Source organism: Oryza brachyantha, chromosome 8 (assembly GCF_000231095.2).
Source record: "Oryza brachyantha chromosome 8, ObraRS2, whole genome shotgun sequence".
In the NCBI taxonomy this organism is placed as follows: Eukaryota; Viridiplantae; Streptophyta; class Magnoliopsida; order Poales; family Poaceae; genus Oryza; species Oryza brachyantha.
In genome coordinates this window covers 13,028,170-13,099,530 of record NC_023170.2, presented here as the reverse complement: position 1 = coordinate 13,099,530, position 71,361 = coordinate 13,028,170, and the positions used below count along the sequence as shown (strand labels likewise).

The window sequence follows — 71,361 nt, the reverse complement described above, 5'->3', positions numbered from 1 at the left end:
ATCCTAGATACACTACAGTCTTAAATATCTAGCGTGAAAATCAGATACTATTTTAATCCTAAAATATCGGCTAGCTCATACACATTCGTAGTGTAGAAATGGTCAGAGATTCTAGCGTACAAATTGTCTCTATATAGGAATCTCTTTGAAGCTTCTGTGTTTTACGGAAGCTTAGGGGTTCGTTAATTATGACAGATCTTGAACGCAGGAAAAATACAGTAAATTGACAGGACTTTCACAAAGGGTAATTCAATTTCCATCGGATTGATGAAAAAAAAACATGCGTTTCTATATAAAAAGATTAGCTTTTGCATGGTATACCGTATAGAGGGAAATCAGTGCATATATAGTACCTCTGCATAAGAGTTTCTTAAATCTTTTTGTGAACATCTTTGGGCGGACCGTGGACCAACCGTAACAGGTGTTTAGATAGTTATAGTATTGTGGTAGAACTATACGATTAAAATTTCACTTAAACAGATAGGGGTGATTGTTTTGTTTTTTTAATAAAAAACCAAACAGAAAATAATTTAGGAATAAAAATTTTATATATGTATTCTTAACTATCTAAAAGTCTAAGGCTGAAATAAATGTCGATTAAAAAACCTAAAATCAACTCTAAATTTAAGATTAAAAAATTAAAATTAGCGAAAAAATAAGAATAATAGCCCATCAAAGTTGAAAAGTAGTCGGCAATTCGCTGGACAGTTGGAACAGGTCTTCGTCTTAGGCCTGTTTAGTTTGTAAAATTTTTTTACAAAAACATCACATCAAAACTTTAAATATACATTTGAAATATTAAACGTAGTCTAATTACAAAACAAATTTCAGATTTCGCCTAGAAACCTCGAAATTAATCTTTTGAGTAAAATTAATCCATCATTAGTACATGTTGGTTACTGTAGCACTTATTGCTAATCACATATCCTAATTATGCTCAAAAGATTCGTCTCACTATTTCCTCCATATTTTAATGTTTATATATATTTAATGCTTCATTTAGATATCAAAAAATTCGATGTGATGTTCTTGAGAAAAATTTTTAGGAACTAAACACTCCCTTAATTCAGACGATCTTACCGAGATTCATCGGAAGATCGGCAAAGGCAAAAAAAAAAATACAAAACGTTTGCAGGATGCCTTGTAGTTTGAACGAATTTTCAATAAATAATTGTGGATTTTGTATTCTGACCTGATTTTTTTTTCAAAACACGTGTAAACAAAACTATTCGTATAAACATTGTTAAACCTAAGAACCCGCACATTTATATATAAACACATCTTAAAGATTATATCCTATATTATGAGTTTGACAAAGTCAATCATATACGTTCAAATATCGACGAGAACGTCGTATGTCTTTATGAAGTATCATGTTCATGTCTACATAGTTTTTCTCTGTATACGATAATTATCGAGACACGTGTCATGCAAACTTGGCCATCATCCCTGTCTGACCTGGACGGTCTGGAAAATCCCAAGTACGGAAATTGACGAGCCCATTGCTGTACACCAACCACCTCTGATGTATGAAGATTTGATGTGGAGCTAAAGGTAGGGTGTACGTTTTGCGTCTATTAAACGTTCGATAAGGATACAAATTCAATATTTCGAGCAAATTTTCCCAAGAAAATCAAAGTTCAGAAATAATCAATTTTATGGCGTAATATTGGCATGGTCAAACCGAGTGATTAGTGGCTAACAAATGCTTAAGCGAATAAATTTAGACCATTGGGTTTAGAAGACTATATTGTTAAATTTATTTATCAAAACATTTAAGTCTATCTCTATAATTAGTTTAATATACAATCCACGCGCCACGCTAACCCACAGCTCAATATATAAATCAAATGGGAGTAGCACTTGATTTGCTACCACAGTTTCTTCCTGTCTGTTCCTCGTCTTGCTGGACCACTCAACTGTAGCATACATAGATATACTCTTATTAGGCCACCAAACAATCTACCGACATGTCATTATGACACCATCCGAGCAATTTTAAAAGTTGAGTCAACTATTAGCTCTAAATTCACATAAGAGATAATATATAAGGGCAACTACAATCATATAGACGATTGTTATCTATTTAACACACAAACAGCTAACAGCTAAATAGACGGCTTGTACAATGACTTGTCTATTTATTTATCTGTAAAACATTTAATTTATCCTTTGACACATAAATCAGGGTAATTACTAGCAAATACACGAGACGCGGCATATAACAGTGCTAGTGGTGTCGGTTTAATATTGGAACACGCACCCCTGCTGTCTCTTCCCGAAGAGACGCTGTGACCGTCTGTTAAATGAGACGGATCTTTTTACAAATTTCACAACATACAGACGGCTTAAAAAAATGCATTGTACATGTCCTAATACTACTAGATCAGTTAATAACTTTGGCTCCAATATTTTTCTCATATATAACTGTTATCACTTTCATATATTTAGCGTATTTATTTATTTTCTTTCCCGTACACGTATGTGTACAGTAGCTGGCAGCTGTTATTGTCCTTGTTCTTGCTCTCCGTAATAGCGAGCGTAATTCAACCAGATCCCACATGCTGATGTGCATGTGCCAGTGCCGGTCTGCCACCGGAGCACCAAAGATTTAGGATGCCCGGCCATAATTGGCCGTCAGATACGAACAACATCGTTTCTCTCTCTCTTTTCTAGAAAAAGGGAACGTGCTGTTTTTTTTTGGCACAACCATCCAAACACACGAAAAAAATTAATTAGATCATGTTATTATAAATTTATCAGTTTTAATATGTCACTATAATACAACTAATTGTAAAGATGTCACTATAATTTTAGAACTATTTTCGATATGTCATTTTTTAATCAAATTGCTATTTACACATGCCAAGGACGCTAGCAACAACAGATGGGCAATATGGTCCAACTTTTTTTAAAAAATACACCGAAAAAGTATACAGTGGTACATTTTTAATAGTTTTGAAATTATAATAACAATAACATCTTTACAATCAGTCGAATTGCAATGATACATTTTAAAGCTAGCAAATTGATAATTTTATTAATCTAATTATAAAAAAAAAGGCCACCCAAAATCTTGGCTCGGCCCAGCCCAATCAATGCAAAAGGCATCTTTTCCCTTCACCTTCACCGGCAGATTCGCGGCCACGGCCCACCGGTCGCGTCATCACCGGTGACGGTGAGGTCAACCGACCCCAACGGCATCGTCGTCGCATCTCCAGCGGCATGTGCTTGTGCTGCCCCGGCATCTCTTCCTACCGCCGGCCCACTACTCCTCCTTGCTCTCCGCCGCGGCGCCCATCACGCCGGAGACCAAAGAAAAAAAAAACTGGAGTACTAGCTGGCCTGCTCTCCGCCATTTCCCCGGAGCCGGGGCACTCCGGTACCTTCCCCACGCCGCTGCATTCCAGCCCTGCTTGCGTCGCCGCCACCGTCTCTCTCGCGCTGCGTCGGACCGACCTCGCCGGCGCGCTTGGTGGTACGTTCCCCTCGCTTCTGTGTGTGTGTCTCGAATCAGATTCGCGAGTCGCGGCCGTGCCTGCTCTCGGTCGGCTACATACACGCCACGGCCTGGTTGGGGGGGGGGGGGGCGGGGGGCGGGGGGCGGTTGGAGCCGCTGCTCCTGAGAACTAGGAGCCTGATTGGATGGCGCTAGTGCTGGAGTTAGGGGATGTTTATTCGATGAAATGAAAATTTTTGCATGGCACATCAGACACGAATGAAAAAACGAATTTCACGGCTAGCGTGAAAACCGTGAGACAATTTTTTTGAGCCTAAGTAGTCCGTCATTAGCCCATGTGAGTTACAGTAGTACTTATGGCTAATCACGTACTAATTAGGCTTAAAAGATTTTTCTCACGATTTCTCATATAACTGTTTAATTAGTTTTTCGTTTTATCTATATTTAATACTTTATTTATATATCCAAAAATTTGATCCGATGTTTTTGGATGAAAATTTTTTAGAACTAAACAGCCTCTTATACTTGCTGGTAGCCTAGTACCAGGGCAGTGACGCGTCTCGAGTTCTGGCGCTGCTGCAAATGGCGCCGTTATCTGCTGGATTCGCCTCGCCTAATTCGTTCGCAGATGGCTTTCGACTCTCGCCGCTGTAGAGCTCAGCTCCGCCCAACGTTTCCTGATTGGATGGCTCTAGTGGGCCACGTCCACCTCACAGGCAAATCACTGTGCACTTTTAATGGGCAAGGAGGAGAATCCGCTTGCCAATTGGTTGCATGGGTATGGGACAAAGTCTCCTGCTCTGATGAGTATGTTAGTTTGTAGCTGCATTCACTATTCACTCTGTGCAACTGTAAAGTGTTAATAATGGAGAGATGGGCACTCCTGGGTTGGTATTTTATCGCATGGTTTGGAGTTTGGATTGTGTGAATGAATTTGGGTTAGGTTCTGGGCTAGTTATCCCAGGAATTTGGCCTTTATGACATATGAGAGGCTTCTGAGCTTGCACGAGCATAGTTGAAGATGGGGGAGCTGGATTAGTACATATATAGTTAACAACTGCCTCTAAGAATACAATTTAGTTTAGTCAGTGAACACCGAGCCTTAGTTGGCTGAACTAATGGCAGTGTGTCTTAGGAGTTTGCCAAAAGTTGATGATTGGTAATCATCAAACTGTATATTCTACTAGCACTTAGCACTCAACTCAGTATGTCACAAGGAGATCGCTCAGAGCTTGATTCACTGCCAAACTGCAAGCTGATAGTGCTTCATTTATTCCCGTGAACTTCCTATTAGTTGCTTTGTAATGCAATAAACAACTTATTATCCATCGTATAGAGCTGGTTATTACCTTGCAGTTTCTTAAAGTCGTATTATTCATGGTATGAACTATGAAAAGGTAAATGCACAATTTACTGATTTCTTATGCAGACTATTGGACGATCACCACTTTGAGTTGGTTCACATCCTTACCAGGATGGCTTTTGCTTTACAATCAAGTGGCAATTTTTATAGCACACAACATAAGTGGCTGCATTCAACAAGAGGTCAATCTTTTTATGGTTCTTCTCATTCAAATGCCAAAGAGTGCACTTGCAAAAAGTCAAAAGGGCCTGCTCCAATATGTGTTAAAGCTACTTCCACGAAAGTGGAATTAGATTTTAACGATCCATCTTGGAAACAGAAGTTTCAGGAAAACTGGGATAAACGTTTTGATTTGCCACGTATTACGGATATATATGATCTGAAACCAAGGGCAACTACATTTTCGCTGAAGAAAAACAGGTTTTCTTATTTAATTGAGTTAGCTAGCTTTCTTTAAGTTGCTGAGCACTTGTACTTTCTTATGCAACACTATCTGCTATTACTCTGGCAGGAATTCTGCAGGTGACGAAAATGGTACACCTATGGATAAATGGAATGGTTACGTGAACAATGATGATCGAGCACTTTTGAAGGTCAATAAGCAGGCAACATTAGATGTTAATTTTTGTGTGCTCAATTTAAGTTGGATTTGCATCTTACCATCAAAATTCAAACCATTTGGCTGCAAAATTTTGAAACCTCTATTTGGTAATGGAAGGATCTATATTTTGTTGTACAATGCAGTCACTGCATCTGCAGTTGCTTTTCTCCAACTAGCTGTTTGGATGCACATACTTTCCGCATTTAGTATTTAAAAGGATCTATATTTTGTTGTACAATGCATTCACTGCATCTGCAGTTGCTTTTCTCCAACTAGCTGTTTGGATGCACATACTTTCCGCATTTAGTATTTAAAGTGGCATGCAGTTCTGCAGAACTATCTTTACTTTTGTTTCTTGCTATGTATGCATTGCACTCAACATATTGTGCTTTCTTAGGTGATAAAGTATGCATCGCCTAACTCTGCTGGAGCAGAGTGCATTGATCCTGATTGTAGTTGGGTGGAACAGTGGTAAGCTTCTCGTTGCCTATGAGTTATTAGCTCTTTTGATGCTGTAAATATACATTGTTTCTTCAAATTATTTGATTTATTACTCTCTCCAGTCATAAATATTTAGCATTTAGGACAAGATCGGGAAAAAATTTTAAAATGACTATCAATAATTTCTCAAATGCTTCGTTTATTTTTTTAGAAAAAAGGCATGCATACATTTATTTTTTGAGAAGTACTATCATAGTGAATTCATAGTATCATAAACTCATTAAATTTTATAAAACTATTCTAATATAAATTTGATGGTTCAAGTTTCAAAAAGTTTAATTAAATCTTATCCTAAATGTTAAATATTTATGACCAGAGAGAGTACATCATATCAGTTTGCACCTTTTGCAACAGCGGAACCACTGTAATTATTAATTAGACTTAATTATTAGAATATTAAGTGATAAGGCAGTGATAAATAGTTTTATGTAGGGTGCATCGTGCAGGACCTCGTAAGGAGATATACTACGAACCAGAGGAAGTAAAGGCTGCTATAGTTACTTGTGGAGGGCTCTGCCCTGGTTTGAATGATGTCATCAGACAGGTCGTTGTCTTTTTTGTGAATTCTAGTATTCATGGTCTTGAACTTGGGCTTAGGGGTATGAAGCATGCATATGGATTATCAGCAACAGCCACAACCCTCTACCTTTTTTTTGGCAATGTCTAATTGCTTCACTTAACTGCAAGGAATATTAAAACACCAAATGATTAATTGTAGTTTATGTACAGGTGCAAATCAAACATTGGATTGTTAAAATGTAGATTGTGATGATAAAAGTGTGTAGAAATGCATCACTTTATAGTATTGATGCTATGTTTCTTTGTTTTCCATGAACCTGAACCAGAAATATGATCATAGCTTTCATTTGAATTGTCTACGATATATTTAGAACTATCTTTTGTAGTACTATACGCACTTTAATTTAAACTCATAGTCTTTTACAGAATATGTTGTGAATACTGATTCCTTCAATTTTCGGACAAGAAATAATGTTGCTACATGACTTACAAATTGATTCCGTGCGCATTTGCAGATAGTATTCACCCTAGAGACATATGGGGTTAAGAATATTGTGGGAATTCCATTTGGTTACCGTGGGTTTTTTGAAAAAGGCCTAAAAGAAATGCCAGTAAGATACTTCTCTATATTCATCATTATCAAAAAGTTGCTACTCCACATTCTTTTCAAATTTCATTTGGTAGCATCATCCAGCTCTCACGTCATCTAGTGGAGAACATAAATCTTGCTGGTGGAAGTTACCTAGGAGTCTCTCGTGGAGGAGCTAAAACTAGTGAGATTGTAGATAGTATACAGGTAATCACTCTGCATTGCAAGGTTTGATGACGTCTTAGATATTCCTCTATATGAGAGCTTTGTTTATATGAATTGTTCTCAAGATGATTATCTGATTGTCGTAGGCCAGAAGAATTGATATGCTTTTTGTTCTTGGAGGAAATGGTACCCATGCAGGAGCAAATGCTATCCATGAAGAGGTTTTATGCCTTTATCTTTCATTTTGCTTCATCATTCTTTTTGGATTTTTTAACCCTTTTTTATGTGCAAACTGAAACAGAAGCAGATGCACCTATGCGCAAAAGAACTTTGCATCATATATTATGTGCTCATCTTTTGCCTTCTAGATTCTTCATATTGAAGGATCCTTAGTATATGGTTGTTCAAGTGTGTTTTATTGCCTTCTATAAAATTCTTATATGCATTTTCCCCAACAATTGCAGTGTCGGAAGAGAAAGCTAAAAGTTTCAGTTGTAGCAGTTCCAAAGACCATTGATAACGATATACTGTTGATGGATAAGACATTTGGATTTGATACAGCTGTGGAAGAAGCCCAACGGGCCATTAATTCTGCTTATATAGAGGTATGTTAAATTGCTAATGATACTTGTGCCGTGCTAAGGTTTTAGAATCAACAATTGATAGAGATGAAAGTTCAAGTGAATGAACTACTATCTTTAGGCACGAAGCGCATACCATGGCATTGGTTTGGTCAAATTAATGGGAAGAAGCAGTGGCTTCATTGCAATGCACGCTTCCCTTTCAAGTGGGCAGGTTGATGTCTGCCTAATACCAGAGGTGTGTAAACATTGAATGATATTATGTTTGAGACTATCAATTCTCTTATGTACGATATGCCAATAGAAGGTTACTATATGAATGAAGGTTCCTTTTACGCTTGATGGAGAATATGGTGTTCTACGGCACCTTGAGCATTTATTAGAGACCAAGGGATTTTGTGTTGTTTGTGTTGCTGAAGCTGCTGGACAGGTAAGTCAATCTTCAGTTTGATTTTTTATGACCTTTTGGCGACTTTTGGTGTGATTTAATTATTCTATGTTTGTTACAGGATTTATTACAGAAATCAGGTGCAACTGATGCATCAGGAAATGTAATATTCAGTGACATTGGTGTTCATATGCAACAGAAGGTGTGTATTTGATAACCCTCTTTTACTTAATGCTCTAGATGCTGCAATATTAGAGGAGCATGGTTAATTGGTTATGCCATATTATTCTGGTGTAGGCAGTAGGCTGCCTTACCGTCTCATTTGTTTTTTCTGTTTATTTGTAACAGTTCAGTTTTATTAAGTTTGTTAAGCCAAAGGTTTCTCTGCTGACCTGCTCCTTGCTTGCTATCGTCTCTGTAATCCAGTCTTACTATGTTAAACAACACCACTTACATTTTTCAGATTAAGATGCATTTCAAGGACATTGGTGTTCCTGCTGATGTAAAATACATTGATCCAACATATATGGTTCGGGCATGTCGTGCTAATGCATCTGATGCAATTTTGTGCACTGTGCTTGGACAAAATGCTGTAAGTTACTTTAACCATGCTGGCCTTTGACATATTTCAAAGTGTGGAGGACTAGAGGTAGTACTGCCCATGTTATCTGGTTGATTAAAATGAAAAACTGCATAATGGTGCATGCAGGTCCATGGAGCATTTGCTGGGTTCAGTGGCATCACTTCTTGCATCTGCAACACGCACTATGCCTACCTCCCCATCACAGAAGTCATAACAGCACCGAAGCGTGTGAACCCTAACAGCAGGATGTGGCACCGTTGCCTAACGTCCACTGGGCAACCTGATTTCCACTGATTCTTAATCATCACGACCTGACCAATTTATGAGGATTCTTGCTCGAGATGATTTGTTATTCTTTCTGGTGATGTGCTTCATATTATGCCACGAGTTACCCCAGAAGATGTCCAACAATAGCGTGATCTGTGATAAACTTGATTGATCAACTTCTTTGCAAGAACTTTTCATGTATCAATACGGCTATCCAAAGCCATGACTAGCTATGGTTGATCTAATGTCTTAGTGCCACGGAAGTAAAATTATGAATGGATTATACTCTAGAACTCTGTCTCGCTTTTGTAGTTTTGTCTCTTCACCGAAAACTAGTAGTCAATGACTACCTTATTCAAGAATTAGTATGCATGAATACATCATAAAATGGTCATAGCATTATGCTACACGGCAAAAATCATCACGAATTCTCGATTGTGGCTTGGAATTTTTTTTTCAGAAGAGTAAATTTTCACAAAGCTACAATTTCCCAATCAAAATTATCAAGTTGCTACACTTTAATTAGATATTTCACAAAACTACAATAATAGTGAATTATTTTATTAGAAAACTGTGACTTTATCCCTCATTGTGAGTTTGACATGTTTGGTCAACTTGTAACAATACATATATTATATGTGTCTCCGTTTTATATTATGTTTTATATTATAAGTAAATATAAAACTTTATGATTTTTCTAAATTTATCTATGTATTAATGCATATATATTTTATATATGTCTAGATTTATTAAGACACATATGAATTTAAGAAAGACTAGAAAGTCTTATAATGTCGAACGAGGGAATGATTATTTTATTATGAATTGATTTATTACTAAATAACTTTAAGAATAACTTATAATTTTGTATATTTACATAAACAATTTAAATAAGACCAACGGTCAAAAATAATGAAGGGTATCAAAAGGAGTACTTTATCGGATGTTTAAGAAGATAGGCCGAGATCTGATCACAAACATTATATTGGTGTGTGAAGGGTAATGCAGGATAGCTGAGGGCCTTAGTGAAAATACACCTTGTTCGGGCCCTCTTAATCACAGCCGCAGCCGCCTATGATAGATCGGACGGTATAAGTGGACGGAGTCGCGGAATGCTGGCGATTCGGATTTCGCACTCCTCTTCATAGTCAGTGAAATCAGACCGCGAATTCAGCCCAACAAAGGAATTAGCCTGCTTTGTTACTGAACGACAAATTTGGCCAACAAATGAATTCCACGCACCCATTTCCTATCAACAAATTCGGCCCACCAAAGGTCATGAATAAATATGGCCCATTTTAATTTTTGTCAATTAACGAGGCCTATGTGCATTCAGCCCACCTATTACCCAGCCCAAAATTGGCCCACAAATTGCCACGAAAGGATTTGGCCTGCTTAATTCATGTCAACAAATTCGGTCCACAAGCAAATTCGTCCCACCCATCTCCGATCAACGAATTCAGCCCACAAAAGAATCTGACCCACAAATTCTATCAATGATTTTCCTCTAAAAATCACCCCCCTCCCCCCACAACAAGGAATGAATTTAGCCCACGCTGCCCATCACCGAATTCAACCTTCTAATAAAATTGGCCCACTTAACATCCGTCATCTATTTCGGCCAACCAATTAATTTCGCGCATCTAATTCCTGTAAAATATTTTGGCCCACTACTGAATTTGACCCAATTGTGCTATTTATTTAATAAATTCAATCTAGCAGCAAATTGGGCCCAAATATTTCCTGTCAGAATTTTCAGCCCACGATCGGATTTGACCAACTTATTTCATATCAACGGTTAGGCCCAAAGGTAATTGTGCCCCCTACTTTCCATCAGCCTGCTTTGTTACTCACGCGACAAATTAGGCCAACACATGAATTTCTGCACACCCATTTCCCATCAATAAATTCGGCCCACCAAAGGCCACGAATAAATAAGGCCCACTTTTCTCAATGAACGAGGCCCATGTATATTCAGCCACCAAGCAAAATTTAGCCCACAAAGATCAGCCAGGAAAGGATTCGGCCTGCTTAATTCATGCGGCCCACGCATAAATTCGTTGCACCCATCAGCAAATTCGGCACACCAATACGGAATTTCGATCAACCAATTCGGCCCACAACATCTATCAATGACATCATCCACCAAAAAATTCGGCCTACCAAATTCCGGTTAGCAATTTGGCCCACGGATGAATTTGACCCATTTACTGCCCATTACCGAATTCAGCGTTCTAATAAAATTGGCCACCTAACGTCCAATCACCTACTTCAGCCCAAATACATTTGGCCCACCCAATTCTCGTGAAATATTTCGGCCTACTACTGAATTTGGCCCAATAAATTCTATTTAGTAAATTCAGCCTACCACCAAATTGGGCCCAAATATTTCTTGTCAAAGAATTTTCGGCCCATGGACGGATTTGACCAGCTTATTTCATGTCAACGATGAAGCCCAAAGGTAAGTCTGTCCCACTACTTAATGCCCATCAATGAATTCGGCCCACTAAACTCTTGTTTACAAATTCAGACTACAATGTAATTTGGCGTGGCGAAAGGCCTGTAGGCTAGTGGTTATAAAGGACTTAGTAGCACTTGAGATCCTAGTTTCGACTCCGGATTCTAACGGCTTTGTGCTTTCGGTGGTTGGCGACGTACCCGTCGACAGCGAGGTGCCTGTGGGTGCTCATAGGGTACTGTGTTATAAAAAAATGTAATTTGGCGTGTCTTTTTTTACATATGAATTCGGCCTACAGTTGAATTTGGCCCAGTTAATTCTGACGGGTAAAACACTAATAGGAGAAATCCGAGGGCCTTTCTGTTAGGGCACCACTGAGGCGCCGGCCTTTGTCGCCGTGACGAGCTGCAGCCGGCCTTGTCTCTCCTCCTCCTCGTCGGTCTCGACGGCGACACGGATGGCACGGCAGACCAGCGCGGTGGCGAAATGCGTCGGCAGGGAGGCGGGTGGAGCTCCGGGCCGCGGGGTACATATCCACGGCGGTGGAGGCGGAGTTCGTGATGGGTGGTCGCAGGCGGGGTTAATTTCGCTGTTTACTCCCGGTATGCGGCAGCAAAGGAGGATGACGACGACGTGCCGTTGAAGATTGATGTTATTACTTGCGATGATTTTCTAATTCAGCCTATGGTCCACTTACACTAGAAACAACGCGCAGCATTTCAACGCACATCTAAATACTCTCTCTTATTTTTTTAAAATGACGTAATTAAATTTTTTTAAATTTCATTTGACTCGTTGTTTTTTAAAACCTTTTTTATCAAATATACAAAATTATAAATCATACTTAAAGTTATTTTAGTATTAAATCAAATCATAACAAAATAATCAATAATTATATAAAATTTTTAAATAAGACGAATAATTAAACATAAATGAAAAGTCAACAACAATTGGAGAGAGTATAAATGTTTATTAGGATTATTTATTAGCCAATAATATTGGACGAAATATTATAGGCTAGTTAAGCTTAAATATTTGTTAACTGATAGTCTGATACTCATTGTTCAAAGAGAACGTAAGCTGCACGTGAGAGTTTAATAAATGTTTCTAGTAGGTAATCTTCAAATTTGAAACTGTGCACATGATTAAGTGGTTAATGTTTATCGGTTGCATTCATGACATAATGAGAAATAATGTTCTTGAATATTTTCTGCTTTGTGTCTATTTTGACCTGCTTGTTTCTGACACTACGGTTCGTTGTTACGCAGGAAGCGCCTGTTTAGTATGATTAATGATCTTCCCACGACTTTTGACGTTGTTAGTGGGAAGAGTAAATCCAGCCCACCAAGTAGTAATAACCACAGCAATAGTAAGTCCAAATCCAACAATAAAACGGTATGGCTAATTCTCCTTAGACATATCATCTCTTAGCTTAGCTCGTATAACCAATCTCCCACAGTACACAATTTTTCATAAAGGCAAGCTCAGCAATTTGTCATTTCCTTCAGTCCTAATCGTTCGTTGTTTTTCCCTCACCAAATCGATCCTTTTCACATAACTTTAATCTTGTTTTATCTGCATTGCATTTTCGCTTAACCCATGTGCCATCCGTTCTGGAAGCAGAAGTCATCTGAGCCTGGGATGAAGCAACCCAAACCCCAGCCCGAGGTGAAGAACGAAGACCTCCGCGAGGAGGACGGCGCCCGAACGACGACGAAGAAGGTGGCGGCGCGGTGGCAGGGAGGAAAAGCACGGCGGCTAGGTTGGGAGGAGCTCGGTGCGCCGGGTGGTGGAGCTTGGCGGCCGGCGTTTCCCTGCTGCAAATCTCAGAGGCAACGGGCGACCTCGGGGGTGGTGGGTGGGCTTCGGCGGGTGGCATCCGACCTCGACGGTGATGGGTCAGGGGCGGCGGAGCTCGGCGGCTGCCATGTCCCCACGACAGATCTTAGGGGCGGTGGGCGGGCCTCGGCGAGCGGCATGCAACCTCGATGGCGATGGGTCGAGGTCGGGGGCGTCGGTAGTGGCCAACCTCGTTGGGCGGGCAGCGACTTTCTCCCTCTCTCTATCCCTTTCTCCTGTGCCTTTTTTTTTCCTTTCTCTGCCTGCATCGGGGAGGAGCCACGTGGCCCAATCACAGTACGAGAAACCGCCCAAGATTTGTATATAGAGATTCCTATGTAGTGACCATCTATGTTACCCAGATATGGGGACATGGGGACGGGCACACGATACGTGGATACATCTTTCTTTTTTAAACAAGGATACATGGATACACTTATGTAAAATTAATAAACAAAAAGGTAACAAATAGCGTGCAAATAAAAAAAACAGTTCCAACATACATCCATACACGTCCATAACCATAGAAGTTTGGAAATCACATGTCACAAGTCACAATTCCATACATTAGTTCACAAATGCAACCATAAATAGAGCTAATTACTAATTAGAATAGAAGTGTTCAGGACTCTAAATCTAACTCAAAGTAGAAGCTGGATAAATAGATGTGCTTTAACTCTTCGGTAGCTCCCAAGAATAATGTTACTACAAGCCTACATCTAGGCCTTGCATTCCCTCCTTGACCTTCCCCTGTCTTCTCCATAGCTCAAGATACCTCCATAGTGGTTTACATTCATTATCATTCAGAGAAATTACATGAGCAACATTCGAGATGTTCATTGCCCTTTGGTAGGCTACTAGTTCCTCTTGATAAATCAGCAGCATTAGTACCACTTGGATTGCTAGATGCACTAGCATTTGAGTTTCCAGATCCAAAGTCTATTAAATACGTGTCGAGTATGTATCTGAACGTGTCAGATATGTATCTGTTTCCATGTCAGACACAGATGCGTGACCAAATTGTTGTATCCGAGTATCGTAGGCGACCTTTCCCTAAGTTCTCCATGTGCCATCTATAGTGAAGGAGATCACCAAGAGAAAATGTACTTCATAATTGGATTATTGTATTGAGTCTAGAGAAACTGGTATATATAGAGAGTTATATGGAGAGGAGACAAGAAATGATCTGGATATAAGAAACGATTCCATACAAATCAATCATATTATAATATATCCTAAATAGCATATATCTCTAACACCCCCTAGTAATCTTCATTGCCTTTTTGAACCGATCCGATTAGTTACACAGTTGGATCTAAGTTCTTTGCAGAAGTACTACTGTAGTATGATAGATCGTTTGTCAGGGTAGGGGGCTAGCTGCGAATAATGCTCCATTGCTATCCGGAAAGCATCAACATTGTGCTTATCATCATAATTTGTCAGTAGCAGGCTAGCAGAATAGATGGTTTCGGAGATAGAATTAGCACTTTAGCACCAAAACCGGCTTCTAATGTACATATGCAAATCATATAAATTGATCAATTGATGTATTTGATAGAACCTGAAATCTTACAATATAATATAAAATGGTAGGAGCAGTTGTAAAAAAAAGTGACTTTTATGAAATTAACTCTTTTTAGACAGGAACTACGGTGGGGCACTGTATAAGCATGAACATTTTATTTTATCTATACTTTATTAAAAGAAGGTAGTAACGATGACAGTGAATCTGACACTGCACCTACCCATAATAAATTTTACAAATTACACATTGAACTTATTAATATTAAGAAACAATCAAATCTAAATAGATTGCTAGATATAAAATTAAATTAATGTGAATGTTTCCTATAAAAAAAAGATGTATGACACATTTCATGAAAAAATATATTTATTTATTTAGACAATATTAATATATTTTCTTTTATCAATAGCAAAGGATAGGCACTCAGCTAGTTAATCAAAATTTGGATCATTGCACTGTAGTTTAAGAGATGCATGCGGTTGAGGCTATTGTAGCTTGCAGAATGATACTTCCTCTTCTTTTTTTTTTTCCATTTGATGCCGTTAACTTTTTGTCTATTTGGAGCATTTGTCTTATTCAATAAATTTATATGATTACTAATTATTTTGTTATGATTTGATTTATTACTATGAACTGTATGAATGACTTATAATTTTGCATATTTGTAAAAAAGACAAAGGGTTTAATTATAGATATAAAAGTCGACGATATAAAATAAGAAAAAAAAAACTGGAGGGAGTACTTTATCGGACAGTTAAGTTAGGCCAAGATCTCATCACAAACATTAATTTGGTGTTTCAAGGGTAACGCGTGATAGCTGAGGGACTTAGTGAAAATGCACCTTGTTCAGGCCTTGTAGATCGGACGATCATAAGTGGGCGGAGTAGTGCATTGGTAGCGATTTGGATTTCAAACTGCTCTTCGTCGTTAGTGAAATCAGACCGCAAATTCAGCCCACCAAAGAAATCAGCCTACTTTTTTACACATGTGACAATTTGGCCCACAAATGACACCCATTTCTCATCAACAAATTCGGCCCAACCAACGGCCACGAAAAATACAGCCCACTTTAGTTTTTGTCAATTAACGAGGCCCATGTGCATTCAGCCCACCTATTACCCAGCACAAATTCGGCCCACGAACCGCCACGAAAGGATTAGGCCCACAAGTAAATTCGTCCCACCCATCTCCGATCAACGAATTGGGCCCACAAAAGCATCTGGCCCACAACTTCTGTCAGTGATATTCCTTTAAAAAAACATCCACCAACAATTTCGGGCTACCAAATTCCCATCAGCAATTTGACCCACGAATGAATTTCGCCCATTTATTGCACATTACCGAATTCGACGTTCTAATAAAATTGGCCCACTTAACATCCGTCATCTACTTCAGCCCACAAATAAATTTGGCCCACCCAACTCCAGCAAAATATTTCGGCCTACTACTGAATTCGGCCCGATTAATTCTATTTAATAAATCCAGTTTACCAGAAAATTGGGCCCAAATATTTCCTGTCAAAGAATTTTCAGCCCAGGGACGGATTTGGCCAGCTTATTTCATGTCAACGATTAGGCCCAAAGGTAAATCTGCCCATCAATGAATTCGGCCCACTAAATTCTTGTGTACAAATTCAGCCTATAAAGTAATTTGGCCCATCTTTTTTTCACGTATGCAATTCGGCCTACAGTTGAATTTGGCCCAGTTAATTCTGACGGCAAAACATTAATTAATAGGTGATAATCCGAGGGCCTTTACGTTAAAGTATCAAACACCACTACTCCGGCGGAGCGCCGGCGAGGAGAGAGGCGCAGGCGGCGACACGTCGCCGCAACGAGCTGAAGCCGGCCTTGTCTATGCTCCTCCTCGTCTGTCTCGACGGCGACACGGACGACACAGGAGACCGGTGCGGTGGCGAAGTGCGTCGGCGTCGGCAGTTGGGTGGGGATCGCGTGGTGGAGCTCCGGTCCGCGGGGTACATGTCCACGGCGGTGGACGCGGAGTTCGTGCTGGGTGCTTTCAGGCTGGGTTGATTTCGCTGTTTACTCCGGGTATGCGGCGGCAAAAGGAGGATGGTGACGACGTGCCGTTGCAGATTGAGGTAATTACTGACGATGATTTTCTAATTTAGCCTATAATCGACTACAATTCCTATGCAGCGGCCATTCCCTAAGTTCTCCATGTGCCATCTCCAGTGGAGGAGATCACCCCGAGGAATTGTAACACGTAATTGGGTCATTGTATCGAGTCTAAGGGGACCAGTATATATAGAGTTATATGGGGAGGAGACGAGGAAGGATCTGAATGTAAGTACGAGTCCATACAAATCAATCATATTTTACTATAACCTAAATAACATATATCTCTAACACCCTTAGTAATCTTCAGTGCCTTTTCGAACCTATCCGATTAGTTACACAGTTGGATCTAAGTTCTTTGCAGAAATGCTACTGTAGTATGATAGATCCTTTGTGGGGGTAGGAGGGTAGCCGCTAATAATACTCCATTGCTATCAGTAAAGCATCAACATTGTGCTTATCATCATAAATTGTCAGTAGCAGGCTAGCAATCTATTGTGCTTATCATCATAATTTGTCAGTAGCAGGTTAGCAGAATACGTAGTAGATTGTTTCGGAGAGCACTAGCAGTTTAGCACCAAAAATGGCTTCTACTGTACATATATAATCAACACAGCCTTTTTCTCAAGCCTACATTAGATTGCTGATAAAAGCCTGCAAGATTGAATCAATTGCATCATAAATGTTTACATTATGCAAAATATCAGCGTGAGGAATTGTTTACATAACAAGATTAGTCGGTCTTGAGGTCTTTTATCTCTATTATACATTAAATCGTCCCAAGATCAATAGCTGAAGCAAGTTCAGATAAAGCTCAGTTCTAGCCTTGTGGAAACAAAAGTATAAGAAAAAACCAACTGACAAGTTGTCTTGCATTATTATCCTGAAAAACCGGTGGCTCATCAGCAGAGAGATAGGAAAGCAGCCTCACGGCCTCACACAATGGATGGTTGTTTTCTTTTGACGTTGTTGACTTTTTGTCTACATTTGACCATTTATCTCGTTTAAAAAAAATATAATCATTACTATCTCCATTCCATATTATAAACTTTTTGGTTTTTTTAAATTCATCTATGTATCAATGTATATGTTTTTATATATGTCTAGATTCATTAACACATAAATTTAAACAAGACCATAAAGTGTTATAATGTGGAACGGAAAAAATAACTATTTTATTATGATTTAATTTATTACTAAAATAGCTTTAAGAATAACTTGTAATTTTATATACTTACACAAAAATTTTAAATAAGACAAACAGCAACTCAAAAAAGAGTATAAAAAAGGAGTACTTATCAGATGTTTAAGAAGTTAGGCTGAGATCCGATGACAAACATTATGTTGGTGTGTGAAGGGTAATGCGAGATAGTTGAGGGCCTAAGAGGAAATACACCTTGTACATGCCCTCTTAATCACAGCCGCCTGCTGTAGATCGGACGGTCATAAGTGGACGGATTCGTGGATTGCTAGCGATTTGGATTTCGAGTGCTCTTCATCATCATTGAAATCAAACCGCGAATTGAACCCACCAAAGGAATTAGCCTGCTTTGCTACTCATTCGACAAATTTGGCCAACAAATGAATTCTGCGCACCCATTTCCCATCAACAAATTCGGCCCACCAAAGCCCACGAATAAATGTGGCCCACTTTAATTTTTGTCAATTAACGAGGCCCATGTACTCAGCACAAATTCGGCCCACAAACCGCCACGAAAGGATTTGGCCTGCTTAGTTCATCTCAACAAATCCTGTCCACAACTAAATTCGTCCTATCCATCTCCGATCAACGAATTCGGCCCACAAAAGAATCTGGCCCACAACTTCTATCAATGTTTTTCCTTTAAAAATCACCCCCACCCCAAAACAACCAATGAATTTCGCCCACGCTACCCATCACCGAATTCAACCTTCTAATAAAATTGGCCCACTTAACTTCCGTCATCTATTTCGGCCGACCAATTAATTTAGCCCACCTAATTCCCATGAAATATTTCGGCCCACACATTGAATTTGACCCAATTAGTTCTATTAATAAATTCAATCTACCAGCAAATTGGGCCCACATATTTCCTGTCAGAATTTTGAGCCCACAGATGGATTTGACCAACTTATTTCATGCCAACGATTAGGCCCAAATGTAAATCTCTACCTTCTAATAAAATTGGCCCACTTAACATGCGTCCTCTACTTTAGCCCACGAATACATTTGGCCCACCCAATTCCAATGAAATATTTCGGCCTACTACTGAATTCGACCCAATTAATTCTATTTAATAAATTCAACCTACCAGCAAATTGGGCCCAAATTTTTTTTGTCAATGAATTTTCGGCCCACGGACGGATTTGACCAGCTTATTTCATGTCAACGATGAGGCCCAAAGGTCGATCTACCCCCTATTAGTGCCCATCAATGAATTTGGCCCATCAATTCTTGTTTACAAATTTGGCCTACAGAGTAATTTGGCCCATCTTTTTCCACGTATGAATTCGGCCTACAATTGAATTTGGCCCAGTTAATTCTTAGGGGTAAAACGTTAATAGGAGATAATCTGAGGGCCTTGATGTTAAAATACCAGGCACCACTGTTCCGGCGGAGAGCCGGCCTCTGTCGCCGCGGCGATCTGCAGCCGGCTTTGCCTCCTCCTCGACGGCACAGGAGACCGGCGTGGTGGCGAAATGCGTCGGCAGTGAAGATCGCGGGGGGGGGGGGGGGGGGGGGGTGGAGCTGGAGCTCCGGGCCGCAGGGTACATGTCCACGGCGCGGCGGTGGAGGCGGAGTTCGTGCTGGGTGCTTTCAGGCTGGGGTGATTTCGCTGTTTACTTCCGGAATGCGGTGGCAAAGGAGGATGACGACGACGTGCCGTCGGAGATTGAGGTAATTACTGACGATGATTTTCTCATTCAGCCTATGGTCGACTACCATTCCTATGCAGCGACCATTCCCTAAATTCTTTTTTGAATCGATCCGATTAGTTACACAGTTGGATCAAAGTTCTTTGCATAAATGCTACTGTACTACGGTAGATCCTTTGTCAGGGTAGGAGGGTAGCTGCTAATAATGCTCCATTGTATCAGTAAAGCATCAACATTGTGCTTATCATCATAATTGGTCAGTAGCAAGCTAGCAGAATAGATTGTTTCGGAGACAGCGCTAGCAGTTTAGCACCAAAACCGGATTCTACTGTACATGTATAATCAACACAGCCTTTTTCTCAAGCCTACATTTGATTGCTGATAAAATCCTGCAAGATTGAGGCCCTGTTGAAAGGCATTTGGAATGACAAATGACAAATGAAAAAAGTTTTGATGGCAAAAGTTTTGATATTGTATTTTTGCAAGTTGGTGTTTAGAGGCATGTAAAAATTACCATTTTTTTTGGCAAAAGTGAGAGGTGGTCCGTGTCCCTATACACTTTTTGATGAAATTTGCTACTCTAGACTACCAAATACCAAATGGAAAGTTACCATTTTCTTACCCTATTGTTTAGATCCGTTTTACCAAAAAGTACTTTAAAATGGTAAAACTTTTACCATTTTGAAGGATTTAAATAGGGCCTGAATCAATTGCATCATGCTTGTTTACATTCTGTAAAATATCAGAGTGAGGAATTGTTTACATAACAAGATTAGTCGGTCTTGAGGTCTTTTTATCTCTGTTATACATTAAATCGTCCCAAGATCAGTAACTGAAGCAAGTCGAGAGAATGAAATGTCATTTGTAGCTTTGTGGAAACAAAAGTACAAGAAAAAACCAACTGACAAACTGTCTTATTACAAATTTTGTAGCATTATTATCCTGAAAAAACGGTGGCTCACCAGCAGAGAGAAGGAAAGCAGCCTCACGGCCTCACACGATGGATGGTTCTCTGCTTCCTTTTTGTTCTCTACTTTCTTTACTCTTCAGTGCAAAGTTAAAGAAGAAAGCCCCTCGAGCTGGAATTGCTTGGTTAGGACCCTGCGCATTCCACCAAGCAGCACTACGCGAACTCACTTCTTTTCTTGTTTAAAGTAAAGAGAATTAGAGCTTTAGTAGTGCCCCAAGCAGCATGCTATCATGTGTGTGGCCTATAATATTATTATAATGTAAAAAGAAGTAGCTTAAACTTGGATGAAGAAAAGAAGATTGGACGTGCCAATGGGTAATCTTTTATGTTTTCTGTTCTTTTTTCTCGAACACGTAAAATAATTGCACATCAATAAATTAGAAGATAAAAAGTGTTGATATATGACGCATACGGCCAGATTGGCCTCCAGCAGGGACCCCCAAGGAAAACAACGCAGGGGAGAGAGCCTAGACGCTACAAGCTAATCTCCCAAAAGAACGCCCAAGAGGGGGAAACACACTTGTTACGGTACGCTAATCTTCTAACAAGGCGCCAAGGGGTGCTATCCCAGTGGAGGACCACAGCAGGCCCTCCGAACGGATGGCTTGGAGCACATCCTGGAGGGAAGATAGCTCGTGATCGAAAACTCGGCGATTGCGTTCCAACCAGAGCTGCCAGGAGACAAGAAGGACAAGAGAGTCAAAACTGGCCTTCAGATGCTTCGGAAGGAGGGCTCTCGACGAAGACCGCCAGTCCTGAAGATAGGCACCCCTAGATAGAGAGATGGAAGCCCATCCCGCGATTATTAGAACCAAGAGCCAGATCTGTCTAGCGAACACACAGTTTGTTGTTCAATGAAACTTCGTTTGGAGGGTAAAATCCATGGAACAACAAGAGAAAAGAAGTGCATTATTTAGCATAACAAATCAAGAGAAAGGATCATTTAGCAAAAGAAACTAATTAAGTCGTGATGTCGATGTTTTCTCTATTCCTTGTCAGAGCAGGTACAATAGTAGGCTATAAGCCAGCTACAAACATATTTTAATGAGATAAACAAGGAGAGAGAAGAGCAACGGACTACATATTTGTAGCCAGCTGCAGCACAGACTCTAAGATATAATATGTGTATGACAGGTGGGACATGATAGTATATGTTTTGTAGGTAACTATTGTATGTATTGGCTTAGATTGACTATAATTGATTTGGAGCTAATAATTGGCTATACTATTAAACTTGCTTGCACGGGGTTGAGTGCTTCTTGATTCAAAGGGAAATTTATAAAGCATAAAGCAATAGTTCTAGTGCTTGTTCAATGCCCTATTCCAAGACCTCTCTTCTTTACAAGGGTTGCTTGGTGTGCAGGACAGGGAGGGGAGGAGACCAGAGTACCAGTGTAAAGATTCTTAGCTTCCCAAGGTTTATGTCACTCTCTCTTTATTCATGCCTGTCAGAACCTTCTAAAACAACCTTTAAATTCCTCTCAAGCTGCATGCATAGCATATGATTGTGACAGGATCTAAATTGCCTCCTGCTATTTCTTGGCCCTCTGAGCTCATATATAGAGGGTGGCAATTGCTGTTGGCTTGCCTACATGTACATAGATGATACACTACTACACTAGAGGTTCTTATTGCATCCCAGAAACAGGGACAACATTGGAGGGGAAATGGCAATGTATGCCATTAGGCTGCTAACCATTCTTCTTTGCTTGTTGCTGTTAGCTCATCAGCAGAAGGTGTGTGGATTGAAAGTTATTCGTCTCACCTTCGGAAGGGAAGAGGATGAAGTGCCTGAGAAGAAGCCGCGCATCCTTGCTCAAAGTAGTGTTGCCAATCTCAATAACAATGGCTACCCAGAAATCCCTTCATCAGTTGATCCTAACATGATGAGTGAGAGAAGAGTTTGGAGGGGTTCTGATCCGATACATAACAGGTGCTGATGCTTCAAGCATATGGATAAGATCAGAGACAACAAGAACAACGTCAGCAAAAATATGATGGATCACTCATGGGAGACGCTCAAGGTTTTTTGGTGCTTCTTGTGTTTTTAAACTTGTCTGTTTGATGCTTCTTTCTATGTCATTTGTGTTCTTAATATTATTTCGTAATAGATAGAGCTGTGAAAAGTATTAGTGGAAAACAATTATGAAGGTATTACAGTTATCAAGTGATGGTTTTGAATCTTCAGGTGTTCATGTTTTAACATTGTTTTATGTTGCTGTCACCAACTTTTGTCATGCTTTTGCATCCTTTTCTTCGGCTACCTCCCAATAAGGTTAGCATGGATAGCGATGTGTGCAATTTGAACATTTATAACCCTACGACATCTTACTATTGACATATTTGTTTGAAGAGTTTTTCTACCATCCTTAAAAAGTACTCTGAGATGCTAAAAATTTTAGTGCAAAATTGTAGTATTGTAAGGTATGTTATATCTCAAGGTATTAAACTTTTAAACTGAAAATCGTGATAACTCGAGATACTTTTTCAAGGATGGTAAAAAAACTCTTGTTTGAATCATATAGTATATTAATACATTTTCTCTCAAATCTTATCTCCTCTCTTTGTGGATGAAAGAAAAGAACTAATAGGAGTTACAAAACTAATAACTAATTATCTCTCAGACACAGACTTAACTGCACATAACTTTTTTGCAACCTACATTGCAAAAATGAACAGAAAACTTCACCAGTAACAAGTAGGCTGGCTTATTGATCATCTAAGAACTGCAACAGCAAGCTACTACCCCATGTTACCCTCCTAACCTTGATGATTCACAGAAAGTGTTCTCTGATACCTGCCACGCTTGTGAAGCTGCAGCTTCACGGAGTGCATCTTGCGGGCGACGGCGGCCCAGATCATGTCGACGGCGTCGCCCGGGCGCGAGGGGTGCTGGTACTCGAAGTGGCGGGCGACCTCCCTGAGGCGCCGCCACATCGCCGTCCACTCGCCCTCGCCGACGCCCCTGAGGAGGCGGAGCAGGAAGCCGTCCCGGACGGCGTCGGCGGCGCGGACGAAGACGCAGAACTCGGAGTAGTCGAGGACGTCCTCGAAGGGGAGCTCGATGTCGTCGCTGACGACGACGGGCACGCAGTGGCTGGCGATGGCGTCGAAGAGGCGGTTCGACGACGGCGTGTCGCCGGCGATGGTGAGGCAGAACTTGGAGGCGGCCATCCCGCGGGTGGCGCGCCGGATGCCGTTCTGCCGGACGCTCCCGTAGGCGAAGTGCACGTCCTTCTCGTCCTTGATCAGATGGTACAGCCTCTGACGGACCCTTCCACCCTGAAGCAATCGCCATTAGAAATAGCACACTATCTCTAAACTATCTAAAAGACAACTTCTTCAATAATATAGCTTTTAGCAAGTAGCTCATAATACAAATGACCAAATATATCATTCTCACTTGACATTAAAATATGTGCAAGAGACTAGACTATCTCTTAATTAAGAAATAACTTTTATCTCTCTTCGTTAAAAAAATGTATAGTACATCTTATAAATAGCTTATAGATACTCATTGAGGCCTTAGAGATTTTGAATTTGGTTCAAAAGTTCAGTGGCAACTCACTTAGACAGTTAGACATGGTTTATTAGTGGTGTTTGAGATAGCTATGAGTATGATTGAACGGTTAAAATATTATCTAGTTTTAGTGATAACTATTTAGCTATAAATAATTGAACTAAGTTATAAGATCTACTCTAAATGGGGCCATAGTTTTAGATGCTTACTGCAATGAAGTTTCAAACTTAGCCACGTTTGGCATCTTCATTCCTAACCCTATACTTTTTTGTTTTTCATGCGTACGTTTTCCAAACTGCCAGATGGTGTATTTTTTCAAAAAAATTCTATAGAAAAGTTGTTTAAAAAAATCATATTAATATATTTTATAATTTTTTATACTTAATAATTAATTAATCATAACTAACAACCTTTCTCGCTCCCGCTGAACACGGCCTTAATTTCAGTGGTCATAGTCGCAATGATTAATTTCTAGGTTTCCGTAGAAAATAGAGCTTGTAATTTTAATTGAAGTATCTTAATCATTTGTCTTGGTCTAAAATATGAACAAAATATCTTACCCTACAAACCTTAACATAATAATAGCTCCAAGCCTCCAACTACAAATTTACAAGGAAAACACTGCTTCATAAACTTTTGAATTTAACTGTACCAAACATGACATATATATTTACTAAACTCTAAAGCATAAATGAGTTATCGTACTATCAAAGTACTTGACATAATAAGCACAAATTGTGGTTATCAAAATATCATAATTTAAAAGTTTTTATTTGTCGGGGATAAAGTCAGACTAATCAACGGTGTAAGTAAAAAGAAACGAACGAACGTAGTTACGAGGTAATTCACTCTGCGTATTTTAATACAGGATGGTGTTGATTTTTCTAACAGGTCATTAACCATTTGTTTTATTCACAAAATTTATGTAATCATCAATTATTTTGATATAATTAGATTTATTACTAAATATATTTTAATTATAACTTGTATTTTTATATATTTACATAAACTTTTCTAATATGAAAAATAGTATGTGACGTTATTTAGGAGTAATACATTTTTTAGCTGGTGCTGGACTGAACTTACGCCTTTCCTGTGAATCGCGCCTTGGAAGTAAGCCAGGACGGGGCGTTGGTGGAACCCCGGCGAGTCGCCGTCGCCGAGGGAGGGGACCACGTGCTTGTAGGGCGCGATCACGTCCTTCCTCAGGTTGGCGACGTCCGGCGGGTACCTGCCGAAGTCGGAGAGGACGAACATGGCGGCGCTGAGCCGCCGCCGGGCGTCCATCATGCTGTTGGGGTGGTGCGGCACGACGAGGTGGTTCGCGCCGCCCCACCGCCGCCACTCCTCCTTCCTCGCAAGGTACTTCACCAGCTCGGCCTGCAGGAGCCTGTTCGTCGCCGCCGCCGCCCTCCCGCTCCCGTGGCCGTGGAGCTTCGACTGCCGGTTGTAGCTCAGCGACGCGAAGAACGGCACGAAGAAGACGTCGGCGAGGCTCGCGTTGGTCACCCTCACGGCGGTGCACGGACGGCGGTGGCCGGTGGTGGTGGGGAAGGTGGAGGAGAGGATGTCCAGCGTGAGCCAGTACTCCACGCTGTGCTGCAGGTTCAGGCCGCCCGGGTAGCGCGGCACGGCGCGGGCGTCGGCGACGTCCGGCCACGCGCCGCCGCCGGTCCCGGCCTTCTTGCTGTCCCACCCCAGCATGCCGAAGTGGAACTCCGGCGGGAGGTCGTAGACGTACACCCTCAGCTGCGCATTCTCCGCGTCGCACACCCTCTCTTCCTCTCCTCCTGCTCCTCCCGACGGCGGCCGGATCATCTCCGGGCCACCCACCTCGACGGCGCGCACCGTCGCGTTGCCGCTGCTCGCCACCATCTCTGCCTGCCTCGACGTCACATGATGCCGTTGATCACCGCCATCCCCGTGGCGGCGGCTGCTGCTGCTGCTACCAGTACCACCACCATCCTCGCCGGTGAGCAGCGGCCCCACGCCAACGCCGCCGGTCGCCGCCAAGACGGCGCTGTCGATCCGCGAGCTGACGAGAGCCCAGCAGGAGAAGGCGACGAGGGAGACCGCGACGAACACCACGTAGCGCAGCACCCTCCGGTGCTCCGGCGGCGGCAGAGGCTGCATCTTCCTCTCCGCCACCATCCACGACACCGAGCAGCGCAAGAAACCAGCCAAGCTCGCCGCTGGATTCGCCACAGCCCAAATTATTCTCTTCCCAAGATCAAATCAAGAAACGATCAAGCTGCTTCATTCAATCCCCCCACACCCTGCTCCCCCTGGACGAGATCCATCGATTGAACCGTCCGTCAGTTAATTCGTCGTCCAAGAACGGATTAACCGGAGATCTCATCGATCATGCTCATGGACCAGGAAACAACTAATCTCTAATAGAATCAATCAAACACAAAAACAAACGCTATTACTAACAATTACCTTCACGGAGCACGCCGGCGATGGACCTCCTCTTCTGCCCCGACGACAGCTTACCGGCGTGTGAGGCGAAAAGGCGGCGTCTTGACGAGAGATCGATCAGGAGGCGCCTCGTCAGGGCCATCGCCTCCTCCTCCTTGACCACGCTGTGTCGCGATGCATGCGGATCCTGCGACGACGATGGCGGCGTGTTCGGTTCTTCCTCAGATGACACCTATCATTCGTTGTGTTTGATCAGTTGGGTGATCTCTGCATGGCGCAAGCAACGGGGAAATCGGCCGGATTGCCAACGGACTTTGTCAAGACGATCGTCGCGTACGCGCGGCAGAAGCTGAACAGATATTCTAAACTCTTAACAGAAGAGCGTATCTATTACGTGTCATCTAAGTTATTAAAATGTTTTCAAAAAGTATAAAGATAGATTAATACTAAATATATAACTTTATATACATGTATGTTTAAATATGATTTCTAAATATTATACAAATATGACTGAAGCATACACATAGTATTTAGAGTTTAATTTATTATATAAACATATTTGAACTTATATGCTTGTATAGCGATATATCTCATATTAATTTATCTTTATAAATATTTTAATTTTTTAATAACTATTTAGATAGCATTTTAAAATTCACTCCATAATAGTAGAGCGGAGCATAGCAGAAACGTGTAAAGTGTTGCAGTGTGCAACGTGCTCTGCATCGGTTGCTTGTCGTCATCCGGGTTGGAATTCGCACGTCAATCTGCTTGGAAAATTAGGCATACGATACTTCAGTTTTAGGGTATCGAGTGACTTTTTGGTAGAGTGTGAATTAATCAACGTTTCAATATTTAGACGCCAGTCCAAAATTCTAGTATTCCGGGTTTTGTCCATGGATCGATTTGACATCAGCAGGCAACTTGGCCAACAAACATATAAAAGAACCCATATATATGAATCATCCCACTAATCTTTCTGCCCATTGAGATGTACTTATTAGGTGTTACCCCTTTCGAAAATAGAATGTTAACATATTCTTTTTCGGTTTGCAACACTTGCATCAAGTTGTGATACTGGCTATAGTGCTTTCTACAAGTAGGACTCTATCAATAGACCATATTTTTGGTGCAAAGTCAATTGCGCGGCAACAGGTGCAGGCAGTCCCCATCTCTAGCATGTGTTGGCCCTAATAGGCTGCACTTCAACCTAGCAAGGCCCAAAGTGACGTGGAGAAAGGATGACATGTCACTGCATGCATGTCACGTCACCTTTTAAACCTGTGATTTTTTGTTAATTAGACTGTATACATGATGTTATGTGAGAAAGTAATTAGAACATGTGGTTATGTGTTACAAAGGCTCCTAAACCTGGGGTTTTCTGAAATTAACTATTTTTAATATGCGGATTTTGAAACTTGACGTCAACAGTAGGTAGGGACTACAACTGCACTTATTACTTCCCAAATTCAACACGGCCCACATAGCCGCAGAAAGAGCAGAGGAAGAGAGATTTCCTGCAGCGAGCCATAGCTAACGGGCCGAATGTGTTGTGTCCGATACGTGGAAAGAACACCATACGGTCCAATACCCCAGCCCCAGCTAAAATCCTGCAACTTTTGCCATCTCGGCCCACTAAACCGTGCCGTTTTCCCCCCTCTTTCAAGCCCCCTCCGCTGCCAACACCACCGTCCACAGCGACCATCTCCGCGAGTGAGGAAGAACCCGTGCAAGCGCAGCGCGTCAACCCCCCCCCCCCCCCCCCCTGAGCAGGCAGCCGTACCACCCGCATCACATGGCGGTCGGGCCTGCGCACAGTACTGTGCCGGTGCGGCGCGGGCGCCATCCGTGGTTTCGAATTTTCGCCGTCTCGGATCCTCGCACGCGCAGACGCGACGGCGATCCTGACCACCCCAAGCTACAGCAAGCATCACCACCACCACCGTAGCGGCAGCGGCAGCAGCGGCAGCAGCAGTAATGATCGAAACGAGCATCTCGCGCACCCCAATTCATTGCGCTCCCTCTCTCTCTCTCTCTCTTGGGCGGCTTGCAGTAAAAGCCAAACCCTTCTGACCCCCTACCCTACGACCCCTACTCTACTCGGTGCCTCCCAGCTCAAAACGTGGCCTGCGCTACTGTACACTTGTACCTCTCGCCTTGTCACGTCTCTCTGACTCTGCTTGTGTTTTTCCCCCTTCTTCCAGCCTATCTTCTGTATAATCCAAAAATTAATTTTTAATTTTTAAATTTGAAGTTAGTTTTTAAAACTTGGTTTTAAATCGCTAAAAAATACTAGCTCCATCCTAAAATAAAATCATTTTTCAGTTTTTAGATGTAATATTTTGACTCTTCGTCTTATTTGAATTTTTTGGTAATTAATATTTTTATTATAACTAGATGATAAGATATGGCTAATACTTCCTTTGAATCAAGGGGTCTTAAGTTTTTGCATAAAATTTTTAAATACGACGAATGATCAAAATATTGGACACATAAATCAAAAAATAATTTTATTACTGTAGTATATACCTATCAGGTTTATTTACTAATTATTTTTATTTATACGGAATAGTTCACTAATCACCCCCTTGTTCTGATTAGCTCAGCTCGGCTGGCTCGCTCGTTCTCTCTAGCTCGGTTTATTCTTATCTCCTCAGCCTGTAGTTTTGCTCTCTCTGTCCGTCCTTTCCCCCCATGGATAAAACCGGCGCGCTCCCGCGGTGATCTCCTCTCGATCGCTGCTGCTGCTGCGGACTGTGCCTCCGGGTGAGCATGGAGGCCGTCGTCGGGGTCAAGTACAGGCCGGTGGTGTTCCCCAACGGCGGCGCGGCGGCGGTGGGGAGGAGTAAGGCGAGGGCGGGGATTGGAGGAGGTGAGGGGGTGGGGGTGTATAGGGAGTGTTTGAAGAACCATGCGGCGAGCTTGGGCGGGCACGCGGTTGATGGGTGCGGGGAGTTCATGCCGTCGCCGGCGGCGGATGCTGCTGACCCGTGCTCGCTCAAGTGCGCCGCGTGTGGGTGCCACCGGAACTTCCATCGCCGGCTGCCCGAGGCGCCGCCGTCCCCGCCTCTCCTCGCGCTTCCGCCGCCGCCGCCGCAGCAGCAGCAGCTGAACGCTGCGGCGGTGGCGGTGGCGGCGCCGGCACCACCGCAGCTGTTGCATGGGAGCCACCGGCGTGGGGAGGAGACGCCGGTGGTCGAACGCATGGCGCACGGCGCCGGGCGGCACCACCACGAGGACGACGACGACGACGATGACTCGGAGGACTCCGACGAGATGTCCGACTACGACGACGACCGCCCCACCTCGCCGATGCCGGCCCCTCCGGTGGTGCTGCAGGCTCCGGGCTACCTCCCCTCCGCGACGCACATGCTGCTGTCGCTGAGCACCGGCGCCCCGGGCTCCGCCCCAGGCATGGCGGCCAGGCACCCCACCGCCATGGGCCCTCCCGCACCATGTTCGGCATCGCCATCGGCGTCGGCGTCGGCTTCCGCGGCGCGGAAGCGGTTCCGCACGAAGTTCAGCCCGGAGCAGAAGCAGCAGATGCAGGCGCTGTCGGAGCGTCTCGGGTGGCGGCTGCAGAAGCGCGACGAGGCCATCGTCGAGGACAGCTGCCGCGAGATCGGCGTCGGCAAGGGCGTCTTCAAGGTCTGGATGCACAACAACAAGCACAACTTCCTCGGCGGCCACAGCGCGCGCCGCTCCGCCTCCGCCTCCGCCGCCGCCGCCGCCTCCCCCGTTCTCCACCCAGCCCCCCACCCTGCCCCGGCGCCACACGCCCCACCACCAGTCCACACTGACTTCAACATCAACGGCTCTTCCACTCACTCCGCCGTCGCCGCCGCCGCCGGCGACCACGCCGCGACGGCGAGTGGCGGCTCGCCGCAGTCATCTTAATCAAAGACTAGCACAATCAAATCAAGGTTGTTTCTTTTTTGTAGCCTTTCGTGTCTAATTAACCAACCCTAATGACCCACGTCAACCTACTGTAGCAAGTAGTAGTAGTAGCAAATTAGCAATGCTGCTAATTAAGAAAGGAGGAAGCTTTTCCTCTAACGGTGAGGCCCAAGCAAGATTATATTCATAAAAATGTGGCCTTTTTTTTGGGATCAGATGACAAATTATCAATGGAAGATGCAGGATCAGAAGTAGTACCACTAAGTACAGTGATTACTAGGAGTAGCTTAATTTGTTCTTGAGCTAATCTGTGTGCTCATGGATGTTGTGCTAGTCAGAGTCCTAGGTGGGGTAGTGTTCTAGGATCTCATGCCGTCCTTGAATGAATATATAAAAAAATTGGCGGCTTCTCTGCTCTGTGCCTGCCTAATCACTGTTTGCATAATTACTTTTTGGATATGTACTGTTCTTTATCTGTGTGTAATGACTGTTTGGTGATGGAGGATGAGTTCCTTTTGGATGTTGAGGTCAAATTCAATTGTTTCATCAGATCTTGTAGTGTTGTCATAGTCAATGAGACATGCTTTTTGACCGCTAGTTGCATAACGGAAAACCATAAAAATGCAACGTTGCGTCCTCACAAATGGCCAGGGGTAGTATCCATCTTCAGTCACTACCAAAAGCCACGAGTTATTGGAATTTGTACTGATGAATATAAGTAGGTACTCATAAATAAAGGTGCAGTGGTAAATTTGATACAAACATTCGTGGAAAAAGCTAAATTTTTATACACATATTCGTAGCAATCTAAAGATCAAGTCTTAAAAATAAACTTTGATAAAAAAATTCTAAAACTAATTCTAAATTTAAGATTAAAAATTAATTTTGGTTTATAAATATAAGCATAAATAAATAGACGAGTGTGATATCTTCTAAAAGTATAAGCATTAACAAAATATGCCAAACAGACGGCGCATTGCTGCGGTTTGGCATAATCATGCTCCGTCTTGGGTTCAACATATGCTGCAGCAAGAGTATATACTGAATTTTTGGGTTCTTTAGTACTACCCTACCACCGCCCCGTCCCTAAATATTTATCATTGTTAACCTTTTTATATACGTTTGACTATTTATCTTATTCAAAAAATTTATTTAATTATTAATTATTTTTATATCATTTTATTTATTATTAAATATACTTTTATGTATATCTATAGATTTACATATTTGATAAAAAAATTTGAATAAGACAAATAGTCAAACGTGTATAATAAAGTCAACGGCGTCAATCATTTAGGACGGAGAGAGGATAAATTAAAGTAATGAACTGATTACGGAGTTTAGCGAGAGAATACATAGGGGTGAAATGGGAAAACTTTAAATAAGAATGGATTGATGATACTCATATAGTCCTATGAATAATACTAAAAATACTTATATTTTTATACACGTTCTAAATTGGGGTGACATGGGGTGTTTAGATTGAGAAAATTTTTAGAAGAAGTGTCACCTCAAATGTTTAACCGAATGTTGAAAGGGGTTTTCGGACACGAATGAAAAAACGAATTTCACGGCTACCATGGATACCGCGAGATGAATCTTTTGAGCTTAATTAATCCATCATTAGCACATGTTGGTTACTATAGTACTTATAGCTAATCATGGACTAATTAGGCTCAAAAGATTCGTCTCAACATTTCTTTCGTAACCGTGTAATTAGTTTTTTGATTCATCTATGTTTAATGCTTTATTTAGGTGCCCAAAAATTTGATGAGATGTTTTTGGAAAAAAAATTTGGAAACTAAACAAGGCCTAATGAATAAAGCTCTTTGGGTGTGTTCCCTTATTATTCTCAGATTTTTTTTCTTGACATCTTTTAAAAAATTTCTAAATAAAACTTCAAAATCTCATTTTTTATAAAATGGATTTTTAGTTTTTATAATAGTTAGTTCTATCATTTACACCATTAAATAGCTACTATAAAAAGTAGATAATGTTCCTTCTTTTATCTTAATCTAAAAAACAACAAAACCTCTTTCCGTCCAAAGAAAAATGATAGCACCCCATATTCTGACTTTTGCTAATTTTTAAAAGCCAAAACTTGAATTTTTAATATTAAATTTGGACTAAAATTTGGAGGGTTTTTATCGTGGCTTATTTTTTAGCCTTATCTTTTAGATAGTAAGAATAAGTATATAAAAAAATTTATCTATTGAATATTTTTTACTTACAAATATTGTTTGACTTTTTCCATGAACAAACCAAACTATCGCACCGTAAGAACTAAGCTAGCCAACTTGGTCATTTATTATTTCAGCAATTAAATCTTTATTTTTTAAACTGAATACATTTGATAACTAACATTCAACATAACTTCCATCTAAAATAGGAGCAACCAGTTCATTCGGTTAAAAAAACATGGAAAGAAAACTTTAAAAAGGAGAGGTAAAATCAACATTAAATTTCAAAACAAGGGCAAGGCTGAAATTGTTCTTAAGATTTTTATATACATGTTAATTGCGATAAAAAACGAACACTAGAAAATAAAGTACAATAAAAAATCCCAATAAAAACTCTAAAATATAAGTTTTAAATTTAAATTTAAATTTTAGCTTATAAATATTAATATAATCGATAAGGTGGAAGGCAAAGACTCCATTAATGATGATTTAATCTGCAGAGGACAGCAAAGCTTCGTACTTGTACCGGCAGATCTGCGGTAGGAAGTGTTGAACTGTACTCCTTATGTTTCAAAACAAATCAACTTTTTAGTTATTAGATATAATGTTTAACTCTTTTTCTTATTTAAAATTTTTTATAATTAATAATTTTATTTTTATTAAATGATAAAATATGAATAATACTCGTGACTAATTTTGTAAAATAATTTAATTTTTTTTAAATAAAACAGATAATTAAATGCTCGACGCAAAATCGAAAAGTTGGTTTTTTAAGGCGGAGGAGCAGCAGCAGGCAGGAAGGGTACTGCAGGCTGCAGCAGGACACTAGTGCGTGATGGGACGAGGTAATGAGGAGGGATGAGAGGGGAGGGGGACGCTTGCTTTTGGGTGTTTTGTCTCGCTGTGTTGGTGGAAAGCGCGCATTGACGCCGGAAAGGGAGCCGCTGTGCTGCAATGCGCTCCGGACCGGAGACTCACGCAGCGGCTATCGAGTCAAATCATGCCACTGCTTCCTTTGGGTACTACTGCTGCTGCAAGTATAAGGGGGTTGTTTAGTTTGTATTTTTTTTAAAAAAACATCATATCAAAACTTTAAATATATATTTAAAATATTAAACTTTGTCTAATTACAAATAAATTTTGGATTTTGTTTAGAAACCGCGAGACGAATTTTTTGAGTCTAATTAATCTACCATTAGCATATGTTGGTTACTGTAGCACTTATGACTAATCATATTCTAATTAGACTTAAAAAGATTCATCTTACTATTTCTTCCATAACCGTGTAATCATGTTTATATATATTTAAAGCTAAAATTCAAATTTACATTGTTTTTCCTTTTTCATTTTAGTTTATTTTTTATTTTGACGTTTAGATTGGTGAGAATATATATATATATATATATATATATATATATATATATATAATTTTTCTATACTCTTATACAAGTAGGCAATGATGGTTATAGTGAATCTGTCACCCACCAGTTTTGTTGTAGTAGTATTCTTATACCAACAATTTTATGTACTTTAATATTACAAAATAGTCATGCATATTGTCTCTATTTCATCAATAAAATACAAGTTTATTATGCAAACACATTGCACATCTACCGTGTCAGATTGTTTTGGAAACCTCACAAGTGATTTGTGTCAAATAATAATAATATACGTACAATTCATATTTATCCGATACAAAGCACATGTAATTAACTAGTATTTAAAAAATATATTTTATTTACAAATATACCGTTTGACCTTTTCATTAAACCAGCATAAAGATGAGCCATTACTACTAGCAAGAAAGTGTATTTAGCACTTGGGAGAACATCTAAAGTAGCATGTCTACACACATTGCTTTATTCATGTTTAAGATGTAGAAATACCTCTATAGTTATTTATGTTCTTATCCAGACGGAAAGCATATACATTCTTCAATTTCATATGAATGATATAACTATACATGTAGTAGGATATATATGCATTTCATAAACATGAGTTTAAATTCGACATCTATAAATTGGAACAAAGATACCAAATAAAACTACGGAGGTACATATGCTTTCAGTTTAATTTGTTCTCGTTACTATTTCATTTTAAAATAAGATCATTTTTGCTCTATCTTGTTTGTTTTAAATTAAGTTTATTTTCAAGTAATCATTGCATTGAGGTTTGTAAAAGTAGATAATAAATGCATTAGAAATAGATAAATTGAATGATAATTGTATTTAGATTTAATAAAGTGGAGAGTTTCTAGCATTTTTGTTTTTTATTGATAGGTGTGAAATGGGTGAAAAAAAAGAAGTTAGAGAATTCCTAGCAGCTCATATAAAACCATATTATTATTTGGATGATTATCTGAAATATATTCTCTCTTCATAACAGTTATTACTCTAACATAATATCTATATTACATACTCGATATATATTTTATTAATATTTTACACCCACCTCTTCTAACGTTATTGTTTCTTTCTCCTCTTGAGATCGGATCTTGAGATACGGAGTGAGAGGAGAGAAACTTTGAATATAGAGTTTCTCTTTCCAATATAAAAAATGTTATATTTTTAGAGAATTAGATGGAGTATCTGCTAGAGCAACTCTTTTCCGCACATATTCTATTTCTAGGATGGAGGGTGAGATGAATTATTTGCTAGGAATGCTCTTACCTTGGGACGGAAAGAGTATAATTTGTGAAGTGATATTTCTCATATTAATTATATTGTTAATTTTCTTTGATTTTTTTATGATTATTTAGGTAACGGGTGGATGTTCTTACTTAAAACTGTTTCCCTTACAAGCCCTTCTCATTGACTCAGTGTATCGCTTAAGCTTTACCAACCAAAACATAGTTCATGAATATATTTGTATACGTACGTTTGAGTGATTTAGAAGCAAACACTAAAGATAAACTATGATGAAAAAAACCCTATAAATCAAATTAAAAAATTAAGTTTTAAAATTTAAATTTTGGTTATGACTTGACGAGGTGCACTAAATCTGTCCACTATACTCAAATTATGGTTTCTTTGATTAGAAACAATTTAAATCGTGATGGCTATAATTATGCACACTGTGAGTGCAGCTTATTTTTCTTGTCCTAATATACAATTATTATAGAGTTTTTCATATAGATTAAGGAGTGAGAAAATTAATGCTCCCTCCATCTTACGTGCATTTTTAGGAATCTAGTAACAAATAAGGCCCTGTTTAGTTCTAAAAACTTTTCCAAAAACATCATATCGAATCTTTAGACACCGAAATAAAATATTAAATATATATAAATATTAAAACTAATTACACAGTTACAGGAGAAATTTGGAGACGAATCTTTTGAGCCTAATTAGGATGTGATTAGCCATAAGTGCTACAGTAAACAACATGTGCTAATGACGAATTAATTAGACTCAAAAGATTCGTATCGCGGTTTCCAGGTAGAATCTGAAATTTGTTTTGTAATTAGACTACGTTTAATATTTCAAAACTTGATGTGACGTTTTTTTAAAAAAATTTGCAATCTAAACAAGGCCTTAAGAAAATGACTCAAATACTGCTCATTATACGAGATAGATTGAGAAGGAAAGAGTTGTTAGGGTTAGGTGAGAAGAAATTTAAATTTGATGTGGATGGAGGAGAGAAAAGTAGCTCTAGGATGCCCTTATTGTGGGACAAAATTCAAACTATAGAGATATCTGTTATGGGCGGAGATAGTAAATAATACTCATGATTTGTCGTGATGAGAAAGTCGACGAAGTTAAACCTTTTATATACGTATTCTTAACGATCTAAAAATCAAGGGTAAAAAATAAACTATGATAAAAAACCTCCAAAATCAATTTTAATTTTAAGATTGAAAATTTAGATTTTAGCTCGTAAGCATAATCAAAAGCGAAAGATGGGGAGACATGCATAGGGTCACCACCACCAGTTAAACCTATTGCTAGCTCATAGGCTCTAAATTTACCAAATTTAGCCCATAATCGATTACAAATTTATACTCATAAATTTGTTCAATAGCATACATGCATGGTGCTAGGTTTATTCGTGGTTACATGGGTGCACATATGCCTTTTACGTAGCAATAACAATAAAGGATTAGGTTCCGTTCGGCTATCAAGGCTTGGGTTTGGCAAAAGATAATTGCAAAGATTACAAAAAAGGTGGACTCCTTTTGCTTACTGGGTTGGACAACTGAAAAGTTCACCTTTGTGTCTAATCCTATTATAACTAAGCTTTACTTTAACAAACGCCATTGATAGGCTTGCAATTCCCCACAAGATTAGGTTGCTTGGTTGGTAGGGTTCATCCGTGGATCATGTGATCCTAAGCCCCTAAAAAAATATAATAATTAACATTGTCCACTGGCATGGCATGATGCATGGCAAAATTATCACTCTTATTGAGACAGTATAGCCAACTACTATCTAAATTATTTACAGCCAATCTAATAGCTATTCATACAATATTATCTACAAAACATATACTATATTATTAATACCTGGTGCCATATGTTATACACATATTGCGTCTTTAAGTCCGTGTTGTACAACTGGCTACAAATCTGTAGCTCGCTGCTCTTTTCTTTTCTCTCTTTATTTTTTTAAAAATATATTTATAGTTGGCCTATAGTCCGGTATCATAGAGGTAGTCGGTTGCTCCTTCCCATTCTCATCTGCTCTTCACCTTTATACCGCATTGTATATATTTTTAACTCCTGCCATAAGCATGATGCTAGGATTCATTCTTTCCCGATTTGTTCACTTAAGCATGAATCATTGAATAATCACAAAGGTTTCAATGGCAGGCACGTAGTACATCTCCTTATTCTTTACCGTTCCGAGAGTGACAACACGCACGCTCTGCATAATAAAATACTAACCTACTGCTTCTACTAACATCTGATCTAGGAGTAAGCTTTTGTCTGCTTTTGTTTTGCTATATTTTGACTTTACTAATTAAGTCTAATATATCCACGTAAAGCTAGCTTTGTTTAGTGATGCCGGCCTGTGTTCTTTTGGTGATTAAAGATAAAAGATTATCCTATATTAAATAATGAAATTAGCTGTTACAAAATTAACAATCCAATTTGTAAAGGTGAGTTGATTAATTTCTATATAAAAATATTTTATAAAAAATATGATGGGTAGTAATTTGAGAAGCATACACATGTAAACCAAATAACCAATGGATAATTTGGTCAAAAACAACACAACCGAACTTCTACGGTAGTGTTTGTAGGAGCTCGAATTTTTAACTACTCCCTCCAGTTTGCTCCAATTTGATAGTTCCTATCATCTTGAACATCGGCATGACCTTCGAGACCTATCTTTTTAACTCTCATTATTGTTATACTGTATGCAAAAGATAAACAAATGTTTAGGGCCTATTCGGTTTGAAGGATTTTCAATGAAAAAATTGAGAAATTGAACTGTTTCATCTGAAATTTCTGTATAACTCCTGTGATCCAAAGAAGCCCTAAGTTTTATTAATTTATTTTGTTAGCACACCTATAGATTTTGTGTCAGTTCCTTCAGACTAAATACTTCAAAAAGTTACTAGCAGTCAAAGTTTTAAAATTTATTAAGAGCCTATTTTCTTAAGGCTGAATATGACTCTTATTTATTCTTAGCTTGGTTCTCATCGGTTAAACTACATTATTTACTGTTTAAGCTAAAAGAATATGCAAAACCAAAACCATGAAAATTAACTATAAATTTTTGATAAATCAATTTGCATACGATAAAAGACAAATCATATTTCTGTCCCTATTAAATTGCTTCTCCATCGTCTTTTCGTTTTTGCTTGGGCTTATAAGTTAAAATTTATATTTTAACCTTAAATTTAAAGTTAAATTTAGTTTTTTTAAGTAAAGTTTATTTTTATCATTTGCTTTTAGATCGCTAAAAACAACCGTATAAAACTTTTACTTATAAATTATTTCTATTTGTTATCTTTACTATTATAAAAACCTCTGGTGGGGGTGACCACCACTGGAGGCTTCACCTACTCCCGTTATATTTTTACAATTTATCCACTTAACTTCGTAATATAAAAAATCAATCAAATCTAGATGGCTATCCACATAAAATCAAATTGATATGAATATTTCCTATATAAAAAAGATGGTCACATATTTTATGAAAAATATTTTATGCTTTTAGAAATAATATAATATATTTTTATCCTTTACAAAGCCGCTATTTCGGATAAAAGCAAACAACGAGAGCCTGGGCAATTTGGAAGCTGGCAGTAATCGTCTGACAAGGATGCAGCACAGCAAGGCACTGTAAAAGATTTGTGTGACCTGCAGAAGCAAGCTGAGCTGCCAGAGGGAGTGACCACTGTCACAGTGTGTGATGGCCTCCTCTTTGTTGGCTTCTGGGATTTGGTTTCGAGCTGGCTGGCTGTCAGCTGCTTGACCACCGATAATTAATCACCTAACCAGGGCCACACGCGATTAAAAGCAGATTCCCTTTGGCACAAATAAAGCCAACCTACTTTCCAGCCCTCTTGTTTGACAATGCAAAACCTCCCTTCTCAAATCTTCTTCAAATACAGTAATCCCGGCTTTTCATTTTTATTTTTGCAATATTGCAAATTTTAGGGCATTGCTGAAACCGAAGTTTCTTGGGTAAATGTACTCCGGAAATATAGCTCCTTGTATTGTTCAAATTTTGTTTTAAAATAGTGTCACTTCTCCACTTAGGCCATTTATAGTGGGAGCCTTTTTTCAAGAATGTCACATAACTAACAGGAGATTTAGTCAACGGTTAAAATAGCAAATATAATATATTGTTTCATTTTTTAACTATAATACATGCAAGAAGCCATTCCTCTCATCCAAATACCATGAAATTCAAGGTGAATATGTTTCGTAAAAAAGCTACAAGATTCATTTGACCAAAGTTTCATATTATAAAAATATAATATTAGTATATGTTGATGTTATGGTAAATATGTCAGTTGATATTAGCAGTATATGGCGAATAATCTTATATTGACAATTTGCAGACAATATCTTATATTTTCCATTTTGCTACAAATTTTATGACACATTTGAGTTTTTTTTTGTTCATTGTTTCAGTTTCTTAGGTGAGGCCATTTTGCAAAGATTTACACTTCATACTGTGTCCACATATGGGAGGCAGGAAACATGGTACCACTGCCCTATGGACCATCAAAGAACCCATTGTCCAGATGGTCTTAATTCCCCAATTGTGTTTGTTGTCTCCATTGATTGTCATCAACCACATGCAAGCTTGGTGAGATGAACTTCATGGAAAACTGTCATATGCCCATTTGGCTCTGGCACCTCAAACGTGACATGTCTTTCAAGTAGGGGCCCGCAAGGAACAATTACCATATTATCACGCCCATGTGCCATAGGATAAGAAACCAACATAAATGATGGTCGAAATAATGTTATAATAGTTAGTACATGACCAAAACCCAGATAATTGTTGTCTGTACAAAAATTTCACATTATACAATGTGCTATAATTATCTCCATTTCAAAATAGAGCGTAAGCATTTCTGAATTGTTTAACAAACACTAAGGATAAAGCAAATGATTTTCTTTCACACGTAAGTGTGCAATTTTTGAATTTTGAATTGCCCAAATTCCCTTCTCAAACACCTGATTGGCTGAAAATATATATATGGATTTCCGTGCAGTATAATCAATGCCATAGAAATGCTTATATTGTGCTATAAGTATTGAATCCTAAAAATACTAATATTTTTGGATGGGTAGTTAGTTATATAAAGGAAAATATTCGGACAAATCATGTGTTCCAAAAGGATCTCAGATAGAGTTTACATGCCAACCATATATAAACATTTATATATTAACACTAGAATGAATAATCTGTCTATATGATATTGTTATTTGACTTGCTTATGGGTTAACCATTGCAATTTCAGATTCCAGCATGCTAGTGATGTCAAACATCCTTTTTCTCATTATACACAACTTTGATCCTGTTGAAGCATCTAGGGATGTTGATGCATATCTAATTAATCTACTCTAGTACTCTAGTACTGTACTCCACATGTCCCAAAATAAAACAATCTTTCACTTTTTATCATTTTTTACCTATAATGTTGACTCTTCGTCTTATTTGAATTTTTTTACGATTAATATTTTTGTTTTTATTTGATGATAAATTATGAATAGTACTTTACGCGTGACTAGTTTTTTTAAAATTTTTTTAAAATAAGATGAATAGTCAGACACTGGACATGTAAACCTAAAGTTTGACTTGTTCTGGGGAAGAAGGGAGTACTCCATGATGCAATAGCACCATTGTAGGCTTATAGCTGCCTTTTTCCATTACCAAGCTTGAAAATAAAAGCTTATCCTGGCCAATCAATATGGGCTAGTAGCTAGTAACTTGTTATCATTATATGCTTTCTCATGAAGTATTAATTTGGTGTCATCAGCTATTCAGCTTGTTCAATTCCTACCACTGATGAGCTGTACACAATTCAAGGTACCTTTTGGGTCCATTTGGAACAGTGATTTTTCTTCTTATCCTGGGATTTGAATTACTTTTTACATTGTTGCTAAACATGTTATATCTTCCAAATAATGTCTCTTTCAATATGATGTATCTTTCTTCTTTTTCTGTCAAAGCATGCTTGGCGTACATGAGCTCATCTGCCTACAGGATACTGTCAGGATGTGACAACATGATAATCTTTCTTTTTATTATTTTTTTGGGCTTTCATGGTTTACTTTTACCTCTCGTTCAAAACATCAAATACGGCACCTTCCGTCCAAAAGCATTTTTGGCACGTCACTGTCGATTATAACCATAAGAAAACAACATGGGCGGCGTTTTTATAGGGTAATTATTTCTCGCCTTTTATACGGACACTTCCCAAAATACTAAACTGTCCTTTTTATAAAATATATTTTTTATAAGGATTGTCTCATGTTTTTAGTTTTGACTTGTAGTAATTAATCTTATTATTTCTACTATGATACTATGAAATAGCTATCATAAAAAATAGATAATATTTTATCTTTATCTAACAAAAGAACACATATGGCATGATAGCATCTTTTTTTAAAGAAAAATACTATGGCCGCGTTCATTCATACCGCTTAATAATTAAGATTCTCTTATTTTTCACGCATACACTTCTAAACTGCTAAATACTGTGTTTTTTATGAAAATTTTTAATAGAAAAGTTGCTTTAAAAATGTTACATTTTATACGCCGCTTACCTACCCAACCCAAGAACACAGCCTTTTGTGTGGTATCTTCAACTTTTGATTGGTACCCCGCATTACACAAAACTAGATCACCGGAGGTAAATACCGTTCTCATACCTTTCAAACTACGAAGAAATCTCATCCAAAACCAATCGAAAAAGGCCACAAACCAAGGTTCGGGCAATAATTCGTTCTTTGAGACCCTGCCACGAACACGAGGCTCTGTCTTCCGTAGGTCTTTTTTTAACTAGTGTTCTTAGGCTGCGTTTGCCAATGCTGCTTAATAACCCATATTCTCTGTTTTCTGCACGGCTGTACATATGTTTCCAAAATACTAAACGGTATATATATTTTTAAAATTTTATATATGAAAGTTGTTTAAAAATTTTAGATTAATCTATTTTTATTTTTATAGTAAATAATTAATTAATCATAAATTAATCTATTGTCATGTTTTCCATGCCGGTTAACAAACATACCGCCGGTTAAGTAACTAGCCAGACTTTTTTAAACTAAATACCTTCAAAAATTTGAGAATAATATGAACCCAGGAACCAGAATATGCTACTAGAGTGCCACTAGGCTTTACACCCATTTGCTCGGTACCCAGTGTTACATAATCCATGACAAAAAGCTAAACTTTAGTTAAACATGAGAGTACCAAAGGGGTGGTTTGCTCTATTTGAAAAACCGTTGAAAATAAAAGAAGTGATTATAGGTAAAAGAAGTTTAAAAGCTAAGGCTAAAAATAGAATATGATGAGAACATCTCAGAGTCGACTCTCAAATTTTGGATATGCACATAAGCCAACAAGCAGTTTTTTATTGTGCTGTTGAATTTTATGTCCTCGTAATTATTTTTTTCTTTAAAAAGAAAGTACTGTGAAATTCCTATGTAGTTTTGTAGTACTGTGAAATTCCTATGTAGTTTTGTGGCATTAAAATTAAGAACTATCGGTATAAATCTTATATGATCTAGTTTTCTCGCAACTTAACTCAATACAACCATACTAACTATCATGGCTATGGTCTACGTATGAATATTTTCGATTACAGAAAGATGCACACATATACACACCACTATATATATACGCACATACCTGCGAGTACATTTCTGAACACATATTCAATTAGGCGAGTGTTAGTGACAAATTCCCAACTTTGCTAAATTATATAGAAACCACACCTGAATGAGTAAAAATTTTTAGGTACACATATTTAAATCCTACTGTATAGAGTCATATGTAGATGTCTCCATCACTATATTCCACTACTATACTTTCATTATATATCATTTTCACTCTTAGCACAATTTAGGAATGTAGGCAAGCCTATGCTAGTTTGGGTCATTTGGATAGATAGATGGTACGTTGTCAGAAACGAATGTGAGTCGAAACACATGTAATGGTTAATTTCGACCCAATAAACTAAATTTACTTTTGGTAGTCTTAAAAATTAAACTAAGTTTATTTAGCTAACATTACAACGAATTGGAAGCGCATCCATCTATCCATATGCTACTTGCCATAATGTACGATAAATATCCAAGTTGGCCAGGAAAAATCGACTGCAATTTTTTTAGGATGCTAAAAAGTATTAAGAGGTTATCCCCCAGGAATAATTGCACATGTTGTTGGAAAGGCATGTCATACCCAAAGAGGGAAAATGTCAACATACTAAAGTTAGGACTTAAGGAAGTCAAAAGTTTGATGCGTGTAAACTCTGGCTTAATTATCCATATTGCCTTTCTGAACGCTCTTTTTTATGCAGCGGTACTCACATGATACACCTCTTGTCGAAATTCCCTGTTTGCTCCCCAGTGGTTTAACCAATAAAAAAACATTTTCAAGATCTTGAGAAACTGATATCTACTCCTAGAGAAGGAACTAGTTTGTGGTGGTGGTGAATCTATCACTTGCTCCACCACCAACTCTCTCCTATTTCTTAAAATAAAAATAATTGAGTTATATATTAAACTATTTTTATTAACTCTATTTTAATAACATACTAATGATATTTTTAAAATAAAATCCTGTTACAACATAGGGGCGATATGCCAGTATACACAAAGAAAAATATAGTGAGTTCTCTAGGAGCCAGACACGTTCAACAAGCGAATCCTTTATCAGTACATTCTCAATGACCTAAAACCACTCTCGAAGAATATATAGAAACATAGGGATGATATGGTCGAGCATATTAGCTTATCAATCACTTGGATTAATCCACAGAAGGATCCAAGTTTGGCAGTACAAGAATCAGTTTTTTTTTAATCTTTTATGCAACTGAATATATAGTGTCTCACTATGACTGCATGCATAATCAGAATCCACATTCTACTGATTTTGGGTGGGGCAAAAGAAAAATGCTCCAAGATATGGCTGGCATCGGCACAAAATCAGAGGCATGATTTCCACTCAATTGTGTGCACCTGACATTGCCATCGAGTAAAAAAAAAAAGCAATCTTTGATAAAAATCCATGCTCTTGTGCAGACAATTATGTGCAAACAAGCTTCCAAACAGTCCACATTCCAGGTCACCAAGTGGAGCACAAACATCATTGATACTTGTGTGTGCAATTGACAGCATGGGTGGCACTCAATATCTCCTCTCTTTAGCAATAATAGCTTTCATGGATGTCCTCCACAAAGATTCCCTGTGGATAATAGAAAAGCTGAGGCCTAATCCTGACAGTGATTCTCATGGCCTTTGTAGACCATGTCCATTTGTTAAACATTCAGATCCAGAGGAGGTTGCAGTATTGATCCCTGTTCACTTTGCTGAACTTGCATAATCATTTCCTGATATGCCTATTGCCTAGCCATGTTCTTTTTATTCTAGATTCTAGATTTTCGTGAGCATGCTATCGAAGCTTCTAAATAGTGTGTTCTGTACAAAAATTTCCATGTAAATTTTCTCATAGTACTTTTCTAAAATAATTTAGCTTTCTAGTAGTAAGTTTATTAGTTTATACCCTTAAATAGCGATCACAAAATCAGATAATCCACTTTCCATCCATCTCCAATCTATCTCAAATATGACCTAAATAACTAGGTATACATAAGCAGTAACATGTCTTCTTCAGCTGGGCTTGGTTTAGTAGTACCAGTATTACAACCCAAATTTTTTCTGAATTGTAAAGTTTGACTTTTAAAATATTTTTTGGTAGAATTTTACTCATATTCTTAGCAAAGAGAGCCATATGTTGAAAGTGACGAACAAAACCCCTAGAACTATTTCTAAACTTAAATTAAAAAAAATAAGAATCATAATACACATCATTGCCAACCAACTCCAGTGCCTGCTCATGGTAAATTGGCAACATCGCTGTTATGCCCATCTTGGATTCAGGATAATCTTGATACATACACCGGGTCTACGGTGGACTAAAAGATGATGCGTCTCATAATCGAGAAAGGTATAATGTGTGAGCGAAACATTAGGTGATGGCCAAGGAGATGAGGATCTTATCTCTGAAAACCCAATCAAAGATGGCCGAAAGTGTCATCAGGTTGTTACTTTTCCATCATTTTCTCCTCTTTATTCCAAGATATGATAACTAACCATTATTAACAAGTTGGTAATAGACTGGTCAGAAACAGTGCCCTCAATTATCTTCCCATTTGGTCAATAGGGGGTTGCCATTTCATATTTAGCTTTGTGGACATGGACTAGTGAGACAGGTTTATCGGTTTGATGGGCTTAATTATCAGCAGCTAATCATGCATGCTGCTGTTGCAAGCCATCCATGAGTGGCATCATTGATTGGAATCACAAAGATCAGATCAGATTAGACTGTGGCTCCATCTGCACTGACCTTTTTTTGTAGTGAACATATACATTGAGAGCTTGGGGTGAACCATTTCAGATAGCTTGGAATAGTTTGGCCAATTAGGGGTCTGAATAACTCTTTAGATGTTGCTTAATTTCATAATTGAATTGAGTTGTAGCAGTTAAACCATGTTTTTTTCTTCATTGCAAGGAAGACATGTAGATATCACTACACATACAAATTACACTCAAAGAAAAAGGAGATCAATGATAAATACTTGACCTCATAAAACTAACATGTACATGGACCAGAATTTGAACTATGATTGAAGTTAATTAGCTCACTGTGTCGGATCAAGCGTGCAGTTCTAGACCTACTCAAACGTTGGGCCAGGTTGGGCCAAAAAAAGGCCGAGGCAAAAATTGCATGCCTAAAGGTATGTTTGGTTAAATGAATATGTGTGGATGGGACGTGGCTGCCATGTTTTATTATTATTATTATTATTTTGCAATGCTTGGTCCACACATAAAGGATGGATATGGTGGTCATCCAAGTAATATTTCTTAAATATGATGGATGAATGAACCCGACTAATTTGGCTGGACATCCACCTTGCTAACAAAGATCATTAGCAAATAATTAGTGATAATTAGTATATTTTATTGTTGATTAGTGATTATCATTTTAAGATTAGTGTTGATTATGGATAGTTAGTATATTTTTAATTAGTGTTAATTGTTATAAGATTAGTAATAGTAGGTATATTTAGCTATGGATTAATACTTTATTATTTTATTCTATTCACCATTGTACATCCAATCAAACAAAAAAAATTAGCTCATCGCATCCACCAAACCAAACAGTTAACTTGGATTATAATATGCAACAAAATATAGATCATCATATGCTATACAACCTTGCTACAGTGTAGTGCCCAACAAATACACCCTAAGCCTAGTGCAGAGACAAAGAAAAAAGAAAGAGGGAGAAGCCTGGGCCCTAAGCCAACAAAAACTTGGACTTTCTTGGGCCTGGGCTGGGATGCCAGGTTGGATGGACCATGAAGAGGTAATAGACTTTGAGGAACGAGGACTTGCCAGAGGCTGTGCTTAGTTCCACTCTTTCTCAACTTCCATTTCCTCGGTTTCCACATGCATATTTCAAAACTATTACATAGCACTCTCTCCGTTTCATAATATAAGATACTTGATTTTTTAGTTGCAATGTTTGACCATTTGTCTTATTTAAAAATTATGGAAATATCATTTATTTTGATTGTGACCTACTTTATTATCAAAAGAAATTTAAGCACGACTTGTCATTTTTTATACTTGTACTAAATTTTTGAATAAGACAAATGATCAAATGTTGCAACAAAAAAATCAAATGTCTTGCATTATGAAACGGATGTAGTATATATTTAAAATATTATAAAAAGTTTCTTTGACAATTAGATTAATAAAATTTTCAATTTTTTTGTATCTAACATACTTAATTAATTATGCACCAACTAGACATCCCATTAAGACAGGGCCCACAGTCTGATCTTGCCGAACAGTTTGAAATGAGGCCCGTATCCTTGCTGTGGAGGGCCCATCACGGCCTACTGGGCCTTTACAGCCCATATCACCGTACCAGTGCTCTCAGAAATTTCTGCAACTGTTGGGCTTTTTTTCTTACCTGGGCTGAATTGAATGAATCTACTGAAATTAATTTTCTGGCTGTTACATTTGTGAATAAATATTTTTTTCCAGTGCTTGTGGCAAATTAATTAAAACTACGAACAGATCAAGAATGCCAATGAGACCTAATCGAGAAAATGACAGAAATTTATAACCATTTATAACGTGCATGAATTCTCTGCGAGTTAATGTGTTTTTTATTATTGTTGTTGCCGTGCTATTCTTTTATGCTCCTGTCGAGGTCGTATATAGAGCATTGATCGATCGATCGAGATCGTATCAGGTCCAACAACGCATGCATCCATGCTGTACACGTTGGGGGTGACCGTTTTGCTTTTTCCGAAAAAAAGAAACGACTCTATATTTACAAACAAAAAATAATTAACTTATAAATAAAAATTTTATATACGTACATATATAAGTTAAATTTAAAATAAACTACAACAAAAACCGCCAAACCAACTCCAAATTTAATGCTAAAAATTATAAATTTGACATATGCGGTGCGGAGCTATAAGCATAAACATAAAAAAAAGAATGATATATATATATATATATATATATATATATGCTTAGTAGATTAGTAGATACACACGGCATCTAACTTTTCCTACCACATAAATGTCAAAATAAAAATGTGGTTCGTGTCCACGAACAGCGCCATGAATTGCACGCACATCCCCGTATTTATTGGGGCCAAAAACTTTACCAGCAGCGCTGAAAGAAAAGGCTAAGCTGCAGGCAATGACACTAGCTACAGTAGTTACAGCAGTAGTAGTACGTGGCAAGGGGATTAAATCTGTACTACAAACAGTTTAAGATCGGCTGCATGTTGTAATTAGATTCTAGGTAATTGTCAGTGCACTACATCCCCAATATTCATGGATATATGCAATAAACCTGTTCATCGTCATGGAAATATATACATGCATGCATGCATATTTGTTTGCATATATGTTGACTGTATTTTGATATTTATATATGCACCAAATCAAATGTCTGGAGTTCTCCGCACAATTTGGAAATCTTGGGGTGAGTTCCAATTTAATTTCTTGCTGAACTGAAACTTAATGGGTTACATGAAAATCCTGGGGGAGTTCATGTGGATATATATAAAAGAGATTTTGCTCACCTCTTCTGAATTTGAGAATTTGGGGTGCGTGCCTCAAGCACTCGTTTGACCGAAAAATTAGGGATAGTCAAGGCCAGAGTCAAAGTAATAAAGTTTTCCCCAAACATCTTGCCAAATTTCTGTAAAATTTATGTTTTCTAAACATAAATTGGGACTGAGGATTCAATCATGGGAGGCAAAAAATTAAGATCCAATAAAATATGAACATAGAGATTAATAATCAACACAGAGAAAGAAATTCCAATGGATAATTGGTTACGTACAATTAATCAATATACCAGTAGCAACAGACTAAATTAAGAGAGATTGAATCATGAATATAATCGCACGCTCGATCACTCGCTAGGCTGATGAAGTCAGAGATGAAGTGATGAACAAGAGGCGGCAGTAACGAATTCAGCGTGCAAAAAAGGAGAGGAGAGAGTTGCATGGATGGATCGATATGATGCGGTCGAACACCTGGCGATCGACGTTGTCATGGGCGAAACGTGACGCGGCCGTCGCGGCGGCGCGCCGGCCGCCGGCGTGGACTGATCACTCTCTTTGCCGTCGTCGCAGCTAGCTGGCCGCTGTGCTGGACGCCGAGGAGGATGACTCCGGCGAGCAGTCCCGCCACTCCCACCCCACGGAGGCGGCGGCGGCCGCCGCCGCGTCGTAGCAGCAGCATTGCGGCACGACCACCCGGCGGTGGAAGCTGCGGTGGCAGCCGCACGCGGCGCAGCGGAGCGCGCCGCCGGTGCCCTCCTCCCCCTCGGCGAGGAACTCCCGGCACCCGTCCACCGCGTGCCCGCCCATCCTCGCCGCGTGGTTCCTCCTGCACTCCCCGTACCTCACCCTGCCGCAGCACCCAGCTCCCACCGCCGTCGCCGCCGGCGCCGCCGGCGGTGGCGGCGGCGGCTGGCACCGCCTCAGTACCACCATCCTCTTCATCATCTCCCTCCTCTCGCTTCTTCACAGAAAAAAAAGCACAGTAGGGTTTCTTGGCTATCTTGACTTACAACCACTCTGATGGAGAAATCCAAGAAGCTACAGATCAATCGATCGATCGATCGAGCTGCGATGAGAGAGGTAGCTAGCTGGGGAAGAAGACGATGGGATCATGCACAGTGCACAGAGAGATTTATAGCCGGCCGGCTAGGTAGCTCAGCGTGCAGGCAAGTAAAGCAAGCACACACCACCATGTACCTAATGGCAATGGCAATGGCGTGCATAAAGCTCGCTCACATGCGAGAGCCTTTCATACATTGACGCCGGTGGATTGGGAGAGGGAGAGAGAGATCGAAGACGACCTAGAGCTAGCTAGCTAATGTTCTGGCTGGCTGAATTGATGGTCCAGCCAATTCCACCTCACTGTTGCAACACAGCCAAACGTCACTGCTACTGCCATACTAGTGTATACTACCAGCTCCCTTCTCTCCTCCTCTTGCACTATCCACATGTTCCTTTCTTTAATTCTTGGCCCATATGTGCAAATATTACACATTGGTTTTTATGACACACACACCTATTTACTACTACGACTGGTTACTACTGAAATTAATATAATCTCTACTACTATTCCTATGTAGGTATACATTTAGATATTTGTTCTAGTCCAATACAAAATACCTCGTTGTACTAAATTATTGCTGATTGTTGGATCTAACAATGCTCATCTTGCTCAGCTTGATCTAATGGTGAAAACCCATTTAGTACCGTGAGGTACCGGTACCTAGAGGTACATTTTATTGGACCGGAGTAAATCTTATAGATTTATGTCTTGCATTAGGGTTGCTCTAATTAATGCTCACACTTTTATCACTGAAGAAAACATGCAAGACTGCTGAGTAAAAGTAGTTTCTAGATATTTTGAAGTTGTGGCATCTCTTATGTGGGGATACTCTATTATTAGCAGAATAAGAATTTGTTAAAGAATGATCCATAGTTTTGGGAGATGGATATGCATCCCCGGTTGGACATCAACTGCTTTTGTGCATGTCACATAAATAGTTATAAAATAATTTAATTTTTTTCTATATGACTATATAAATATACAAGTTTAAATTCAAGTTCTACAAGCTGTGATAACTAAAAAAAGAGTAAAACTAGTATGCGTACACTCACGATTAAATTTGTTATTTTTGTTACAACATGTAAAATCGAATTTGAACTTAAATATTTGTGTAGTGATATATTATATATTAATCTTTTTTTATTTTTTTAAAAATTTGAACTTAACATGTAAGAAATAAATAAATATCTAACCGAGCGATGAAAATACTTTCATATAGTTTCATATTTTTATCTTCATGTATAAAAGCGAGGGGCGGTCACGCTTTAATTATACATATATACACAACTAGGTCGATTTTGGTACGTACTCAGGCACACCCATTTGGATGGATCGATATCTTCTCTTTCTCGGTGAGATCCAATTGATGGACCAATCAAGCTAGGGTTCATGAGATGCATGAGATGAAACCTAAGCAGGTAGGTCAAAAGGCTATGGGTAGTACATGTGGGGGCAGGAGCTGGTGATTGGGAAGGAAGGAAGGAGGAGAGTGCCAGGCTAGCGAGATACTGAAGTTGGCAGCTGGGTTTGCATTGTATTGCATCCTCATTTTTGGCCCTTCCTCCATCTTCGGTAAGAGAATACTAGACTGCACGCTGAGTAAATACTAAGGTGGAGGAGAAATGAGAAGAGAGATAAGAAGTTGGCTGTGAGTTACAACCGGCTCAGACACAGTAACTAAGAAACTCTATGAGAATGATAAATGGATTATGTATTAATGATAAAGAGTTAACTATTATATTATATAGGTGGGTTAGAAATAGTCTTTATTATAAGCATTAATTTATATTATTAGACTTGCTCTAATGACTGGCTACGACCTTAATTAACTTGCTTGACCACTTCGCCCCATCTGCGACGACGCCACGTAAGTAGCTGCCAGCGGGCCCCCCACTGTGGATGTGTTCTATTCTAGCTAGCTACTCGTGCAATCATCGTGATCTGTTTGTTGGCTTGTCAACGACATGCAATTTTTTTTTGAAAAAAAGTAATTTATAGTTTATTTTAGGTTTTAAGTTTTGTTATAGTAAAAAAAATCTATCGTTGAGTTTTAAAGCACTAATATGTAATTAATAGTGCGCCGTTGAAGATCCGCTCGTATGTATAATGTTTACACTTTCGTCTTCGTTTCGTGTAAAAGGGTTAACCTGAGGATACCATGGTTAGAGCACAGAGGCTTATAAGCAGACTCTTACCTACCTAAACTTCCAAGATGATACTAAACCACCACTATACTTCCACTTCTAGACCACATGGGCTAAACTCATACTACTACTATGCTTTAAACGGGCTAGGATATTTCAACATTCTAAGTACTAGATTTCTTATTTATAATCAAGTTATGATATTTGTAATTCATGGTTGTTAATTCAACATGCAAGGCTATAGTTCACTTGAAGCAAATGATGGAATAAATTTCAATTATCTTTAAAAAATCATGCAAATGTAAAGAAATTATCACATGTAGATAGATAATTTATTACTTTGTTTATTTCCGTTTCTATGGATTAATTAATTATTTATCTTGGCCATACGTAGAATCAAGAGCCTTAGCTAGCCTTGCAATTGCATTGCCGCATCCGCTGTTGCATAGGCTTCACCTTACTGTTGCAGCATGTGCAGGGTTTGCAAAATGATGAGGAGTACGCAGCATGCACCTGGTTGCAAAAATTGGTGTGTATACAGTAATCACAACGTACGTACGGAGTATTACGTATTGATGGAGCCGGCCAGATTCCCGGCCCGGACAACGTTGTTGTGTGTTTTCCTTTTTTGTTCTCATTATTCATTTCTTCGATCCCTGCTTGCTCCAGTAGCATGCATGCTGTCATGGAAGAACAGGGTCGCGGCCATGACAGGATGGAGCCAGCTTGATGGATACTGTACTAATCAGCTATCTAGCATGCTAGCTGAGCAGTTTGTTCTATTATTTTTATGTGGAATGTGTGGCTGCTTGTCTCTTGCTTCCATCCATGTCTACTCACGGTGCGCTTGGTGGTGGTCATTCTTATATTTATATTTAAGGATACGGTGATGTTTGTTTGGATGGATGTAATGATTTAATATTTTATTTAGTTGGAGGGACGAGATAAACATATTTAATTATTAATAAATAGTAATATTAATTAATCAACATATATATTATCATAATTAGTATAAATTAATAATAAAATACATCTATCATCATTAATTAATACTAATTTAAACTTGTTAATTACTAATTAATAATAAAACACGCTAATTATCACTAAACAATCACTAATGAACACCGTTAGCTAGCGAAGGTGGATGAGCTCATCCAGCCAATTTGGCTGGATACACCCATCCAACATCTTCATGCAATATTCCTCTCCTGCTACCATATCCAGCTTCGTCCGCGAACCAAACACATTAAAAAACTGGACGGCCATCTCTCATCCAGGGAAGTTCAGCCAACCAAACACATCCTTAGGGACTGTCTAGAAGGAATTCACGAGAGGAACCTTTTGAGCTTAATTAGTCCATAATTATCTATAATAGCTACAGTAACTCATATGTGCTGTTAACAGAATAATTAGGTTTAAAAAGTTTGTCTCGTGGTCTTTTGACAACCTATGTAATTAGTTTTTCAATTAGTCGCTGAAATAGTCTTTCGATATCCGGTCAAATATACGATGTGATAATTTTTTTTTGTGAATTAAACAAGCCCGCTTTCCCTCTTTATGTATGGTTATCCCAATATTAATATAGAAGGATTCACCTTGCGATCCGGTCGATGGTGCTTGTGCTGTGATGTGGCATATAACTTAGGTGCAATCTAGGGGGTATATTTTTCCTGATGTTATATACTCTCCCCGTTCTAAAATAGGTTCTTTTTTTTATTTTTTGGATATAATGTTTGGCTCTTTGTGTTTTTTTAAAAAATGTGATTAATATTTTTTATTTTTATTAGATGATTAAAACATAAATAGTATTTTACGCGTGACTAATTTTTCTGATTTTATTAATAAATTTTAAATAAGACGGATGGTCAAACGCTGCAGACAAAACCAAAACAATAAAATTTTCTAGACGGAGGAAGTATACGCATAGGGAGTGTTTGGATCCCTCTTGATTTTTTTGTCCCTGTCACATCAAATGTTTGGACATTAATTAGAAGTATTAAATATAGACTATTAATAAAACCCACCACACACTTTGGCTATTTCCCGAGACGAATCTATTGAGCCTAATTAGTCCATGATTAGTGAATGTGATGCTACAGTAACCATTTGTTAATCGTGGATTAATTAGGCTTAAAAAATTTGTCTAATGAAATAACTTTTATTTATGCAATTAGTTTTGTTATCAGACTATATTTAATATTCCTAATTAACGTTCAAACATCCAATGTGACAAGAGAAAAAAAAATCACTGGATCCAAGCAGCCCCTTAGTCATGCAGATCTAGGTGCAAACTAGAGGTATGCAAGAGGTAGGGCTACTTACCTGTTACATACCTCTTCCCAACCGTCTATGCAGATCTAGGTGCAAACAAGTAGAAACTAGACATAAATGATGAATCTTTAATTAATTAGCACGATTAATTTGAGCAACGACATCTGCTAAAAGAACCCCTAGATAGCTGCCAGCAACGAACATGCAATGCTTTCAGTTTCGTTAAAAAAAAAAGTTAAAACAAGAGTTGCATATGCTGGTCAGTACAAGCAGTAGTAGCTTAGCTTAGCTAGCAAGCTCGCACAGATCGATCGATCGATCTCAGTCAGCTCTCGGTGATGACAGTATCTAGCTAGCTAGCTGAAACCTCTAAATTACGACAGCGATATATCACGTAGATATATGAATCCGTCTGGTCCCGTTCCAGCACTGTCCCAGGCGTAACGAATTAAACTTGGCTGGTTCTGATCGATCGATCGCCCACGCGTGCGTGCCACACATCGCATTCTGCCTCCTCTTGCACCCCTACCCCACGCGTCTCGTGCTCTGTTTAGGAAAATAGATACACGGCGGATATCTTATTTTCACATGAAAATAGGGCATGCCCAGACCCGACTATACACCGGGCCAGGCCTGAGCCCATCTATTTAAGCCTAAAACCTAGAAAACCAAAAAAAAAAAAAAACTCAAAAAAGCCTGGGCTCGAATCTAGGTTTTTCAATCGGGATTTCTCTAGGCTTGGTCGCAGCCCGGTCCAATGTTTGAACATGCCTACATGAAAGACTTTAATTACATGCCTACAACCCTCTCCTCTCCATATAACTTACGAGAAATATTTGAAGGGAAAAAAATTAAAAGTACTAATCAAATGTTCCGAGTTCCGAGGAACCTAATCAAATTATATATATATATCCCTCTTTGCTCGTTGTTGTTCACCGATACTACTAGATGCAGGGCCGTCCACAGGAATGTGTGAGGTGCATGATCGAACACGGCCCCAAAATTCATGGGCCCTCAAACTAGTAGCAAACGATAATTGAAAGCGGAAATGACAGTATCATCGCAAGCGGTGAGCTCTGAGTCGCATCATCGCGACTTCTCGTATTCATCTCGCATCATCGTGTCCTCTCGTATAGTCGCCATCCACAATAGCAGCGGGCCAACAACACGAACGGAGCGTCCAGGTCACAGCTTCATCGCTGGCAACAATAACTAATGTTTTTTTTATATATTTTTATATATTGTATATTTGTATTGAAGAATATATATTTAAGTTATCTATTTGATGAGTAAAATTAGTTTCACTGGCCATTTATTAAAGGACCCCAATTAGCATTTTGAACCGGAGCCCCTAATTTCTAGGGATGGCCCCCTGATTATATGTAAACAAATTTACCTTTTCCCTGACCTGCATCTGCATGTAGTTCTAGCTTTCTAGCTATAGCCGACGCTGGTCCAGTCTTATCTAGGCCACTTTCTTTTCTGGGTTATAAATTAACTTATGCCTTATTTAGTTCCTAATTTTTTTTCCAAAACTATCACATCATATTTTTAGACATCTAAATAAAGCATTAAATATAGATGAACCAAAAAACTTATTGCACAGTTATGGAAGAAATCTAGAGACGAATCTTTTAAGCCTAATTAGCCCATGGTTAGTCATAAGTACTACAATAACCAACGTGTGCTAATGACGGATTAATTAGGCTCAAAAGATTCGTCTCGCAGTTTCTAGGCTAGCCGTGAAATTCGTTTTTCCATTCGTGTCCAAAAACCCCTTTCGACATCCGGTCAAACATTTGACGTGACACTTCTCCTAAAAATTTTTCTCAATCTAAACACCACCTTATGCCCTGGCACGGAAAACGTAGTAATAGATTAGTACATAATTATTTAATTATTAATTATTAAAAAATATAAAATAGATTAATATGATTTTTTAAAACAACCTTTGTATAGAAATTTTTTGAAAAAAATACACCGTTTAACAGTTCGAAAAACGTATGCGCGGAAAACGAGAGAGATAAGTTAACTAACGGGGGGCTGCCGGCCCTAGAGTAGTAGTTCTCTTCAGCCTTAGAAAAAAAATCAATCATGCATGTTCAGATTTATTCATATATATTATTTTTTCAGGGGGTGAGCTTACATGATTTCCTCCGGTATCACTGCCTCTTGCTGCTACCACACAATACTCTAATGTACACTGTATACTGCCTGTGTACTGTGTATGTACACGTGGCTATGTAAATGATTCATCTTTTGCTCTGAAAGACTACAAATAATATTAAGCTGGCTGCTCTGCTGCCTGCAGCAACAGCGGTACGGGAGGGGGTACGAGAAGCGATTCAACTGAAACAGTCGGCGATGCAAGGAAGCGGCCGCGACATGTGGGAGCCCCCTCGATAGCGCGCCCTGTCGCCGCCCATCGCCGGCGTTCGTACGCACGCGCGCGAGCCGAGAGAGCTAGCCGGCCGCCGTACGTACGTTGCTCAACTCTATCCATCTATCTCTCGCCGGCGATCGATCGATGGAGTCGTCGAGCCGAGAGGCGAATTGAAAGCAACCACGGAATCAATCCGCACCGCGCGCAGTACGATCGGACAACGTCCGTAGCCCATCACATGTAGGACGTCGGCAAGGCCGGCCAGAATGATTAGGATGCGGTTTTTCTTTTCTCCAAGAATTTTTACGACGCAAAGGCCGTTGGATGATCCTCGGATGTAAAGTTGGAGGAATACATGGCCGGTCCACGTGTTAGCACCAAGAGCAGTATAGTAGCAAGCTATAAGCTTATTTCAATGTGATAAGAGAGGAGAGAGAAGAGCAGCGCGCTACAGATTTGTAACCAGTTACAGCACGGACTTCAGGAACATTTGTATATGATAGGTGCGACCGTATATTAGTTGTATAGTATATGACTATTGTATGAATTGGTTAGCTATAGATAATTTATAGCCAGCAGTTGGAGATACTATTGAACTTGCTCTAAGTACGTGAAAGAAAATACGGTAACGGCTCCTTTATCGATAGAAAATACCGTATGTCGTGGATAACTCATTTGTAACGCCCATTTTAAATATGCCTACTAGAAATTACATGTTATAGATGTAAGGTTATGTGTAAAGTGTCATAATTATGGGCCGATGATTTGTAAGTAGATACAACCATGACCTATTGCGGAAATGAACAAAATCAATAACAGGTCGTAGACCCGTTACAGATGACCGATGTTATCTGTAACGGGTCATAATTATGGCCCGTTACGGCGGTAGTTATGACCTAATATGGATGATAAAATACTCATTTAAAGAATAATATTTTTATTTTTAAATTATTTTGGATGGAGACATTTTCAATAGGAAAGCTGTAGAGCTTGATAAGTTCTAAAACTTTGTAAGTGACATTGTTTTCGTTTGAAATTGTTTATACGCTCGAATATGCGCTACAAGGTATAAGATCTATTTTGAAAATGAATTTTTGAATTTAGCAAACAATGTCAAATGGAGACATGTTCTATAAAGAAGTGGTAGATCTCGACTAGATCTACAACTTTTTAATTAAACTTTTTTCATTTGATATTGTTTACATGTCTAGATTGAAATTTCTCATTGATTGGATCTATTTGAAATATATGATATTTTTGAATTTTTCAAATGACCACAGATGAAGATATGCTCCACATCGAAGTTGTAGATGTTAAGTTGATCTACAACTTTACAATAATTGATAATATTTTTATTTGAATTTTTTGTTTACACAAATACACATTATAATTACTTGGATATATTTTGGAAACAAATGGTTAAAATTTTTGAATGACCTTAGATGAAGAATGTTCCTATATGAAAAGCTGTAGGTCTCATCAAGAACTCCAATTTTGTAGTTGACAACTTTTTAATTTTTAATTTAAGATCATATAGAGATTCAAATATGTGTTACATGGTATGAAAATCAATAGCAAAAAAACAAAATGGAATAAACAATCTAATGTGCTTCATAGGTGAGATAGTTAAGGTAACGTGTGTGGAGGCAAGGTCATGGGTTCAAATCCCATGGCTAAAATTAAAAGGCTCCCATTGTTTCCTTTTTTTTGAGGAATAAGCGAAAACGCGTTTGTGCAAACGAAAAATAATTTGCAGGTAAAACTTTTATATACGTGTCCGTAGCGACTTAAAAGTGAAATGTGTAAAACAAACCATGATGAAAAAAACCACAAAATCAAGTTCAAAATTAAGTGCTAAAATTCAAATTTTGGCTTATAAACAGTTGCAACTGCGAAACGATGGAGCCCAAAATATTATTTTAGGTTACAAATATGTCATATGTAATGATATATTTATAAAAAATTATAATTAAAACTATTATATACATGTTCTTACCCATCTAAAATCAAAGATTTTAAAAAATAATATATGGTAAAAATACCTCAAAATCAACTTCAAATTTAACGCGGAAAAAAAATTAAATTTGGCTTATAAACATAGGCAGAAGCGAAAAGATAACAATGTAAATAAATGTTTTGTTCTCTTTTTTTTGTTTCTGTTACCTCTGAGTAGACTAAAACAAAAGCAGAAAAGAACCAGATAAGTTAATTGCATGAGATCTTTTACAGAATTTGCATTATTAAAATAGCAAAGATATGAAGGTCCACGATAAAAGGTACCTCATAAAAGGTATTAGAGGTACATGGTACTAAGGGTAAAAAGGTAATCGATCATAGGAGCAATTATGTCAAAAACTTAAGAGGGGCCGAAAGGTACGATGTAAGTAGATTTGAAGGTACCGCGCATTACTGTGTGTAGTTTACGAAGGTAACGTAAAATATGAATTACGTGGTGGGGACGAAAATTACGCTCTATACTGTTCAGTTTCCAAACTTCGGTCTTTCATCGGTTACTAAATTTAAGCCTGTTTTACGTGGTACAGACCATATTTACGTGATGATGATAATTCTTTCCCGTTAGTCACAAAAAGCAAGAAAAAAAAAGGAAAACACAAGATCTAAAATGCACACACTGCACACGAAAAAAGAAAAACAAAAAAAGAACCCAAAAGATACCAACACAACAATTGGTCAAGGAAAAAAGAAATTAAAAAATATATAATTACCACGCCATGACTATTTATTATTTTAAAGCTTATTTTTTGTTGGTATGCTAGAAATAAAATTTATGATTTGATCTACCTGTTTCCGTATTAAATATAGTTCCGTTAAGAAGTATGACTACATAAACTAGTATATATAAAGAATATACATTAAATTATATGCATACAATATATATATATATATATATATATATATATATATATATATATATATATATATAAAGGTAACCAACATCCATTAAACACATACATACTAGATTGTCTGACACCAACGACATGAGAGGAAAACAAGGAAACGACCCAATCAACTTTTTCAATCGAGGAGATGAAAACTCCCATATCGTTTAGTACGGCCAAACAACCATTCCCTCTGAAAATACAAGTCATTCCGTAAACTATCACTTTCCACGTAAAAGATGAGTGGTTCCTCCTTGGCGTCCACCTTGGAGATTCCTCGAAGCAGTTCCAAAAAGAAAGAAGATCTTATGGAAGACGATGTATGAAAACCAAGAACACGTAACCCTACCTATAAACTAAAAAAACTAAATATAACTCTTTAAAACAATACAACATAACATAACAGATAATACTTCCTATACTTTTTCATTTGTATAGAAGACACTTATGTCCTTATAATACCATCGTATTTACATTCATGTCATTTATTATAATTTTTTCTTTCTGCACCTTGCCCCCCTAGATCCGCGGCTCATGTTGCCTCATCTTCATGTACGTCGTTGTACCTTGCAAACACCGTAAAATCCTTCCAATTGCATTATTGTTTTTAAATAGGAATGTTGCCTACAACCGGACGGAGCATGAAGATGAGAGATGGATACATGTATGGATCCCTGGTTTCTAAGCTTGTACCTGTAAGTAGTAACTCTGTTAGATTCATGGAGGATGGATCCAGACCAAACACGATCACATGCATGAGCTGATCGCATCACCACAGCACAGCAGCGCGCAGAGTCAGCAAGCAGCTACCGGACGACCGACCAGCCGACGAGCAAAGATATCTGAACAGTGCACCGCAGATCTGCGACTGTCACCTTGCTGTAATGTCTTTGTTTTGCCGATAAGGTGAGACGATTTATTATAATTAATATATTATATTTATATTTACATGGTTGAGAGAATAAAAAGCTATAGATTTATAGTTAGTCGTTGCACGGACTCTGTTAAGTTATGTTGGAGAGACAAGTGAGTCACGCATCTAATGCATTTATATTATAGTATGTATATATCTAAGAGCAAAGCCAATAATATAGCCAGTAAGTCGGTTATAACACTTTTGTATTTTTCTCTTAGTAGCTTTTTATCATTATTGCGAGATTAAGTAGCTGCTGTACGGTCGACTGCTGCAAGGTGCACTCAGCTTAGATTTCTGAAAGCGAAGAGACCATCACGGCACTGACAGGATGAGCTGCTGATACTAGTATGAGGACAAACAAACGATTTTTTTTTTTTTTTTGCCTTTCAATCGATGATGAATGCCAACGTCCCCCCCCCCCCCCAGCGGCAGTAGGAAACGAGCTCACACATCTTTTTGTCAACTTGTCACGCTTCCAAGGCCCATCTCCACCAGCCTCCCACGGCCCACACGTAAGTGCGTAACGCAGGAGGCATAACAGATTCGCAGCCCACCACCGTGGTGATACTCCGTGGGAATAAGTCCAGTGGGGGTCCCTCCTGTTGAGGCTGAATCTCAAAATCACCTCTAAACCATACTACCAGAAATCTTGGATCTAGACTTGCAAGTCCTGTTCAAAGTCAGTCCTAAGGCAGAGGGGTGGGTTCACTGATGTGGCATCATAGTAAGTACAAGAAAACTTAAAAATTTTTGTCACGCTTACATGTTAGTTAAATTAAAAAAAACCAACAAAAACAACACTCTCTCTCATCTCCCTTTTTTCTCTTTCCCTCATCTTCGGTGATGGCAACCGGACACCAAAGCAAAGGGATGAGGAACAAGAACATGTGCATGTCGTGGAGGTGCTCAAGGACCTCAGCGAAAGCAATGGGCATAGGGGAATGAGGGTGATGGGCTAGAGCCTAGAGGAGGGTGGAGCGGATATGGAGCCGCCATCCCCGTGTCGCTTATTTGGATCAAGGCACCGTTCTAGGAAGGCTTTGGCTGGTGGCGGATGATGGTGAGCTCATGGAGCCACCACACATGTCCCCTTCTCTTTCTCTCCCAATGACTCAGCACATGTCAGCATAGAGGACACTGCCTCCTCATCAATCGCTACCTGACTGTTATCACCATCCTCCCTCTTCAATCCCACTTCTGCTCCCACTCTTATTCTCTCATGCTCCTCCTTGCCGTCCCACGGTCTCTGAACCAATCACCATCAATGCCTCTCCTGCTCGCTAGCCGTCGACGGAGAGGATGGGAAAAGAGGGACGCGAGAGAGGGGAGAGAACATGATTAGAGTTAGATTTTATTTCCTATTTGACTAGTAGGTGGGGCTCACCAAAAAATTAATCTTTTTCTGACTAGGACATCACGATTACCTGTATGCTACTAAAAAGTTTATAGGTACCTATGTGCCATTGATCTAACTTCTTTTTACCTACACGCCATTTTGAATGGATGGTGAGTTAACGGTGTCAAATGGAGGTGTAAAAGGACTGTTTTGCCCTTTGTTAGTAAATAAAAGACAAAAATAAATTTAAAACAGTAAATAAATATGAAAAATCAGTAAAAAATTAGAAAATAACAGAATTAATTTTAAAGCAAGAAAATTCGTAACTAATTTATAAAATATGTAGAAATTCACGAAAATTAGAAAAAATTGGCTCATAAATCCAGAAAATTGTAAAAAAAAAGGAAAATTCGTAACTAAATCCAAAAAATTCAGAAAAAATAAGGATAATCCAAAAAAAGAAAATGCCTAAATTAACAGTAAATAAATATGGAAAATCAGTAAAAAGTTTAGAAAACGACAGAATTAATTTTAAATCAGGAAATAAGTTAGAAAATTCGTAATTAAATTATAAAATGTCTATAAATTCACAACAATTCAGGAAAATCGTCTCATAATTCTAGAAAATGGTAAGAAATAAAAGAATATTCGTAAATAAATCCAAAAAATTGCAAAAAATCAGTATAGTTCAAAAAAAATAAAAAAAAACCCAAATTAATCTGTAAATTGTCAGAATAAATCAGTAAAATACGAGAATAGATAAAAGCAGGTGCATGACCATTGCACACCAAAAAAATAAGGGCATAACCATTGCATCCATAGCAACAAGTTCATATGAGCAACATTTAAAGTAGTTTATGAGCACATAAGTCCACACATAATAAAATCACCAACATTTAAAGTAGTAGTTTACCATTCTAAGTCCACACATAAAAAGTAGTAGTTTACTAGTTTTCATCACACCAAACCATAAATGTCTTGAATTACATCAAAAGTAGTAGTTCCTCCATATAATTTATTCAAGGTGGAGTTTCTTTTTGCTTCTGGTACTAGAAGCTGGACTGAATAGGTTAGCCACTTCAACTGGAACCCTACTTGGTATACACTTCTTCATGACAACTTGCTTCTTCCTTGGTATCTGTACTGTCTGTGGAGGGACTTCATAGGATGCAATGTCTTCATGAACAACTAAAGGGTGCTCAATTTGGAGAGCAAAGAGATCATTTGATCCGGTTGCAGATCTTGTGTAAAAAAAAGTGAAAGTAAGGTTGTAAATGAGATCGGTGAGGTTGTAAATGATAAGATCAGGAAAAGTGAAAGTGGAAGATAAAAGAGATCACCCATACATGCTAGTCACCAAATTGTACTCCCATAAACTCCCATAAAGATAAAGCAATACTGGCAAAGAGAAATCTCAATGAACCTTTAGTCAACAGCCCCACAAACTCCTATGGGGTCGAAATCATTGTACTCCCAGACAGCTTCCTGAATGTTAGTAGTCTGATGATATGGCCACAACAGAAAATCCAACTCCAAGCAAGGATTGTGAATGGGTGCATCAAAGTACACCTTATATTATAGCTGTATTGGTTACAAAGCTTGTGGCAATTACATTACTAGCAATTTGACTCTACAGTAATGATCTATATCATCTAGTACAGAGAAATTTGCGTTCAATGAATTGCAGCAATGACAAACAATAATGGATGGCGCAAACTATTAAACAAAAAACTGGTAGGACACAGGATGGGCAAACCAAACAGCTAATTAGCAACATCTTGATTTGAAGTGTTTGGCACCAGGTAAGGTAACTCAGGAAAAATATTAAAACAGTTTGCACTCGATAAAACATTGTGTGACCTTATTCTGTCAATTTATTTGGAGGACTATTCATATTGTTCCCCCGAATCCAATCATCCTATGTGAAAGAAAATGGCATCATTGCATGTTTGTTTAGGTTTCTCTGTCATATTTCCCACAAGGTTTCCAATGATGATTATGCAACAAGATCCAATTAGATCAACATATCTGTAGCAGGTGATTACAGAAATCTGGAAGGCAAAAATGGATATCAGTTTAACCCAGTACTTCAAAATGTGAGATGAGAAGTACAGAGATGGCGGGGTTTGGGTGGCACAACCAAAAACCCAGAATCCCTCGTGGAAAGGGTTACCATACATTGATCATAAAAATATTAACCTTTTGCCTTTTGCAGAATGATTTCGAGTACGAGCACTGAATTTCCAAAACTATATTTCATCTATCCTCTTCCAACATAGGATCACCGACTAATCAAGACAACAAAAACTGCATCAATCTCAAATGAGGCGGCGATTGTTTTCTACCATGCAACCCCTGTCTCTCCTCAAGCCGTGGAGGGTTACTTTTTCACGGGCCGGAGGTTGGCTTGCCTGGTCCAGCCAGCGGCGGCTGCTGCGGTGGAGGAGGAGTTGGTATGGAAGCCGCCCGCGACCCCTCGGCGGCTGCAAGTTGGCGGAGACGGGCATGGAGTACGCGGACTCGGTCCTCGGTGCGGCGGAGCTTCCGCCAGCGCCAGGTGGCCGCACGCACGCGCCGCCCTGGCCGCCGGCTGGTTGCACGAGCGCGCCGGCCCTCCGGGTGGCGCACGGGAGGGAGGAGTTCGAGCGCGCCGGCCCTCCGGGTGGCGCACGGGAGGGAGGAGTTCGGGCGCGGCGGCGGTCCGCCGGTGAGGCGGGGGAACGCCAGATCTAGCCGGCCCGGCGGCGGCGGCGGCGGCTAGGGTTCCACGGTGAGGGGCGACGGGAGAGAGCACTACGGGAGGAGAGGAGGGAGCAGTGGCTTGCGTGTAATTTTGCTAGGTAGGCCTCACATTTAAGAGGTTATTTTCTCGAGATAGACGGAATGGCGTGTAGGTAAAAAATGTTGGTCGATGATATCGAGATACCTACGAACTTCTTAGTGACATCCACTTAACCACAATTTATAAGGATAAAAGACTCACAAAACCATTCCTCTACTTAAAATGAGATCATAAGTTTAAGTTTCAAGATTTTTTTTACAATGGTTTATGGATGATTTTGAGCCTAATGTCAACGTGAGGGACACGTCCTACTCCAGGCCCGCGTGGGTGGGCCATCGACCCGAGAGAAGTGCCTCCTTCAGCCCGCATGTACCAAACTGGCTTGTTTTCACGTCACCCAGGTGGATCAATTGCCATTCATGCCACCGCCACGTGATAAATCGGCGTTTCTGCTATTTTGCTTAAGGTTATCGTTACCTGTCGATTTCACGGTTACTGTAAGTAAATTATTACATACGAAAACCAAAGGTGTTACTAGTGCTATACCCGTACCAACACTATAATTTAATTTAATAATGCATATAAGATATTATAAATTTTTTAAATACAATCACATATAAAAACCAAACTCTGACAATTTAATTTATTTTTCTATCAAGCATTTATTAATTTTATTATTTAAATAAACTTTGAAAAAATAGCAGGAAATTACTAGTTAATAGTGACCATTGTAACTTTACAAAATTATTTATAGGTTGGGCAACATTATAATAAATTGCAAGCTTTCAAGTTTGGACAGTAATTGCAGAATTTGCAAGACCAAATTTATATGCTAATTTTAGAAACTTACAACAACAAATTGATATACAAATGTCAGAAACAATAGCAAGTTCACACATTGCAAGAATAATTTTAATTAAATAATTTATTCATATTATCTAATATTAATATAACATTTAAACTTTATAAATCTAAATTTAATAAAAACAACTTTATAAAAATATGGTGTTAAAAAAATATTTCTAGAACAATAGATATTCATTCTTATTTACCAGAGATATATCTCTGTTATTATTGTTAATGATTTGATTATTTAGGCACGTGCACGTTCGCAATGATAGTGGTCTAGAGTCTTGATTGATCTTGTGTTTAGTGCAACTATGATATGGTGTTAAATACAAACTTCATTGTTTTGGTATCAGTATTCTAAATTTTTGATTAAAAAATTATGGTCGAATTTTGATTCTAAAGATATACATGACATATTTGTAGAAACTTTATGATTAAAAAATGTATACTTATATTTATATAAAATATAATATATAGAAAGCGCTTATAATTAGAAATATATTTTCTAACATATGAAAACTATATAATTGATAAGATAATTTTTAATTTAAAAAGTCTCTTATATACGGAAAGTTTGTATGAGAGGTGAAGTTCATCGTAGTCGTCTGATATTATAAAGATGATTTTAGCTTTCGGATTTAAAAAATATTACATATTTTTGTGCTGTATGGCAGATAAAAAACTGAAAGGAGTAACCTACGTACGGGATGTACCGTGATAATTAACTATAGGGTAAGTAACCGAAAACATTGCAAACACTGATAATTAACGTGCACGGCTCATGGTGGCATGGGCCGGCTCGGATCATCAATGGAGGCCGGTCGATATCGCCATCTCTCACCACCAGGCTAGCTTATATATAGCTAGGCGTGTTTGATATATCGTTGCGAACGTACACGAATGCTTCGCCGCCGTATGTACCACGCGCACGCATGTGGTTTCTGCTCCGCGTGGAGGTTATCTCAATTCTCAAGTACGTACTTCTTCCAATAACTGCACTAGTTTAGTAAGGTGCATCTTAATTACTCATTCCGTTTTATAATATAGTAAGATGATTGAGTTAATTTGGTCGTAATGTTTGACCATTCGTCTTATTCAAAAATTTAATGCAAATATAAAAGAATTGACAAGTCATGCTTAAAATTCTTTTAATAATAAAGTAAGTCACAAGCAAAATAAATAATATTTTTATAATTTTTTAAATAAGACAAATGGTTAAATATTACGAACAAAAGTATCAAACATCTTATATTATGAAATGGAAGGAGTAGCTAGCTAGCTCACATCACGTACGTAATACAATACGGACAATTACAAAAGCGCATGTACGTAAAAATGCTTTCTATTAGCAACGAGATTGATCCCTGATGGTGAGAGCGCCCATATAGAAAAGAGATGCAGTAGTATATACAGTAGCTAGATTAGATAGGCTAATTAGAACTCTTCTATGTTTATATGTAGTTCATATATTCCTATAAGAACTCTTAGATTTTTTATATATCTTTTTATATATCTAGAAAGGATACGTGAGACGGTCTATTGTAATTCTCTGCATTGTAATCATCTTCTCACAATGGTTATTATTGGTCAAAGCCCATGGCTTTTTTTTAAGGATTGCCACGTAAAAATCCATGCCAGTGATGTGTGGCTATTTTCCTAACACCCTCTTAGTATGACTAACACAAAAGCATATCTCTTCCGGTCGCTCGCATGCATCAGTGCCATATATGTATCCGACACTGATGAGGCATGATCATCGGTGCTAGTTTTTAGACCCAACAGTAATGAGACACGATCATTGGTGTTAGAGAGGAGCAAATGTTGTGAAAAGATTAAGAACAAACTTCATTGAGCCATGACATAAAAGATAAAGAACAAATCATGAATAGATACAAGAACAAGAACATATCAAGCGTTGGTTGCCTCAAAAATGAAAATTAGAAGGACCGTGTCTATGACCTCAAGGGCACCCACCACAAGGTTAACCAGTTCTTCACCACACTCGGCCCGCGGTCATGTTAGATGTCGTTTGATGAGCAGACATGCTAGCCTGGGTCACCACTGACCAGGAGCTTTGCATAATGCAGCCTACTCACCTCAAACCAGGAGCTCTATAGACATGGCTACTTGATCCATTGCCACCCTTAATTAGATATGTCATCGTTGTTAGGGAGGATAAATTGGGTGCCTCCATAGATCCACTACTGTTGTTAAGGAGGATCATGCAGTCGCCATCCCCTACATCCACCGCTGCCTCGTGGATTCGCCGCCGCCGTTGGAGAGGATGACCTGGACATTGCCTCTAGATCCATTGCTTTACAAGTCAACCGTGCACAGCCGGATATGGTGGCCCCCGACCTCTAAGTAGTCGTATTGGATGGCCTAGCCTTTGGTCGGAAGGAGAAGGGGAAGTGGAGGCCAACATTGGTTGAACGTGAAGAGGTGGGGAATGGAGGAGATGGAGAGATTGAGGGATAGAGGGGGATATTAAGTTGTCAGAGGGAGGAGATAAGGTTGGCTCAGTTGTGGGATCGTCGAGGAGGTAGGGCTGTGGCGTGGCTATGGGAGGAGATAAAGTCGGCTTGTTGGTCTATCGGTTGGCTCAATTTATGTATTAGTGTCAGGTCTTCCTTATAACCAGTACAACTATTATGCCCATCTGTGTTGGGTATTCCCTACAATTGACACAAACGGGGTTATCCGTGCCGGTTCTTTTTTTGGCACGCGGGTGCTTGCAGGGGGCTATTAGTGCTTAAAAACCATATTTTTAGTAGTGACCGCCGAGGGCAGGGATATTGTACTTTAACGATTATTGTGGAAAACAATCAGAACTCATAGAAATTTTATCAAAAATTAAAATTATTTTTGTATTTTATTGTAATTTAGTGGGTATCAAGAGTTTTCATATTTTCTATGGCCAAATTTCTGCAAACACAATTTTCTAGTGTTATCACATTTCCATACTTTTACGAAATGCACTAGAGTCATAATATTTTCTAGTGCAAAACTCTGGTACCTATCTGTGCAGCTGTAAATTTGTTACACCGCGAGGTATTTTCTCGAAAACTGTAAATTTTCTTTAGGAAAGGTGGATGGATACATACTGTACACATGTAGAGATATTCGGTAACGGGATTAATTAATCGTTTATTTGGCTGTGGAAGACAACGTATCGATCTCAAGAGTACACTGTGCACACGACTAATTAAGGCGACGGCGAAATAACTCCGCTCACTGTATGTACGTATATATACATGCGTGCATGCTTGTTTTATTACTTCTCTCACGTACGTATATTACCGTACAGTGTACACGTATATATGACTACCACAGAACCTAGCAAATTTGACGGGTCATCCGTGACGGAACATACCAGCCCATCACACCCACACTCATCTGTAACGGGCCAAAATAAGGCCCGTTGTAGATGGCTCTATTCGGTTTGGCCCATCACCGATAACATATCATCTGTGTCGGGCCAAAATTTACGCCCGACACGACTTATCTGTGAAGGGCTAAAATCAGCACCTGTCACGGACGACACTTATTCGTAAAGGGCTAAAATAAAGGCCCGTCACGGATGACTCATTCGTGACGGGCCATAACTATGGCCCGTCAAAGATGAAATGGGTCATCCGTGAAGGGCCAAAATTAGTGCTCGTCTTCATCCGTGACGGGCCATAATTATGACCCGTCAAAGATGACATAAAAAACTTTCAATGAAAATTTTTCCTCCTCGTCACTTCAAAATTTTTATCTTTCCCCCTCCCCTCTCTCTTATCCCCTGATATATTTCCCTTTTCCCCACTCTTTCTCTTCCTCTCTCACTCTTTCTCTCCTCCCCCTCTCTTTCTCTTCTCTCTCAACGCCGAGCTTGAGTGGGCAGCATGTGCGTGGCGGCCGGCACGTCGCCCCCATCGCTCAGGCTGCCCCCTCCGCGGCGGCGCCGATCCCGACGATGGGCGGCGACGACAACGAGTGGGCAGCGACGACGACGACAAGGGTGGTGGCGGCGGCACTGACCACGACGACGATGACGAGTGGGCGGCGTGTGCGTGGTGGCCGGCATGTTGCCCCCGTCACTCGGGTTGCCCCCTCCGCGGCGGCACCGACCCCGACAATGGGCGACGACGATGACATGGGTGATGAAGGCGGCGCTGACCCCGACGATCCGTAGGCCTCGTCCTGCCCCGATCCGTAGGCGGGAGTGGGCGGTGGGAGCGGGGGATCCGACGACGGCATGGAGTAGAAATTATTTTTGTGTACTTCTAATTGGATGTAGTTTTAGTACACTATTAATTTACTTGGTTGTAGTTTTTTTTTATTGTTGAAATTAAAATAATGTATGGATGGATATATATATGTGTGGGAGTTCTGAGAATATATATATTGCTTCATTCATTTTTTTTGAGTTCATAGCTAGCAACATCTTGAGGTCAGGAAATAAATCAAATTATTTTTTTGTTGTGATTTCACTATCCGTGAAGAGCCGTATCTCATGGCCCGTCACAGATGACTCATCCGTGACGAGCCATAATTTTAACCCGTCAAAAGATGAGTCATCCGTGACGGGCTATGAGCATCTCGGTGACAGGTTTTACTTTTGGCCCGTTAAAGATGATGGCTGTCGGTGACGAACTTTGGCCCGTTAATGATAGGTTTTTCTTATCAGTGACCACTTATCACTGACCAATTGTCCGTCATAAATATGAGTTTAGATCCGTCACAGATAACCGGTTTTATAGTAGTGTATCCTATCGAGTATCGATCGATGATCAGCATGCTTAATTACGTACTACCACACGTACGTACGTACATGCACGCGCGGCGAACGTACGTTCGTACGTACGCGATTGTTTGAAATCTTCTACACGTACGGTGTTGTGTCAAATCCTGGTACGTAATTACCGTAGGCCTGCTACTATGTACCTGGTCATTGATCAATACCGGCATCTCATATGCATGAATGATTGGGAATTTGGAATTAACTGTGCTGCAAATTCTGCACACGAGGACATGAAGTATACTGTATATGGGAATGAAAACAGTTACGGTAACTAGCTATCCACCTACTGGTGATCGTTTCTGAAGTTTTTCGGCTAAATAATATAGAAATGGTAATTGCAGTAAATGGAAACAGTAACGGTAAAAATAATATGGAAATTGGATGACCAATTACTGGTCGTATGCATGTATTGCTCGGTTATTGTATTCTTCCTGTAATTACCATTTGCATAATATAGCAAATTACCGTTTATGCATGATCAGGAATTTGGAATTTATTGTGCTGCAATTCTGAACTCTCCATGTATGTCATTCTCCCGGTCTCCATGTGTTCTAAAACTTAGCATTTTTTTATTTTGACTACTTTTAGCCTACCTACTTAAACGATACTACTGAATAGTTCAGGTATATCGTCTTGCCATTAGTTTAAAAGATGATAGTCGGAAAATGATATGGATAGGGTTTTCTATCACCCATCCACTCGCACAGATCAGGAACGAACCAGTACTGATGGGTGCAGGCCAAGGAGCTAGAGGAGACGGTGATCACACCTACACCAAGTTCTCCCCGACCATTGTACACAAAGAAACACTGCAGTGCTCCTAGCAAGAGGAGATGATGAAGGCAGCCTAGGTGCACTACCCATTGACACAGTGGTTCAAATCGGTGGGTGAAGCTCCACTAGAGTGGTAGGTCGAGCTAGAGGTCGTGAACCTTAGGGTGTTAGTCGAGACCTCGTTGTTTCTCTATCACCCGACTATTGGCATGTTTGTCACCTCAATATTGCCCTCTAAGCACCTACTGACTGCCTCTATTTTTGTTTTCCATACATCGACACAACCATTAATTGCTTCAGCCTTGCCCTCTGAGCACCTATTGGTGCCGCCTCTGGTGGGTTGCAATTGGTGGGTAGAGAGGCCACATGGATGTTTTTTTCTTTTTGCTTTTTGTGTGTGATTTTTTTCTATCAATAGCGTGTCATCATCTCAAGCCATTAACCCATTACAGATGAAAGTCCTCTGTAACAAATGGAGAGCCATTATAGATGAGTCTCCACGTATGTGACTAATGGATTAATGTAACAATTGATCTGGCTATTATAAATGTGGGTTTTGAGTTGTTGCTGATGAGAGGATCTGTAGTTGTGACTTGAGCTTC

The 71,361-nt window shown here is 39.1% G+C and overlaps 4 protein-coding genes and 1 long non-coding RNA gene across 6 annotated transcripts; 3 read left to right on the top strand and 2 right to left on the bottom strand.

Moving 5' to 3' along the window:
• The first annotated feature begins 3,156 nt into the window (after positions 1 to 3,156).
• On the top strand, positions 3,157 to 9,426 carry LOC102717733 (ATP-dependent 6-phosphofructokinase 5, chloroplastic-like). Its single transcript, XM_006659378.3, has 14 exons — positions 3,157 to 3,478; positions 4,890 to 5,243; positions 5,335 to 5,416; positions 5,822 to 5,895; positions 6,358 to 6,469; positions 6,960 to 7,055; positions 7,139 to 7,240; positions 7,345 to 7,419; positions 7,663 to 7,803; positions 7,901 to 8,017; positions 8,105 to 8,209; positions 8,289 to 8,369; positions 8,631 to 8,759; positions 8,877 to 9,426. The coding sequence occupies exons 2-14, from the start codon at positions 4,936 to 4,938 to the stop codon at positions 9,042 to 9,044; spliced, it is 1,590 nt and encodes a 529-aa protein (XP_006659441.1). The 5' UTR covers positions 3,157 to 3,478; positions 4,890 to 4,935; the 3' UTR covers positions 9,045 to 9,426.
• Positions 9,427 to 19,640: 10,214 nt separating this feature from the next.
• LOC107304864 lies at positions 19,641 to 22,554 on the top strand. The gene is made up of 3 exons (XR_001550946.2): positions 19,641 to 19,795; positions 22,107 to 22,160; positions 22,466 to 22,554. It is a non-coding gene; the product is annotated as an uncharacterized LOC107304864 (long non-coding RNA).
• Positions 22,555 to 23,280: 726 nt separating this feature from the next.
• Positions 23,281 to 27,002, bottom strand: LOC102706677 (probable arabinosyltransferase ARAD1). Of its 2 annotated transcripts, none has more exons than XM_015840746.2 (3): positions 26,706 to 27,002; positions 25,350 to 26,455; positions 23,281 to 24,025 (listed from the first exon to the last, which is right to left on the bottom strand). In XM_015840746.2, the coding sequence occupies exons 1-3, from the start codon at positions 26,824 to 26,826 to the stop codon at positions 23,504 to 23,506; spliced, it is 1,749 nt and encodes a 582-aa protein (XP_015696232.2). In that variant the 5' UTR covers positions 26,827 to 27,002; the 3' UTR covers positions 23,281 to 23,503. The 2 variants fall into 2 exon arrangements, with proteins under 2 accessions (XP_015696232.2, XP_015696233.2); XM_015840747.2 differs by having other exon boundaries at positions 25,350 to 26,548; positions 26,706 to 26,796.
• A 2,298-nt stretch (positions 27,003 to 29,300) lies between these two features.
• On the top strand, positions 29,301 to 31,167 carry LOC102706401 (zinc-finger homeodomain protein 10-like). The gene has a single exon (XM_040526585.1). It carries the CDS (start codon positions 29,457 to 29,459, stop codon positions 30,579 to 30,581), a length of 1,125 nt encoding a protein of 374 aa, XP_040382519.1. The 5' UTR covers positions 29,301 to 29,456; the 3' UTR covers positions 30,582 to 31,167.
• Positions 31,168 to 48,805: 17,638 nt separating this feature from the next.
• On the bottom strand, positions 48,806 to 49,605 carry LOC121055230 (mini zinc finger protein 4-like). Its single transcript, XM_040527241.1, has one exon. It carries the CDS (start codon positions 49,498 to 49,500, stop codon positions 49,126 to 49,128), a length of 375 nt encoding a protein of 124 aa, XP_040383175.1. The 5' UTR covers positions 49,501 to 49,605; the 3' UTR covers positions 48,806 to 49,125.
• Positions 49,606 to 71,361: the final 21,756 nt, after the last annotated feature.

Bases quoted from the DNA above. Each gene is read 5' to 3' on its own strand.
- LOC102717733 (XM_006659378.3), top strand. From the start codon at position 4,936: ATGGCTTTTGCTTTACAATCAAGTGGCAATTTTTATAGCACACAACAT. The intron at 6,470-6,959 runs GTCGTTGTCTTT...GCGCATTTGCAG, and splicing joins TGAATGATGTCATCAGACAG to ATAGTATTCACCCTAGAGAC. The intron at 8,370-8,630 runs GTGTGTATTTGA...TACATTTTTCAG, and splicing joins GTGTTCATATGCAACAGAAG to ATTAAGATGCATTTCAAGGA.
- LOC102706677 (XM_015840746.2), bottom strand. From the start codon at position 26,826: ATGGCCCTGACGAGGCGCCTCCTGATCGATCTCTCGTCAAGACGCCGC. The intron at 26,456-26,705 runs GTAATTGTTAGT...TGGCGAATCCAG, and splicing joins CGCCGGCGTGCTCCGTGAAG to CGGCGAGCTTGGCTGGTTTC. The intron at 24,026-25,349 runs GTAAGTTCAGTC...CGATTGCTTCAG, and splicing joins GCGCGATTCACAGGAAAGGC to GGTGGAAGGGTCCGTCAGAG.
- LOC102706401 (XM_040526585.1), top strand. From the start codon at position 29,457: ATGGAGGCCGTCGTCGGGGTCAAGTACAGGCCGGTGGTGTTCCCCAAC.
- LOC121055230 (XM_040527241.1), bottom strand. From the start codon at position 49,500: ATGATGAAGAGGATGGTGGTACTGAGGCGGTGCCAGCCGCCGCCGCCA.